This window comes from Orcinus orca, chromosome 20 (genome assembly GCF_937001465.1).
Source record: "Orcinus orca chromosome 20, mOrcOrc1.1, whole genome shotgun sequence".
Classification (NCBI taxonomy): Eukaryota; Metazoa; Chordata; class Mammalia; order Artiodactyla; family Delphinidae; genus Orcinus; species Orcinus orca.
The window spans coordinates 32,302,493-32,374,581 of NC_064578.1; positions in this window are offsets into that span (position 1 = coordinate 32,302,493).

Consider the following 72,089-nt stretch of genomic DNA (forward strand, 5'->3'; position numbering starts at 1 on the left):
TTTCAATTTTCTTGAATTTAGCAAGGCTTGATTCATGACCCAAGATATGATCTATCCTGCATAATTTTCCATGAGCACTTGAGAAGAAAGTGTATTCTGTTGTTTTTGGATGGAATGTCCTATAAATATCAGTTAAGTCCATCTTGTCTAATATGTTAAAGTGTGTTTCTTTATTTATTTTCATTTTGGTTGATCTGTCCATTGGTGAAAGTGGGGTGTTAAAGTCCCCTACTACGATTGTGTTACTGTCAATTTCCCTTTTTATGGCTGTTAGCATTTGCCTTACATATTGAGGTGCTCCTATGTTGGGTGCATAAATATTTACAATTGTTACATCTTCTGCTTAGATCGATCCCTTGATCATTATGTAGTGTCCTTCTTTGTCTCTTGTACTAGTCTTTATTTTAAAGTCTATTGTCTGATATGAGAATTGCTACTCCAGCTTTCTTTTGATTTCCATTTGCATGGAATATCTTATTCCGTCCCCTCATTTTCAATCTGTATGTGTCCCTAGGTCTGAAGTGGCTCTCTTGTAGACAGCATATGTACGGGTCTTGTTTTTGTATCCATTCAGCCAGTCTATGTCTTTTGGTTGGAGCATTTAATCAATTTACATTTAAGGTAATTTTGGATATGTATGGTCCTATTGCCATTTTCTTAATTGTTTTGGGTTTGTTTTTGTAGGTCTTTTCCTTCTCTTGTGTTTCCTGCCTAGAAAAGTTCCTTTAGCATTTGTTGTAAAACTGGTTTGGTGGCGCTGAGTTCTCTTAGCTTTTGCTTGTCTGTAAAGCTTTTAATTTCCTTGTTGAATCTGAATGAGATCCTTGCTGTGTAGAGTAATCTTGGTTGTAGTTTTTTCCCTTTCATCACTTTAAATATGTCCTGCCACTCGTTTTGGCTTGCAGAGTTTCTGCTGAAAGATCAGCTGTTAACCTTATGGAGATTCTCTTGTATGTTATTTGTTGCTTTTCCCTTGCTGCTTTTAATATATTTTCTCTGTATTTAATTTCTGATAGTTAGATTAATATGTGTCTTCATGTGTTTCTGCTTGGATTTATCCTGTATAGGACTCTCTGCACTTCCTGGACTTGATTGACTGTTACCTTTCCCATGTTCGGGAAGTTTTCAACTATAATCTCTTCAAATATTTTCTCAGACCCTTTCTTTTTCCCTTCTTCTTCTGAGACCCCTATAGTTCAAATGTTTGTGCGTTTAATGTTGTCCCAGAAGTCTCTGAGATTGTCCTCAATTCCTTTCATTTTTTTTCTTTATTCTTCTCTGTGGTAGTTATTTCCATTATTTTCTCTTCCACATCATGTATCCTTTCTTCTGCCTCAGTTATTCTGCTATGGATTCCTTCTAGAGAATTTTTAATTTCATTTATTGTGTTGTTCATCATTGTTTATTTGCTCTTTAGTTCTTGTAGGTCCTTGTTAAACCTTTCTTGTATTTTCTCCATTTTATTTCTGAGATTTTGGATCATCTTTACTATCATTACTCTGAATTCTTTTTCAGGTAGACTGCCTATTTCCTCTTCCTTTGTTTGGTCTGGTAGGTTTTAACCTTGCTCCTTTATCTGCTGCATATTTCTCTGTCTTCTTATTTTGTTTAACTTACTGTGTTTGGGGTCTCCTTTTTGCAGGCTATAGGTTCATAGTTCCCATTGTTTTTGGTGTCTGCCCCCAGTGGGTAAGGTTGGTTCAGTGGATTGTGTAGGCTTCCTGGTGGAGGGGACTGGTGCCTGTGTTCTGGTGAATGAGGCTGGATCTTGTCTTTCTGGTGGGCGGGACCGTGTCCGGTGGTGTGTTTTGGGGTGTCTGTGGACTTATTATGATTTTAGGCAGCCTCTCTGCTAATGGGTGGGTTTGTGTTCCTGTCTTGCTCGTTGTTTGGCCTGGGGAATCCAGCACTGTAGCTTGCTGGTCGTTGAGTGGAGCTGGATCTTAGCATTGTGATGGAGATCCCTGGGAGAGCTCTTGCCAATTGATATTACGTGGGCCTGGGACGTCTCTGGTGGTCCAGTGTCCTGAACTTGGCTCTCCCACCTCAGAGGCTCAGGCCTGACACCCAGCTGGAGCACCAAGACCCTGTCAGCCACACAGCTCAGAAGAAAAGAGAGAAAAAAAAGAGAGAAATAATAAAATAAAATAAAGTTATTAAAATAAAAAAATTAAAAATATATTATAAAAATAAAGTGTTGACAAAAAAGAGAAGAGAGCAAACAAACTAATAAATAAATCCTCCAATGATAACAAGCCCTAAAAACTAAACTAAGATAAACATAAAAATCAGTGACTAGTCAAGTCGCCTACAGCAAACCCCAGGTCCATAGTTGCTACCAAAGTCCACTGCCTCAAATTTGGGATGATTCGTTGACTTTTCAGGTATTCCACAGATGCAGGGTACATCAAGTTGACTGTGGAGATTTAATCCGCTGCTCCTGAGGCTGCTGGGAGAGATTTCCTTTTCTCTTCTTTGTTCGCACAGCTCCTGGGGTTCTGCTTTGGATTTGGCCCCCTTCTGCATGTAGGTCTCCCTCTGGCATCTGTTTTTCACCCAGACAAGAGCGGGTTAAAGGAGCGGCTGATTAGTGGGCTCTGGCTCACTCAGGCCAGTGGAGGGTGGGGCGGCGGGAGGGGTACAGAATACGGGGCGAGCCTGTGGGCAGCAGAGGCTGGCATGATATTGCAGCAGCCTGAGGCATGCTGTGTGTTCTCCCAGGGAAGTTGTCCCTGGATCACGGGACCCTGGCAGTGGCAGGCTGCACAGGCTTGTGGGAGGGGAGGTGTGGATAGTGATCTGTGCTCGCACACAGGCTTCTTGCTGGCTGCACCAGCAGCCTTAGCGTCTCATTCCCGTCTCTGGAGTCTGTGCTGATAGCCACGGCTCACGCCCATCTCTGGAGCTCGTTTAGGTTCGTGCTCTGAATCCCCTCTCCTCGTGCTCCAGGAAACAATGGTCTCTTGCCTCTTAGGCAGGTCCAGACTTTTTCCTGGACTCCCTCCCGGCTAGCTGTGACGCACTATCCCCCTTCAGGCTGTGTTCACGCAACCAACCCCAGTCCTATCCCTGGGGTCTGACCTCCAAAGCCCAAGCCTTAGCCCCCAGGCCCCACCCACCCCGGCAGGTGAGCAGACAAGCCTCTTGGGCTGGGGAGTGCTGGTCGGCACTGATCCTCTGTGTGGGAATCTCTCCGCTTTGCCCTCTGCACCCCTGTGGCTGTGCTCTCCTCCGTGGCTCCGAAGCTTCCCCCCCTGCCCTGCCCTGCCCACCCTCATCTCTGCCAGTGAAGGGGCTTCCTAGTGTGTGGAAACTTTTCCTCTTTCACAGCTCCCTCCCAGAGGTGCAGGTCCCATCCCTATTCTTTTGTGTCTGTTTTTTCTTTTTTCTTCTGCCCTACCCACGTACGTGGGGAGTTTCTTGCCTTTTGGGAAGTCTGAGGTCTTCTGCCAGCGTTCGGTAGGTGTTCTGTAGGAGCTGTTCCACACATAGTTGTATTTTTGATGTATTTGTGGGGAGGAAGGTGATCTCCACGTCTTACTCCTCCACCATTGAAGGTCCTCCGGTTTCTTATTTTGCAAAGCTAGAATGGAGACAATGGAGAAGGGAAGGAATAAAATATCTGCCTAGCAATGAACTTGTGTTAAAACCAGATAAATTCAATTCATCATTAAAAAAATAGTTGAACAGTAAGGAGTCTGGCTCACAGTGGGCATTTGATATATGGGAGTTGAATGAATTAATGGGTGAATGAATAAATTTTGAGACCCAAAACGGTTAATAGAATGAATGCCTTTTGCACAATATGGGCCTGGTGAGTTGGCTCTAGTTCTGTCCCTTTTTGCATAAATGTGGAAGATGAGATGTACAGCGTTATCCTGAAATCGGCGTCTCCCTTATGTCAAAGGACATGGAATGAGTTAATACCAACATGTACACATGGAATTGTCCTTTTGCTTATTACGAAAGACTGTTTAGCAGAAAAGAGAAATTTCAATCACTACACACCTGTTAGAATGGCCAAAATCTGGAAGACTAACAATGATGTGGAGCAGTAGGAATTCCCATTCATAGCTGTTGGGAATGTAAAATGTACAGACACTTTGGAAGACAGTTTGATGGTTTCTTACAAAACTTACCATACTCTTACCATATGATCCAGCAGTCACGTTCCTTAGTATTTACCCAAAGGAACTGAAAATTTATGTCCACACAAAAACCTGCACAAGAATATTTACAGCAGCTTGGTTCATAGTTGCCAAAACTTGGAAGCAACTAAGATGTCCTTTAGTAGATGAATGGATAAATAAACTGTGGTACATCCAGGCAATGGAATATTATTTAGTGCTAAAAAGAAACGCATTATCAAGCCATGAAAATACATGCAGGAAACTTAAATGCAAATCAGTAAGTGCAAAGAGCCAATTTGAAAAGGCTGCATGTTGTGTGCTTCCAGCTGTGATATTCTGGAAAAGGTAAAACTATGGAGACAGTAAAAAGATCAGTGGTTGCCAGGGATAGGGAGGTGGGAAGGGATGAATAGACAGAACACAGGGGACTTTGAGGGCAGTAAAAGTTTTCTGTTTGATACTATAATGATGGATACAAGTCATCTTATATTTGCCCAAACCCAGAGAATGTACAACACCATGAGTGAACCCTAATGCAAACTGTGGACTTCGGGAGCTAATGATGTGTCAGTGTAGGTCCGTCGATTGTAACAACGGTACCACTCTGGTGACAGGATGTTGATAGTGGGGGAGGTACGCATATGTAGAGGCAGGGGGTATATAGGGAATGTCGGTACCTTCCCCTCAATTTTACTGTGAACTTGAAATTACTCTTAAAAAAGTTTTAAAAACTGAAAGCAAAAACAAACAAAAAACCCCACTGAAGTCCTGATAGAAGGGAATTTCCTCAATTTCATAAATAATATCTCCAAAAGCCTACAGTTGCTAACATACTCAGTGATGAGAAACTCAGAACTTTGCCATTATGATCAGGAGCAAGGCAAGGATATTCCCTCTCACAGCTACTTGAAAGGACGGAAAAGAGGGAGGGGGGAGGGAGGGGGAGGGAGGGGGGAGGGAGGGAGGAAAAATTTTAAAGCTTTGAAAAAAAGATTAGAGAGGAAAGCTTGGGAATCTTAACTATTAAGACTTATTCTACCTACTGTTGTCCAGTTCATCTGAGGAGATTTGTTTTCCTCATGTCTTTTTCTAGGCTGTGATTCTGGGAGATGTAACCCAGTCCCTGCCTGGCTCTAGACAACTGAATACAATCCCAGCTCAAGCTTGTTTAGTGATAAACCATGAACTATTTCATACTTTCACCAAAAAAATTTAGCAAATGGGGTAATGGACATGAACATCTTGTTTCTCTTAGGATTACTGTGTAATTAATTCCTGTTAGTAAGAAAAACCACATTTAGGGGCTGCCATATGTGACTGTTTTATTCTTCATTTGTCTGTGAGAATAATGATCTTTGTATTATTTATCATCTGAAGGCCAATGAAAAAGTATTTGCCTTGTGTGGTTAAAGCTGCCTTGTTTTTCAGGGATTTCTAGTTCCACCTGGAAAGAAGGTGAGATCAAGAATCATTTGTTCCCAGCTGACAAGCTCCCCTGACTGATGACTTTAGACTGTGTCCACAGAGGTCATGGCACAGTGAGGTGGCTGGGCCTTGGTGGTATTCAGTTCCCAGCAATGATTAATGATTGCCACGTCGTCATGCAGCCTGGGGTTGTCAGATCTTCCAAATTTTTAGGGGAACCTAGGAATCTGGCTCTGTAGGTAACACATGCATATATTTAACTTTTGTCAGTTGTTGCTACATGAAAATTATTGTTTTAAATTGTGAGATCCAAACAAAACATGAACATAGGCTGGTTTCTGGCGTCTAGATGAAGGATGGCATTGGCCTGACCTTGGCTCGGGGAGTGGTCTCCTGTCTGCTGCTCCCCTTACTTGCAGTTGCCCTAAAGGTGACAGGGAGGCATGCAGGCCAAGCCCGCAGCTCATCTACAGAAATGTGCTGTTTTGTGGTCTTTGGAGGACTTTGAGGTGCTGCGTGAGAAAAAAAAAATCGAGGCAATGAATGCGAAGTAACAGGTCCTAATACCTGAAGGCAAGTAGTACAAACTGGAGGCCTGCACTCTCCCTGGCCAGGGTCTCTTTTGGTCTACAAGGTGTGCCTGTCCATTCCCTTGCCTTCCGCTTGCTCATCCCTTGTATCGTACAGCTGGCCAGCTGCACACTGTGGTGTTAGCTGCTGGATCCTTAGAGGCATTTGAGTTGCAAACCCTCCTGTCAGCTGCTAGCTACGAGCATCTCGGGAAAAGGAACACGTGCAGTTGGCTTTAAGACTTCTTTGGACTTGAACAAAGAGTAAGGTAGGCCCTGAGCCAGAATGGAGGACTAATTCTTTTACTTTCCAGCTCAGGATTCTGCAAAGGTTCTCCATCCCAGAGATCCCAACATCTTCTGCACATTCTGTCACCTCGTCAAGTCCTACTTACTCCTTAGGCCACAGATTCTGGGTCTCTGAGCAGGATTTATTTGTTCCACTGTCATGCTCCTGTTGTGGCCTTGGACTAGCTCAACGCCTTGATGACATTCTTCGAAAGTTTTCAGTTGAGATAGCTACAACCGAGAGCTGCTAGGGCTTGAGGTCGTTTGTATTCTCCTTGGTCTCCTCTGGACCTAGGATATTTTCTGGCACACAGTAGGGGGTTAAAAAGATTTGCCGATTAGGAAATGGCAAAGATTCAGATCGTCTTCAAAGTGGATGCATGGGTTCCATTGAAAGTCTGATTTTGCAATGTTGCCGTGGGCCTTCCCCACTGAACGCTGTAAGAAGGCTGTGGGTACCTTACTCCCGTTGTCTTCTTTTTTCTCATTGGAGAAGCGGGAGGATGGAGGCAAGAGATAGTGTGGCTCTGAGACTTTTCTCCTTTACATTATCCATGCTATTGACGGGGCATTAAAACCCAACCTCCTCTACAGCGGCATGTTCAGCAAGCCCCCGACTGCTGGAATCCAGTTCGTCAACTGAGTATCAGAGCAGCAGATCTGTATACTGTGTTCCCTTCAGCTGACCACCACTGGCTGCATGGGAGACAGGGCTGGGGGAGGCGGGGTGGTCAGGCTAAGAGAGAACTGGAGTGGGGGAGGGGAGGCGGCGGGTGTGTGTGTGTGTGTGTGTGTGTGTGTGTGAGAGCTCTCCATGTGAACTTCCCCCCCACCCCCCTTCCAAATCGTAAATTAACAACAGGGGACCTTGTTAAGTGCAGCTTCACAAATTAATATGAAATATAATGCTTTTTCATAAGCTTGAGAACCAGATTTAAAAGCATATTGGTGTTTGTACACAGCAGGCCGTAATGATCCATTATCCTGCAGACAGAGGAGCTTGCAGCAACACATAAAGAAGACGCAATTGGGCCATCTGCTTTGATTTCTGCAGCGTCCCCAGAGATCCAAGGGAGGAGCTGACAGTCCTCTCCATCTGCCCTTACATTATCAATTACAGTTGAATTATGCCGTGTGCTGCAGGGCTGGCAGATACGGATGGGAGATTGTGGCACCTGAAAAATATAGAAGAAAATCCGTATGTTGGGAGCCAGCTGTTTATTTACAAGTCCTTGACATATTTCCTCACTTTCTTGGCTGTTGCCTTTTTTAAGGTTCCTAGAGACATTGCAGTTTAGTGCGAACTTGAGAAGAAATTAGGTGTAACAACATAGCACCACATGAATAATATTTCAGGTTCCTTTTTTACAGCTGAAATGCACACGGAGCAAAAAACATCAGGTCGAACAGATTTTAAATTATGAAAAAAAATAAGTTGTGAACACATCTGGGGTGGCTGCTACAGCTTGTGATGTTTATAAAACATGTCGGAACAGGCGAGGACGTGCACACTATACATTTTTGGCAGCTTAGAAATCATGTGCAAAACTGTAAGTTTTATGAAATGGTAAGTGTTTATGAAAGCTCAGGGAGTTAGGGGGTAGAAAGTGCAGTGGCCCAAGGAACTTCTAGGAAGGCGGCTTTAAGAATGCACTGTTTTGTCTTGAATTGATCTGTAGTTTTTTGCTTTTTCAACAGGGGCTTAACTTGTTCCTGGTTCAGTTGGTTCTAGACTGGTGAGGTGGAGGGCCACCACATTCATTCGGTCGGGCTGGGGTTTTACGGTATGGGATGCCGTCCAGCCGTGTGGAACTTTACATTTTGTTCTCATTTCACGCCATGTCCTCTCCCCACATCCACTCAGCCAGAGTCTGTGTGCTCGTGTTTGCTCAGCTGAGGGTTCCAGCTCAGTGCATCTACAGCTTTGGGGAAGAGTTGCCGCGACTTAGTACTTGCAGATGGTCGGGAACAAGAGGACTCACACTGGCTATGAGGAGAGGCTATGTTTTGAGATGCCCCTGGAAGCAGAGATGCTGGCAGGGTGAATGAAGAGACTGAGAGTAGAAGTCGAGCCCCAATTTTCCACCATTCACTTGCCACTCAGGGCCAATTTAGAGGGCCTCGTGGTCTCTAGGCCAACTCCACGATGCCAGCACTTAACTCTTACTTGCTTTATATTTTGGGCATGTGTTATACTTCTGAGGGCGTTAACTGAGAGCTTCCTGAAAGAAGAGATGAACTTATTTATTTTTACTTCTTTCTTAGGACCCGCATGGCACTTGGCATTCCTGAGAGTTCATAAAATGTTGGATGCATCAGTGAATGGATGAATGAATGATGTCTTCAGGATTTTCTGTATGTTAAATAATAGGCTTAGCAGCAGCAAGTGCAAAATCTAGGAACTCCAGAATTCTGGCATTCCGTGATATGGCCATTGGGACACCAGCTTTCTGCTACTAACGACGTCTCCTCTAACCTGACCAGTGTAGGCAGCATGAGCATATCTTCCTCTTTGTGACCACGGGGCAGCTCCCTGGAGAAGAGGGACCACCGTGGGGTTGTGTTCACAGGCTATGCTGACTCTTCCTCTTCTTTGTTCCACAGCCTCTTAGCCACTGGAGTCTACTGACTTTCTTCCCATCCCGTCCTGGGTCCTTACTGTCTGTGCTTATTCATCGTCTTTGGAAATGGGCTCACGTGTGTGCAATGATCTCCATCACGTTTCATAGTAAAAGCTCAGCTCATAAGAGCTTTCATACTGCACCATTAGGACCTCATGTAATACTGTGTGAGGCCCAGTGCAAAATGATCCAAAATTAAGAATTTCAAGACGGTGACACGAGAGCATTAACCAAGCGCAGAGCCCTTCTAAGTGTGAGGCCTTGTGCACCTGCACAGGTCACATGCCCACGAAGCTGGCCCTGTTGGTGCCACAGCTGCCACATCCACTGGTGCTTGGTCCACCACGACTAATTTTATCGCTCCTTCTCGATCTCTTTTCCCCTTTTCCCCTTCATCTTCCTCCTCTTCTGTCTTCTTCCTCCTTCTCCTCAAGACATTATGCAAAAATCTCTTACCTGCTTCCGGTCTTCATCTTTCCCTTTGCCCTCATTTTTTCGCTCAGATACAGAATGGCATCTCCTTTAAAGGTGGTCTCATCATTTTTCTTTCCTACCTCTGACTTCTGTTCTGATTGACTTGAAATGTCTCAGTCAGGTTTTTGGTTCCTCTCTCAAGAGACCTAACCTAATTGTGCTTACTTTACAGGGTTGCCTTGTTGCTTCAATAATAACCCAAATGAATAGAAATATAGGCATCATTTTGCACGTTCCTTGGAACATGGTACGTGCTCAGAATATCCGCCGTCCTCCTCTTCTCCTTCAATCTTCTCCTCGTCATTGTTATAATTGACTCCATCATCTACCCAGCAGGAATCCTTGGGTCTAGGCAAAATTTTTATTTTGTTCTTTCATGTGTCATGATAATTTTTCTCCCCCATTCATTAGTTTTGTTTTTTCGTTTGGTCATTCTGTCATTTGTTTATTCAGCATCATTTATTGGTTCCCAGAATGCACAAAGATGGAAAAAAGGCCAGGATAGCCTCTGTTATTTTTTAAAAATATTTTTGATTCTTTTTCTGTTCTCTCTTTCATGTCTATAATCTCCTTTAATCCTCCTATCATACTTATGAGAAAGGGTATAGCAATAAGGTTGCTCAGGGTGGTGAACTGAATTGGCTAAGATTACATGGAAGGTTAGTGGCTGTTAAGGACTGAACCGTATCTTCCTGCCCCCACCAAATTCATACACTGGAGCCCTAACCCCATCGTGACTACACTTGGAAATATGGCCTTTAGGGAAGCAGTTAACGTTAAATGAAATCACAAGGATAGGGCCCTAATCCAATAGGATTGGTGTCTTTATAATAAGAGGAAGAGACACCAGACATATCTGTCTCTCACCATGCATGCCCAGAGGAAAGGCCCTGTGAGAACACAGCGAGAAAGCCCTGTCTGCAAGCCAGGAAGAGCGCTGTCATCAGAAACCAAATTTGCCACACCCTGATCCTGGACTTCTAGCCTCCAGAACTGTGAGAAAATAAACTTTTTGTTGTTTAAGCTACCTAGTTTGTGATGTTTTGTTATAGCGTCCTGAGCAGGCTGATACAGTGGCAAAGCCAGGTTTGGAACCCCGCATCTGTGTGCTCCTAAGGTAATGCTCCTTCACCACTGAGCAGTGGCTTCTGAGCTAGCCTATAAATTCCTTGCATATGGTGACCCAGACTTTTACTTCTTTTGCATCATCCATTGACTCCAGCTGAGCATATGCAGAAGAGTCAAAATGAAAAGGAATGGAGGGAATCCCCTGGTGGTCCAGTGGTTAGGACTCTGTGCTTTCACTGCCATGGACCTGGGTTCAATCCCTGGTCAGGGAACTAAGATCCCACAAGTTGTGGAGCACGGTCAGGAAAGATAGATAGATAGAAAGGAAGGAAGGAAGAAGGAAGGAAAGAAAGAAAGAAGGAAAGGGAGGAAGGGAGGAAGAAAGAGAAAAAGAAAGAAAAAGAAAGAAGGAAAGAAGAAAGAAAGAAAAAGAAAATGAATGGATGCCTGAGGGAGAGAAGAAAATCATTAATGTTCCATCAGCTGGTATCCTTGATATCTTCCTGTTTGGGTTGTCTGTTGCTACTTAACAAATCACCACATGATTCACTGGCTTAAAACAGCAACAACTATGCCCTTGCTCAAGATTCTGCAATTGAGGTAGCGCTCAAAAAGGAGAGCTCACCTCTGCTCCATGTGGCCTCAGTGGGGATGGCTCCCATGTGGCTGGAGGATCCATTTCTGATTTGGCAAGTGGGAATGCTGGCTGCCAGCTAGGAGCTCACCTGGGACTGTTGGCCGTGTCTTGTTTCTCCTCCATGGGCCCTCTTCCTGGCTTGGCCGGGCTTCTCATAACATGAAGGATGGGACCCCAGAGGGAGCACCCCAAGACCAAGTGCTTTCCGAGGACAAGTCCCAGCATCCAAGACTGCACTGCCCAGTACAGTAGCCACTAGCTGCATGTGGCTATAGAGCACTTGAAATATGTTTAGTCTGAATCGAGATATGCCTTAAGTACGAAATACACACCAGAATTTGAAAGCTGCATCTGAAAAACAAAAGGTAAAGCATCTCTAGTACCTTTTAAAAATATTGACCCCATTTTGGAATGACGATATGTTACACATGGGCAAAATAAGATATACTATATTGAAATTAACTTCATTACTTTTTAAAATGTGGCTGCTGGAAATTTGAAAATGTCTGTTGTGCTGCTCCCAGAGTTTATGTTGTGCTGCTCCCAGAGTTTATCAGGCCTCTGCTTGCATCACACGTGTCACTTACCAGGAGCCAAAGCTAATCACATGACCAAGCTGGAGTCATGCTGGGAAGAAGCTACACAAAGGTGTGACCACCCAAGTAACAATCTACCACAACTTCCAAGGTTTTCATTTTGTCAATTAAAAAAACATTATACTGCAATTTTGTAAAATGCAAAAAGCTCTATAAAAAGTGTTTCCAGAGAAAACACTTCCAGCTTCAGTACTTAATAAGATACAGTACTTTAGGTATTTCAGCAGTGGTTATACAAATATTAGCCGCCTGTTATATGCGAAGCTCCAGCTACTGAAGCAGAGGAGTTAAGGGCTCTCATGTGACTTAAGACTTGAGAAATTTAAAATTAATTTCTGAAATGGAAGAATGAACAATATAAAACTCGGCCATACTAAGACCTAGTTGCATGTTAGAGAATAAGTGCCACACGGGCTACTTGCTTACCCTTGGTATCTCCAGTTATGTCGTCTTTTTATTTTTGGGATGTGTCTTTTCCTCATCTGGGTTCCTGAGATTCTGATTCATGAGATCAGAGGTAGAACCAACATAGGAATGTTTGACACGTATGATTTAATTAGATAATTTTTATGTGCATCTCTGGTTGAGAACCATAGGAGGGTATGTTTCATGGGTGTTCATGGGATGTGAAGATAGAAGAGGAATGAAGTCCAGGGTGTTTCTGGAATAAGGGGTCCTTAGATGTGGGATGGGTTTCAGCCCCTGATAAGAGTTCAGAAGATGCTAAAACTTCCACAGTATTACATAAATCAGCAGACAACAGTTCTGAGATTGCTTCACCCTCGGGCATCTTGGGCATGGGGGGTGGCAGTGAGGTGAATTTCAAATTTTTGCTCTCAGTACCAGGGGCTTGGCTGGTATGATGTTCACACAGGGATGGAACATGGCTGCAGTAGTTTGCTAGGGCTGCCATAACAAAGTTCCACAGACTTGGTAGCTTAAATGACAGAAGTTTATATTCTCACAGTTCTGGAGGCTGGAAGTCCAAGATCAAGGTGTTGGGAGGGTTGCTGTCTTCTAAGGCCTCTCTCCTTGGCTTGTAGATGCTATCTTCTCCCTGTGTCTTCACATGGCCTTCCCTCCATTGTGTCTGTGTCCTAATCTCCTCCTCATGGAAGGACACCAGTCAGATTGGATCAGGGCTAACCCTAACACCCTCATTTTAAATTAATCACCTCTTTAAAGACCCTATCTCTAAGTTTAATCACATTTTGAGGTTGTGGGGCTTAGGATTTTGACATACGTTTTTGAGGAATAGCATTCAACCAACAACAGATGATTTCTAAGATGGGCACTCTCTCTGACAGAATGGTTTCTATGTTCAAAAGCATGAAAATTTGTTTGAAAAACAGAAATAGATATAATATTTCAGATGCATTACAAAGTTGTCTATTTCTTACTTTCTGAGGGCATCTTTCCATGGTGAAATGAGACCAAAAAACATAGTTGCAAAATCAAAAAGAGTAAAACTAAGAGTTTCGGGTATTTGCTGTTGATACATACACACACATCATTTGGAGGGCACTTTCTGAAGCTTCTCTTTCCCCTTGCTTGGGTCAGAAGTAGGGCCTTAATAAAACAAAAATATAACCCTGGGTCTTCGGACAGAATAACCTTCTCTGAGAACCCATGATGGCACTGGGCTGTAGACCCAAGTCCCAGATCACACAGCCAGTGAAGTCTGGGTTCAAGTCACAAGCACAGGAGAACTCTCTCTCTAGGTCTCTGTTTGGTGCCTGGTGTTTTTCATACAATAGATGATGAATATTTGTTGTGTAGTCACTGCTAAAACACCTGAAGTACTATACCCTATCATGTACTAAAGTTGGAAGTTTTTTCTATGACTTTTTATAGAGCTTTTGGTATCAGGTCATTTTACAAAGTTACACTCAGTTGTGCTTTTTTGTTTTTTTTTTTAAATAAATTTATTTATTTATATTTTTGGTTGTGTTGAGTCCTCATTGCTGCACGCAGGCTTTCTCTAGTTGCAGCGAGCGGGGGCTACTCTTTGTCGCGGTGCGCGGGCTTCTCATTGCGGTGGCTTCTCTCGTTGCGGAGCACGGGCTCTAGGTGTGCGGGCTTCAGTAGTTGTGGCACATGGGCTCAGTAGTTGTGGCTCGCGGGCCCTAGAGCGCAGGCTCAGTAGTTGTGGCATATGGGCTTAGCTGCTCTGCGGCATGTGAGATATTCCTGGACCAGAGCTCCAACCCATGTCCTCTGCATCGGCAGGCGGATTCTTAACCACTGCGCCACCAGGAGAGTCCCTCCATTGTTTTTTAAATTGAGCAAAATGAAAACACTGGAGGATGTAGTTATAATATTAAGGATGCATTCATTCAGTTAAGACAGGGCAAAGCATTCCAGAAAGAATGAATAGCATATGCAAAATCTGGGAGGGAACAGGATGAATTCAAAAGATCGAAAGGTGCCCAGTTTGATCTCAGTGGCCAGTGAGGGGATCATGCAATGAGAGGTGTGGTCTGGGACTTTAAGGGTGTGTCATTTGAGGATGAGTAGGGTCCTGGAAGCTTCCATCTCCGTATTGGAAGGCTTTCTAAGTGGAATGAAGTGTTTTCATACACTGCATTGTTTTTCATGCCTGCCACCCTGCATCAGACCTTTCCAAGAAGGATTCAGCTTAAGTGAGTAGTACTTTCATGTGTCAGAAGTCATCAAGAGTCAAGTCTTTTCTCCTTAACCTCCAGTCCCCACAGTACTGAAACTTTCTAGTAGATGGTTAGAAAAAGAATTTTCTCCTGGACTACCATGTCTTACCGTAACTTCCTATTATACATTTTCTGGGACTTCCCCCGGTGCTCCCATGAGGGGTGCCTCCCATGTCCTCTGAAAACACCCAGTCTGAAGCTACAGTTCCACTTGATAACTGCTATTTTTTTCCCCTCTGGCTCCACTTTCCAGAAATCTTACCTGTGAGGCTACCTGAAGGTGTCCTAGAGTGGTTCCTGCTGATAATACCCAGGGAGGTCCCACTTTTGTCTGTGCCAAGGGTCTGAACCTCAGGGAATGACATGCCATCCTTCAAATCCTCAGGCAAGAAAATATGGCATCAACTGTAACTCACTCATGAATTCTAACAATTCTTTGTCAGTTTTGTACTTGCCCTTTCTTCTGCCTGGGAAGCTCCTTTCCCAGATATCTTTATGGCTCCTCCCCTCACTTCCTTCAGGTCTCTACTCAAATATCATCAGAGAGGGCTTCCCTGGCCACCCTAGAATAAAAGGATCCCTCCCTGTTTATCTTCCTTACCCTAACTTCTTCATATTTTTCTTTAGCCTGCTCTAGCAGGTTCCCTAAAAGTTAATGTCCCCTGATGCTGCTGAAGTCATAACTCACTGATCCTCCATTCATTCATTGCACCAAGGCTTTTTGAGCACCTACTATATGGAGGGGACCATGCTAAGTTATAGAGATAAAGAGAAGAGCAAAAGACACAACTAGCAAAGAAGTGAATAAATGCATTTGGTCATCTTACGATGGAAACAGGGAGGCCTGTTAGGGGCTTACCTGAACTTGAGTGGCCAAGAAAGGCTTTGTGAGGAAAGCATCTGTAGGAGCAGGTTGCACCAGCCTCTGTTCCATCACTTTCTAGCTCTCACCCCTCTCATGACGTGGGCTCAGGAGCTGGGCAGGGAGCAGACGCTGTGTCATCCCCTCCATCAGTCTGTCTCCCTCCCTTTCCTACTTTCACCTTCTGCCAGTTGCAAGACGCTTCTGCGCGTGAATATGGATGGGTACAAATAGATGATCCAGGGATGGGGTTGGGAGGTGGCCGGGAAGAAGGCAATCTCATGCTCTTTGACAGTGTCGAAGCCCTGGTTGAGTCAAGTGCTATGACATTTCATAATGTCTCACCCCACCCTACCTAAGCCTGATTTTCTGGCCTTTTTGATCTCAAGAAACTCAAAATCTTCTCAGGATACATAACAGTGATCTTTTCAAAATGCAAATCTGGTCACACCACTCCCCTACCCTAGCTTAAAACCTTGCAGCGGGGTCCCACTGCTCTGCCCTTGGGATAAAAGCTACTTCTGGCTCGGGGACCTTGTATGGTGTCTCTAGCCTCTCCAGCCCAGTCTGCGGTCACCACCCCCCTCACTGTCCCCTGTGGTCACACCGGGGAACTTCGAATCCTTTGGATTCACCCTGCTTCCTCCCAGCTTTAGCACATGCCATTCCTTCTTTCTAGAATGCTTTTCGCTCTGTCTTAACCAGGTTAACTCATTCTTAATATTTAACTCAAATATTATTTCTTTGAGGAAGCCTCCCATGGCCACTTTATAGCATGCGGCAGGGTTATGATTTCATATAAATCTGTTTGATTGATTCATGTCATCTTCCCCCATTGGAGAGTAAGCTCTGTGGATTGTGACCATTCTGCTGACCACTGCATGCCCAGCCTTAACCTGGGACCTGCAATGTAGGAAGTACTTGCTAATATTTGTTGAATGAGTAAACAATCGAATCAATCAATAAAAATCTCTTCCTTTGTACTCCCCTTCAGGCATAAACAAGAAATAGTTGCTGGAGAAAAGGCAGTCCTGGCCAGGCACACAGTCCACAGTCCAATGCATGGAAAATATGGGGTCACTGTTCCTAAGAGGCAACTCCCTTCTTCTTTTTTTTTTTTTTTTTTGCGGTAGGCGGGCCTCTCACTGCTGTGGCCTCTCCCGTCGCGGAGCGCAGGCTCCGGACGCGCAGGCTCAGCGGCCATGGCCCACGGGCCCAGCCGCTCCGCGGCACGTGGGATCCTCCCTGACCGGGGCACGAACCCGCGTCCCCTGCATCGGCAGGCGGACTCCCAACCACTGCGCCACCAGGGAAGCCCAGCTCCCTTTTTGCACGTTGCTTGTTCATTGGTTTTACTAGAAAGAGTCCAGCCTTGTAGACAGCGATGTTTGTGGTGAGGGTGGGGTGGGAAGGGTGTCTGAGGAAGAACACTCGAAGTGGCCTGACCTCTACTTCTGTGTGTGACTGTTCCTGTGACTCGGTGTACAGAGAGAGATGACATCTACATTTATTTTCCCACCTTATTTTTTCTACTGTTCCTTCCTTCTCAGTCCAAGTTACAGCTTTTCCCAAAGGTTCTCAGTGTAAATGGAATAAAATTGCTTGGGATCATAAATAAGATTCAGGAGGAGTAACCAGCAGAGGTTTGGGGGACGATGGCTTCTCCTTCCTCCTCTATAATTTATTGTTTTTCCGCCGTAGGAAGCCAAATGATATTTCTCTAATTAACAGACACAGGCAACTATAGTATAAATCAACATCACAGCCTTTTTAGTGATGCAATCACTTTATGATCAGGGGATATAAATGAAACATCACAAATGCATCTCAAGCAGCAAAACATAATGGAATAAGCGAGAGGGGTTGTCTGTCTCTGGGGACTGTGGGCACTGAGGGGATCTTCGCTCTGGAAGCTGCTGATTTTGCCCTAGCATAACCTGAGGAGTGTATCCTGCCCATGGTTAGGGACACTGAACAGTCATGTACTTTCTGTCTCATGTTGCCTGTAGGTATGAGTTTGGTGTCTGTACCCTGGAGAGACCAGGATCTGGGTGGTAACCTCAGCCTTGGAACTTATTCCCTGCATGACCTTTGGGAAGTCACTTGCCTCCATGAGCTCTGTTTTTTCATTGCACATCGGTTATAATAATGGTACTTTACTTCATAGCATGATTGTGGGCATTAATGCATTAATGCATGCAAGGAACTTAGGGTAGTATCTGACATGTAAAGAGAAATTTAATTCAATTAAGCTCTTATGATTGTGATTTTCATTATTATTATCCCCAGCCTCATGTCTCTCCATTTTAGCATGCATAATCACTTAAAATGCTGATTTCTGGGTGACAAGCCCCACAGTCTGATTCCACAATCTGGGGGAGAGCCCAGGACTCTGCATTTTAACAACCTTATTGATGCTTCTGGTATTGGCAGTCTGTGAATTAATTTGGAAAGCACTGCTTTATGGCATGCATGGAAAGTTGAGGCATTTGCTGAATACCTACCTGCTAGGGAAACATCCAGGGAGCAGATTTAAACTATATTTATATTTCCTTCTAGGAAGTGGACTGTGGATGGGCTTTGCCAGGGGCACCATACCTTCCCTATTTTCCTAACACAGAGCTAGATGCCAAAGCACAGAGGATGGCTGGGAGATGAGGCTGCATCTGGAGATAAGGGTGGAGAAGATGAACCACAATAAATCCTTTCTGTTCACACAGCTTAGATCTTTTCTTCCTCCCTGGTCCCCTTTCTCTTTCCCAAATTTGGTAATTATTTATTAGTTCCTCCCAACCTGAAACCTGAGGGAGGGGATAATATGTTACAGTTTATAAAACATTTATCTGTTCATGATCTCATGTAAAATTCCCAATCCTGTGAGACCAGCAGGAAAGAGAAGTGATTATCTCTATTTAACAGTTGAGAAAACTGAGGTTCAGAAAGAAAAGAGAATTTTTCTGAGGTCACACAGTTCTTAAGGGATAAGTGAGTCTTGATTCCAGGATTTTTAATCCTGAATCTAATATTTTTCTCACTGTGACATAGAGCCTTTGGTCATTTCCCTTTCTTATAAACAAATAACTGGTGTATGACAACCATGTGTAGATAATGATTATATTTTGAGCGTGTCTGTGTCAGTGTGTCTGTGTTTGTGTGTGCTGGAGGTGTGGGTGTGGAGCCACCTAGTAGAGCTCCTGTCCCCTTGTTCCAACATCTTGTGATTCCCCCAGTACTATCCCACCCACCCCAACCTCAGGGTCCCAGTTAAGTTTTCCATTTTTTAACTAAAGAAACACTGTTGAAACTCTGTTCCTGACATTTTAAGCAAGTTCAGTAGCCATTGTCCCTAGAAGTCTTGGAGCGTTTTATAGAATGCTGTGACATTTTAAAAGTTGAAAGAATTATGTGTTTGAGGACACATGGGCATTTCCTTCTCCCCTTTGCCCCTTCTCCCATTCAGTCACCTAGGCATTCTGTGTTCACTGCTCAAGGGAAGGATGACCGAACCACAATGAAAGGAGGAGTCCTCGATGGGTAACTGCATTTCCAAAGCCCAGGCTGTAGGTTGAGGGGAAGACCCACGAGCATAACTTGAGCATAGATCTGGGGAAAGCCTAATAAGCAAAGAATAAGCAAAAGTCCTGGACTTTGGGAAGGGAGAGGATGGCAGAGGTAAAGAGGGAGAGCGGTTAGTGGGCTTATGAAGCTGGCTGTGAGTGGAGGGAGCAAGTGGGCAGAGCAGAGCCCGCATCCAGAGGCTCCTCAACCTCTGCCTCAGCATCCTCTCAGAAAGGCCTTGTCAGTGGTGTACACTTAGATGAAGGGGGACCTCTTCTGTATCTTCAGAGGGCCCAGCCATCCCTGCCCTCGGTTGAATATAGCATAGAGCCTGCCCTGGGGACCTACAGTGGCTGCCCTTCCCGTTGGTCGAGCCCCTTTCACCCACCCCATGTGGCCAACCCTCATTTCAATACCATGGGACACTTATATATACCTGAGGCCAAGGGCGTGTGTCCTGGGCGCCCAGAGGGTGTTGTGGTGTGTTTTTTATTAAGTTTTATTTTTTTATTTTAAGTTTTATTTTTTTAAGCTTTATGTATTTTTTAATCTTTATTTTTTAACTTAATTTTGTTAGAGCAGGTTTAGGTTCACAGCAACATTAAGGAAGTGCAGAGATTTCCCATGTGGCCCCCGCCCCCATGTAGGTGTGGCCTCCCCAGTATCAACACCCCCACCAGAGGGGGACATTTGTTACAATTGATGAACCTACTGATACACTGACACATCCTTATCAGCCAGAGTTTATAGCTTACACTGTGGTTTACTGTTGATGTTGTACATTCTGTGGGTTTAGGCAAATGTATAATGGCACGTATCCATCATTATAGTATCATACAGAGTACTTCTGCCATAAAAATCCTCTGTGCTCTGCCTGTTCATCCCTCCCCACCCCGCAAGCCTGGTAACTGACTTTTTACTGTCTCCATAGTTTTGCCTTTTCCAGAAGGCAAAGAAGTTGGGATAATACAGTATGTAGCCATTTCAGATTGGCTTTTTACACTTCACAGTATGCATTCAAGCTTCCTGCATGTCTTTCCCTGCATAGCTTGATAACTCATTTCTTTTTAGCACTGAGAGATATTCCATTATCTGGATTTACCACGGTCGATTTATCCATTCATCTACCAAAGGACATCTTAGTTGCTCCCAAGTTTTGGCAGTTATGAATCAAGCTGCTGTAAATGTTCCTGTGCAGGTTTTTGTGTGGACATAAGTTTTCAGCTCCTTTGGGTAAATGCCAAGGAGCATGACTTCTGGATCATACCATAAGAGTATGTTTAGTTTTATAAGAAACTGCTAAACTGTCTTCCAAAGTGGCTGTACCGTTTTCCATTCCCACCAGCAATGAGTGCTAGTGAATGAGTGTTTCTACTGTGCTGCATCTAAGCCAGCATTTGACGTTGTCAGGGTTCTGGACTTCCATCTTTCCTATAGGTGTGTAATGGTATCTTGTAGTGACGGTGGTATTTTAAAGAAAGCCCTCAGCATCAGTACTGGAGTAGGACCAGTGGGCCATCTCAAACATCTCTTCTATCCTCAGAGCCCAGACAGTGGTTAGTGTACCTGTACTGCACATATATATACACGGGAAATCAGGCCCCATGGAATTTTGTGCTACATCAGGTAGAATTTTATATTATATTTGAATATAAATGTGAATACAAGTGCTGCTAGTTTAAAAACAATGATGGAAGGAAACACTTGATATGAGAATACCTATCAATTCTTGTTCATGTATGCATTTATGGATTGGTTGGTCCATTGGCTGCAAAGCTGAAAAGGAAAATCACTACTTAATTGCAGTGACAAGATGCGTGAACCAGCTCGTGTAGCATGAGTTTCCAGGTGGTTGTGCTCTAAGAATCCCTGCACTTCCCCTCTGGAGTAACAGCCAGTTTGCTTCCAGACATTCCTGATGCCTGATACCGGGCCTTCCGAGGGTCTGTGGGCCACAACAGTGTAGTGTCTTTTCCACAATAGCTACCTTACTTTTTTTTTTTTTAACTTTTATTGCGGTATAGTTGATTTACAATGTTGTGTCAGTTTCAGGTGTACAGCAAAGTGAATCAGTTATACATATATCCACTCTTTTTCAGATTCTTTTTCCATATAGGCCATTACAGAGTATTGAGTAGAGTTCCCTGTGCTATACAGTGGGTCCTTATTAGTTATCTGTTTTATATATAGTGGTGTGTAATGTCAATCCCAGTCTCCCAATTTATCCCTCCCCACCTTTCTCCCCAGTATGTGACTCTATTTCAGAGGAAATATACCGTATCTTAATTACATTGTTTTTCTTAAATGGGAGCCACTCCATGAGGCTAAACTATCATTTTGCTGCTGCCATCTGATTCAGCCCAAGTCCAAAGCTATTAAAATCTTCGTGAGGAGTCTGGAGATAACATGGCTGCCAAACTTCTGCTTTAACAACCAAGTCTTTTGTCCCCGCTGCTATTGTGAATTCTGAATTCCACCCTGTGTCAGCAGTCTTCCTGTTAAGGCTCTATTGATCTAGAGACGGATGAACTCATTTTTCTTTTCAAGGTATGGAAGTGGATGTGGTCCTGGCACTTAACTAGATGGTGGGAGGAGGTTGGCTTCTAGCCCCCACCTTGGCCCACCATGTCTAATTAAAATGGAGTCTGCCTTCTTTGATGAGTTCATAAGTGTTTTACAGACAGGCGGGATGTAGCAACTTTGCAAGACACTGTTTAAAGATCTTCAACATCTGAGAAAGCCACAAAATCCAATAATCCTACTTTCAGAACTCCAGGGTGCCCACGAGATCAATCTCATATCTAAATATCACATAAAGAGAGTGCATTGCATTATAGACTGGTTTCTATTGAACACCAACTAAGAAACAGCATTAGACAGTTTTGAAAAAGAATGGAGACTATACCAAAGGGAATGGAAAAGGTTGTCAAATTCTAGAGAATTTTCCCCTTGATTAAAGCTGCACTTTCAAAATTGTTACATTATTAACAAAAGTCAGCTTAGCTCCAATTTATCTTTTGGACAGTTTCTTGATGGATTAGATGTTGGGAATAAACGGGAAGAGCTTTTATGTTCCTTTTTGGGCACAGACAAAGCTGCTATTAATTCTTCTCTTGGTACCTGCAGTAATGGCTGCATGAGTCCCTTCTGAGTAGGTTAATGAGTGTTGAGGTGGTGTTATTTTTAATGGGAGGAGCACCTAGACCCGTGCCCATCCTGGCATGTGCCCCTCAATGCAGGGTGTGTGTGTCTGGTATTTGTTAGCAGATGGGACCCAAGCACAGAAAAGAGAGCATTTGATTCAAATATGCGGAGAGCTTCCTTTTGCTGAGGCTGGAGGGGGTTCCTTTAGCTTCTTCTTTCTTGACAAATAATAGCATTGAGGGATGCTTTCCATTTTTCTTTAGAATAAGAAATAGATGTACCTAGCTTGACATATTTTATTTCAGCTTTTCAGTATTATTGTTAATATTTCTAAAGCTGTGCTTTATGGAACTCTAAATCCGTGCATATGGGAAGCAAATATCCCTGCACTTAATTAAACTTGAAAAATGCTGGTGGAACAGATTTGAAAAGTTTTCTTTACTGCAGGACTTTTCAGAGCCTTTAATATGCCAAGCTGCCCTGTGAATTTTCAAAGGGCTAGAAAGGGAAGCTAATATTGAATTTCCTAAACGTATTTGATCATGAAATTCTTTATCAGCAAACCTCTCTTGACAACTTCTTGGGAATATGCTTTGGAAAATGCTTGCTGCTCCGGTACACATTACATTTCATTAGCACCTTACAGTGTAGTCTAAGATGGAGAGATTCAAACGAAAGGGACAGTCAGGCTGGTTAGTTTCCCTTAATATTACACCCCCGCATCTCCTATGAGCTCTCCCAAGACTGGGTTTTCAAAACTGCAACAATTGCCTAAGTCTCTAATTCAAAAGCAGTGGTTGGTCCTTTGGTTGGATCTGAGCTGTCATAGATACAAACAATAGCTTGGAATTTAATTGTATTTCTTTGAGTAGCTTCAATTTCCTCATGTTTGTCTGTTCCTATACACCTGAGAAGCTCTGAGACAAGAAGTCTTGTCTATTTCATGCTCAACATCTAGATGAAAAGCAAAAATATCATCCCAGAGGCTCAGCTATTTTTTATACTAAATAGTTCAAATCCACTCCCCCTTTTTAGTGATCTTAAAACTTATTCTCATCTTTCTCTAAATATCTTCTGATAGCCCCTTTTAGCCAATGAAAGTCCAGTGTAGACCCCTAACTTTGCTTTCCAGTGTTTTAATGTTTTAGCCCATAGTATGTTTACTAGTATAACATTACTTGACCTAACTCCCCAAAGCCCCACCTTCCTCTCTCTCTCTCTTTCTCTCCCTCTCTCTCTGTCATAAGGGTTTTACTCTTGAATTTTTGGTTTGTTAGATAGGGACCAGTGTCCTTGGGACATACACAGATGCAGGATTTTGGACAAAGCCAGATTAGAAGCGAGCTAAAATAAGAAAACCCCAACACGAGAACCCTAATATGTCCTCACACTACTGTCTGTGACCTCTCTTTATTTTGTACTAGTTCCAACTTAAGTAAATTCCGTGGCATTTAGTTGGTGAGACACTAACTCTTTTATGGCAAAATGAATTAGTGTGTTATTTATATATTTTAAACTTAGTTAGACACTCCCTTAAGCCTCACAGCCAAGTCAATAAAGTTATGTTTGAAGATGGAGTTTGAAGTTCTATTTTCATTCATTTTAATGGTTTACAAGTAAATTGCATTTTCTACTTCATTCTGTGACATAAGTCAATAGGTATCCAATGTAAATGTAGTTCATTTATATCTGAATTGATGTTCTGTCCGCCATTACCTTATGTTTCTAATGCATTCTGATACATTAGTAAATAGGCTTGTCTGATTAATCATTAGCACATGAAAAGAATTAGCTGCTGCCTGCCAAATGGAATTATTGACACTGATAAGAGGACCGATGATGGTATCACCTGGAAGTGGGGTGTGCAAGTAATTCAAGAAAACATGCCTCAGTAAATATGGAGAGTTCTGAAAGTATTTCATCAATTCTTCATATGATAGACATCCTATACTTTTATTTAAAAAATAAAAACAATTTTCTAACACTCAAACTTGATGGAAAAAATGTCTTGATCTACTTTGTAAACTTCGTTCCCTAAAATCTAAATACGTTTTTAGTCTAGGAAGGTAACTTCCTGACCACTGCTGATGGAGCATAACAGAAGTTTTAGAACCTTCAAGAAGAAAACAGAGCACAGTGAAAGCCCTTAGAAGCTGTGATTCACAGCCTGAAGTTTAGTCCCGTTTAGCCTGAATACCTATGTTCCAGGTAGCCTGTCATCCCAGTTTTGGCCAGAGATGTTTATGGAGGCCAGAGAAATTTACATGCATGTGCACCCAAACACACACACACACGGGCACACACACGCACGCACGAACATGCACCCACACAGGTGCGGATTTATATGCTCCTTGGAGAAAACTCATGCTGCACATACTCTCCATTTACTGACTTCTGTGTGGTGGTTCCACAAAGGGGGACAGAGCTGAAGTGTGTGTGATGTACTACAATTCCAGCACGTCCCTGGGATAAGGCAGCATGAGGTACCTAAAAGGGTCACAGCCCCATCATTTTGAAAATGCTCATGTAACTCTGCTTTGTTATTGTCTGACCCATTAGATTTAAAAGCTCTTCTGTGTGATTGCCAAGTACATTAATGTGAACCAATGATAAAAGTCTCGCTGCCTGAGCTGCCAGAACTTGTGCAACATCTTCAGGCAGCGCTGCAGTGTGGCGGCATGTTGCAGAGTCTCTATTGCTGGGATTTGTTTTATTCTGGGGTTTAGAGCAGCACATAGGATGGGGGCAAGAGAAGTGCTATTGTGGGTGCCTTTGCTCCGATCTGACCTGAAGCCGAGGTGCTAGGCGCTTCAGAAATATGGCTAATGAAGGGCTGTATTCCCTTGGGAGATTCCTTATTGAGCAAGGATTCTGATGAAACATGAATGAGGAGCCTAACGTCTAGCATGTGTTTAGTGATTCACATTCTCTTCTCTTTCCTCAGTTTCCCCACGTATCCAGTGGTGAAAATAATTGCTGCCCTTCCTACCTCCCAGAGTGTTTGAGTTTCAAACAAAATGATGCTCATGAAGACATTAAGGAAGGGCTTACCAAATGCAAGATGGCAGAGGTCCTGTTTTATTGTAGTATGTCTTCTGTCTTTAAAATTGAAAGCTACTTGAAGACCTGTGCAGTGGGTTCCCAGGCAGCATGAAGTGAACAAATATTTATTTGATTTAACTCAAATGAAAAGCTGTATATTTCATTTTCTCATTTCAATTTTGGGGCAGAACCTTCTCTCACTTTTAACGTGACCTTCAGACCCGTTCTTTTCCTTCATAGACTACATACTGGATAGCGCATGGATTGCTTTTGAGCTTTGTGTTATCTCAGAAGTAGGAGGACCAGAGGCCTTGTGTGGGCCCTCAGTCGCATGTACGTTCTTTGATCTTGGCTATAGGGGGAGGCTTTCTCTATTGTCCTGATAGGAAGAGTTTCCCAGGGCTTCGCAAACAGCATGGACCACCATGCAGGGAGAGGAAAATGCATGACTCACTGTGGATTGATCTGTCCTGCATATCGTAGAGAATGAATGGCTATGAAGTGGGCTCAGGAACTCAATTGCCTGTGTTCTCATCTTGGGCTTCTCACTTATAAGTTGTGTGACTTGGGGCAAAGTTATTGTTAACATATCTCTGCCTTAGTTTCCTCATTTATGAAATGGGGATAATAATACCACCTAACTCATTGGATTGCTGTGAAGAGTAAAGGTGTGAAGCGCATACAGCATTGAGTTTAATGTCTGGCCTGTAGTCAAAAAACCTTACTGTCGTGTTTATTGCTAAAGATGATGATGGTCGTGATGGTGATGGAGATGGTGCAGGATTAGTGGGAGGTGGATTCGGCCGCCCGCCAGATAGGATGTGAAAAGCCTTGAACACCATTCTTAGATTTCTCTGAGTGTTAACAAAGTGATTGGGTCCTCAGAGTGACTCATACCTGGGATGCTTAAATATCTTTTTCCCCGAACTATGTTTGTCTCTTTCATTTTTTTTTTTTTTTATAGGACTTGTCTGTCTGGTTCACAGCCATATCACCCATGCCAAGAATAGTGCCTGGAGTCTGGTCGGCACTCAATAAATATTTGTTAAATGGATGAATGACTCTTCTACTCCTGAAAGGGAATCCTTTGCGTTTTGTATTTAGTTTGAGACACATTTGCCAGATTCATTGCAACTGAGTTCCTTTTCCTTACACCTAAAATAAGAGTAATAGAGGACTATTTTTCTCTTAATAAAATAGACAGAGTTTGTTTGAGCATGTCAACACCTGGAGCTATAAATACCAGTCTCCGTCTCTACCGTACTACACATTTGGGGATCCACTGGAGTCACCCTTTGACGAAGCTGTCACTGAGAAAGCACTCAATTGAACACAAGGACCTTCTTATGCTTTCCTTCCTAAGCTGGATCCTCCTGTAACATCGCTTCATTTCCTACAACAGCACCCGGAAAGGTGGCAGCAAGCCCTTCTCTGGGCAGGGGCAAGGAAGTCAGGAAGTGTGATATTTTATTAATTATTACAAAAATAAACTGTGGGGCTGAGACTTGCTACCACAAAGTGCAAGTGTGAAAATCCCACTTCCCTGGTGAAGAAAAAACTCCTCGTTAACTACACAGTTCTTCCCTCAGCATCACATAAAGCAGGAGGAAAGAGTGCAGACATTATCAGCATTTTAAACACATGACAAGTTTACCTCTGAAAGGTGATGCCGTAAATCATATTTCCTTCCATGGTAGCAGTATATTCTTCAGTCTTGTACATTTTCCTTTCAAATATTTTTTTCCCCCAAAAGAATCTAGGAGACAGGTTGTCCATTGATTCATGTCTTGCAATATGTTAGCTATTAATAATATTCTCATTTCATAATTTTTCCCTCTTTTGAATGCGTTCCAGATGTTCACCTTGCACATGTGAATTTTAAATGCTCACTGTTTCAATCATCTTGTGTCCCAGGAACTTTAAACTGGTTTGTAGCCTTCTTTCCAGAACCTGAAAGAGACCGTGAAAAGATGAGGATGGGGGAGAGAGAGCACATGCCTGTGATAGAACACGGGTATGGACATACAAAGGGATGCATAATTGTGACTTCTTAGAAGTTTGTGACTGTTATGTCTATATATATATATATATATATATATATATATATATATTTCTTTTTTTTTTTTTTTTCCGGTACACAGGCCTCTCACTGTTGTGGCCTCTCCCGTTGCGGAGCACAGGCTCTGGACGCGCAGGCTCAGTGGCCATGGCTTACGGGCCCAGCCGCTCCGCAGCATGTGGGATCTTCCCGGACCGGGGCACGAACCCGTGTCCCCTGCATCGGCAGGCGGACTCTCAACCACTGTGCCACCAGGGAAGCCCTATGACTTCATATAATTTTAAGAAATTGACTTTATGCTTTTATTTTTAATAAATAATATTTTAAAAATGGATTGACAAAATAAATTTATTACAGAGTAACATTAGGATAAATAAAACTTGGGTTCAGTTTGTGGTTCAGACTTCTATTTTTTTTTTTTTTTTTTTTTTTTTTTTTTTTTTTGTGGTACGCGGGCCTCTCACTGTTGTGGCCTCTCCCGTTGCGGAGCACAGGCTCCGGACGCACAGGCTCAGCAGCCATGGGTCACGGACCCAGCTGCTCCACGGCATGTGGGATCTTCCCGGACCGGGGCACGAACCCGTGTCCCCTGCATCGGCAGGCGGATTCTCAACCACTGCGCCACCAGGGAAGCCCCAGACTTCTATTTTGAGAAAGAATGAAGACTGATGAAATTCTTAAGTCAGCCTGCCCACAAGATGGCTTCAAGTTGCCTAATGGCCTTTACTACAAGGTGGCGTGAAAACAGTGGTTAAAAGTGGAGATTATCAGAACAAAATATACTTCTTAAACAAATAGGACATACTGCCTATTGCATGCTTGTTAGGTCAAACCTGGAATAGAATTCTTGATCAAGAAGTGATCGTAGGTTCCTGTGATTTGATTCATGAGAGTTACTTTCTCTTTGAGCAAAGTCTATGTTTTATAGTATTGTTTATGAATTTCTGGTCCATTTGTGGGAAGTAGCTTGGATGCTTAAGGTGTGTAATAGAGGACTATTTTTGAGTGCCCTACATCAATTTTCTGTATTAATTAGGGTCAGCTTTTGCTACTGTAATAGAGAGACCCAACACCCAAGATGCATAAAGAACAAAGGAGTTTATTTCTCCCTCATGTACCAGGCCCCATGTGAGTGGTCTGGTTTGGTAGGACAGCCCTGCTCCGCATGGACCCTGGTTCCTGCCAAATCATTGTTCCTTTACACCCCGGGGCATTGTCATCATCTCATGGTTGAAGCTGGGTTGCTATCATATTCAGGTTCCAACCAGTAGGAAGAAGAAAGTGTAGAGGAAGCATATCTAATATCACCAGAACCAGACACATGACTTCCTGTCACATTCCACAGGTGAGACTCTAAGGGGTCTGGCTGAGCAGAGGGGAGCCTTGTTGCATTTCTAATCCTATGAAGGGAGAAGAGGGCAGATTGGATGGACTTCCAGCATTCTCCACCACAGCCAGCACCCTGCCCCTGCCACACACAAAACTTCTGGCCTGTGTACCCATGGGCCATCCCCCACCCCAGTGCACAGGGTTGTAGAAAATTTCCAAGCCCTGGGCCTCAATTTGGTAGCCCTTAATTTCCCCCTCACTTGGACTCTGCCCCCAGTCTCCACGGGAATATAATCTCGAGGTTTTTACATCAACTTTCCTTATCTTTCCCCAGCCTGCAGGGCAAAAAACCAACCAACATTCACCATACCAGCCCGACAGTATCCATTTACCTTTTTCCTTCCAGTTTAATCCAAAGTTTCTCTTTTCCAGCCCTTTCTAGTACACAAAACCAGGAGATTGTCTGGAAATAAATAAACTTAAGCAAAATAATTGCTAAGTAGAAGTACTATGTCTTTTTTTTTTTCTGTTACCTTTCTAGGTGACATTTAGTCTTCGGTCCTTGTGGTTTAATTTGCAGTACCAGTATGGACTGTGTGAAAACATCTAGTGCTCTTCTTTACCACGTCAGCTTCTAAAATCAATGTGAGTGTGCTCTCCTGTGGGAGCCAGTGTCGTGTAAAGAGTATGGACTTTGGGGTTAGACTGGACTGGGTGTGAGACTCATTTGCTGGGTGGCTGTGTCTACATTCCTCCTTCAATTCAGTTCAGACTTAGTTTACTCACGCTTACTTTGAGGATAATAAAAGTTCTCTCATGTGGTCGCTGTGGGCATTGAAGGAGTTAACATCATAGGGCATATCGTAGGGGGCCAGTAGGAGTAGCTCAGAATATTATAAAAGCAGTGGGATCAGTAACCTGAGTTCCTGAGTCTCCTTTGCTGTTGACTTGTAATTCTCATTTAGATGAGCCATCTAATCCCTCTGGGCTCCAGCCTCCTCACCTATAAATCAGGAATTATACTTGCCTTGCTTATGAAATGGTGCTGATGAAAATAATGATTAAGACAATGGATGTAAAGGCACTTAAGGGGAAAAAATGCAACAGACCATAAAATGTGCTGTACAAATATGAATCATTATTTCTTATCAATGTCCCAAATTTGAGATGCTGACTACTTTGGTTTCAAACTGAGGGATGGTATCTTTCCGAATATACAGCTGGATCCAGTGCGCCCTATAGTATTCACTGAATATGAAAGATACCACAGACAATTATTATTCCATCAGTTTAATCCCAAGCCTTGTCACCTGAAGAAATAAGTAAAAATAATTTGTGCTCTAGTTGGGGTCAGACTCGTCTAATATTTTCAGCTCTTTGTCTTCCCCCTTGGAAACACCCTCCGTGAAACAGACTTGCTGGAGAGAGTTGAGGGAAATTAACAGAATGTTGAGGTAGCTCAACACAGTTAAAAACTATTGCAAACTTGTCCTCTGGTATCCTGTTGTGACACGATCTTATAGTCAATTGGGAGTATTATGGGCAAGAATGTGGCTATTCCTCACTATGATGTGGTTTCTGTGCTATTGCTGTAGTTGATTTTATAGCCTAAGGTTGGCCTTGGCAACTGGATGTGGACAAGTCGGTTTAGATATATATTTTAAATGGGTGATATTTGTTTGGTTTTGGTCTGGGATTATAAAAGTGTTAATTACAGAAATTTTGGGAAATATAGACAGTCACAAATGAGAGTTTTTAGAATGCCAGTAACTCTTAATAAATTAGTTTATTTTTTTCAAAACCTGTGGATTTCATAATTAAGGATGTGAGATGAAATGGCAGAAGCAGGGAGGAAGGGCATTAAGGGTTTGAGGTCAGAGAAGTATTTTTGGATTCTCAGTTTGCGGGGACAGGGATTGGGGTGGCTATTTGTATGGTTGCTGTGGCCAAAGTGAAGGAAGTAGAGGGACAGAAGCAAATTGTAAAACATGTGTGTATGTGTGTGTGTTGGTTCTCTTGTCTTTCATTTTCTAGCCAACCGTAAGCCTTTGGCCAGCCCTGCCCTTGCACTACTCCACAGCCTCTACACTGAGGCAGAATTCTAGAACTAACCCACTGTATTCAGTTATGAGTATGAATGAATTCCCAGATTCATCCTGCATGTCTCCTTTCAGTAGGTTTTCCATCCTCCTACTATTATGCCTGTTCTCACATTCTTATTCTACTTCTTCCCTCAGCGTGTCCTTCTGATTTGAGCAGTCATGTCGGCAGGACTAATGGGGTGCATCACCTAGCATGGTCTAGGGCCCCAAATCTCAGTGGTTTAACACAATAAAGGCTCATTTTTTTTATCAGTACGAGCCCACCACAGGTTAGCAGTAGGACTCTGCTTGTCGTAGTGACTCAGGGGCTTAGGCAGACAGAGGTTTCATATGCTTCTATGACAGTCAGAGTAAGAATCATGCTCTGATTCTTTAAGCCTCCACCGGACATGACAAGAATATCTTCAGCTTACATTTTATCACCCAAAGGAAGTTACATGGTCACATCTAGTTTCATGTGCCCAAGAGAAGAGAACCGGGACGTTTGTAAAAATCCTAATGGCATCTTCACTGGGCAGTGTGAGTACTGCATGCCCTCCAGGGAGTTTCTACCACACAGCCAAGCTTCCTTCAGTTATGGGCAAGAGGTGTACCTCATTTGAGTACTGCTTCCATGAGTCCTAAACCCTTGTCAGTATGATTGTCACACTAGAAAGTACTAGAAAACAGGGCCTGTCTGCTCATTTTTCTTTATTAAGCCTTCAACTCAGATCTGCCGAAGGCAATAAGCAGTGTCTTGACCAGAATCTATTACTTTTTAATAGAATTACCTTGGCATAATATTGACCATGGTTGTTTGTTTTTCTTCTGTATACAAGTTGTTTTGTGTTGGTTTTTTTTGGGTTAAGGCAACCTGCTTTCATTTCACAGCTTCACATTTGGGGATCATACATTCTTTCCAACACATACATATTAAGCACTTACTATGCGGCCAGCACTGTGCTCTGCCCTGGTGATGCAGTGATGAGAAGGAAGAGAAAAGATGAAGTCCTTGTCCTTACAGAGCTCGTGTGTTAGGAGAGACACACACTAAGGAAATAATGACAACATGAATGTAAAATTCCAACTGTGGTAAAATGCTGCAGAGGGGACGTTGACCTTGCGTTGACCAACGTTGACGTTGATCTTGGTGGGGAGTAGATGTTAATTAGGTCCCATGGTGTGAGTAGGAAGGGCATGGTAGGCAGAAGGCACAGCACGGACAAAGGCTTAGTAGCAGAAGAAAAGGAGGCATTCTGGAGTCTGGAAGAAGACCTGGTTGGGTGAACAGAGAGCAGTGTAGCTGGCATACAGGATCTGGTAGGCCTGGTTAAGGATGACTGTCTACATCTGCAGAGCAGGAAAACTAGATTTGCATTTCAAAACCAGTGCTCTGGAAGCAGTGTAGAAAATGGAAAGCTGCAAGGATGCATGCTGAGGGCAATAAAAGGACAATCACTTTGTAAAACATGAGCTTAGACAAGGATGTGATGACAGCAGAAAAGCAGTCAGGGGCAGTAGGGGTTGGGAGAGATACTCAACAGACTTCTCAAAAACCTTACTCTACACGTGAAAAGAAAGCTAAGAACATAATATAGAGAATGTCTCCGTACCAGCCACTGTGTCACAGGAAGAAGGCTGCCATGATGAATGGACAAATGGACAGTTTTCACATTGATTCCCATTTCAGGGGTAGAACCGTGGGGTAGTAGTGGGTACAAAAGTATCAAGTATCCACCTATTAGGGAAGATTGCTTCTTCCTCTTGTCCAAATATTCTTGGAGGTGTCAATAAGAGAACAGAGTCAATACCACACTTTTGTCTTCTAAATATTTTTTCCAATAATGGAGAATTGATTTCACTGTTTAGGCAGCTCCTGAAAGGTGCTTTCTGAGTAGAGACACACGAGCGTCCCGACCATTGTCCCGCACCCCATGGCCTCACCACTGTTGTTATTTGACTGTTCTCCCTGGCTTAGTGGAGAAGTTATGATTGCTCTTTTTGATATAGAACCAAACCCCCAGATGGAACTCTGGCAATAGACATCTGGCCCATACTCTTAAGCAGACCATATGCTTAAAATAAAAATAAAAATTTCTGCATGCTTTATGAGATAAGGTCACAAGACGTAGTCAGTGGGTGACCGGATGTTAACTCTTCACTGATGCCCTCCTGAATAGCAAAAATTTGCTTCCAAGTGACTCTAGCCCTGTCTATATTTTCTTTACTTCCATAGTTCATTATGCACACTGCAGTAATTTGTTGACAGTACAAGGCAAATCCACGATAAAACCAGATAGCTTCTCCAAAGTAAATATTTGGTGCTACAAAATAAGGGCTTTTGCACATTAATCCAATAATAAAATACAGCCTGCGGGAGGAACAAGGAGCGTTTGCTAATTTCCTAAATTGCTGCAGGTCACAGAAGCTTCTAATTGATTTGAAAAATATTTTCTTTATGGAGAAGTAATATTTCCAGTCAGGAGGTCCAACTCCTTAATGCTGTGGGCAGCTGAGGAGGCCCCCAGATGCCACGCACCAGTGGGGTGAGGGGACGAAATAGGGAATTGGCCTGCTCCAGTCCACGTCTTGTTTCTGAAAGCTATATAGGAGGCACTGCTAAGAGAACACATGTGAATGGGCTATGAGAAGATAAAACTCTGTCCACTGTGTGAGTCTGGAGCAGCAAGAGACCCTTCCACTTCATTGAGAGCTTACTGTTCCCATCCATGTCTACATTATAGCATTTCTAGAACCTGACTTTGCCCTGGAAACAGCTCAGGGGGCAGGATATTCAAAAGCAAGAGATGGATGGGTGGATGAGCTCAGTGTCAAGGAGGGAAGATGTGCATATACACTAATAATTGCAAGAGGGTGAAAAGCTCCCCTTGGAGAGTGTTGGGATGGCAAAGCACATATGCATAATATGCCTGCTCTGTCGTGGAGACCCAGAGGAACTGAGGAACTCAGGAAGGTAGGGGAATGCAAGGAGAGCTTCTCAGAAAGGGCAGCACTTTGAGTTTGCAAGCAGGAGTAGGAATTTGCTAAAAGAAAATCGTTTTATAAAACAGTGAACTTGATAAATAAGCTATGGAAGCAAGCATACAGCTACAACTCTATCATAGCTAATGCACAGAAGGAGATAGGATTAAAAATGGTAGATATTATTTTGTCAACACTGTGTGCCAGGCACTATGCCAAATGCTTCCTACACATCGTTTCAGTTAGACAGTCCCTGGTGTTGATGAAAAAACTGAGGTTTAGGGAGGCTAAACAATTCCCCTAATCAACACAGCTTGGTAGAAAATTTGAACTCAGGCTCCCTATATGTAGAGTTTTATGTTTTAACCCAAATACTTCACTGCTTCTCAAGCCAATCACTAAAGCATCATGAGGCTGGGGATAAAGGAAGTTTCATGGGTTTCCAAACTGAAAAAGTTTTTAAAAACGAGGTATCATAAAAAACAAAATAAACACTGGAGAACAGGAAGTCTGTGACTCTTGGCGATGGCCTCCATAAAGCTGCCGTGTTGACGTAGAAGCTCTGTGATTCTATGGCAGGTTCTATAACCTCTGGATTCACAAAGGCAGTTTGAAAACTACTGATCGAGGAAGGATAGTTCCAAGGGGCTCATTTGGAATGAGTTGAAGGTATATTTGGGTCAGATCTCACTCATGTTAACGGCATATATTTTCTTACATCTTGTGACTTCCTGCTTAGTTCTATATAGTACCACCTCCGTGGACACCTCAGTGGGGGGAAAATCCATTAACCCGCTTGACTAGCATCATGCTGACACAGGCAAAATAGCCCTGGGCTTTCTCAATAGCTTTAGGAGACTCACAGAGCCCAGATTTGAAATGTAGACAAAGAAAACTCAGGCCGTTTAGCTCTGATGGGAACTCTGGGTCACCCTTCCTTCTAATTCCTAGGCTTTCTTTTTCAGAGAGTTTTAGTGAAGTCTCTTACCGGCATTGCTAGAGCCCCTTTGTATCAGGAGAAAATGATCTGCAAGAAAAATTGAGGTTTGACAATAGAAGGCCAGATGCCACACTTTGTAAATAAATTTTTTAAAAAGCATGCAACACAGCCAGCTGCACCATATAAACTCAGGTTTTTATACCACACTGGTGTGTTCTGTGTATCCTCATTTGGTTCCAACATCTGTTCATCCCTGTCCATTCCTCCCATATATTAGTTATAATTACATACACAGGGGCTTGTTTATGAGACTGAGGAACTGACCCAACAGCAGTACTTTGGTGGTTGTCTCGCATACTTTGATAAAGACGCTGATGATTCTTTATAGGAATTAAGCTTAGGCTGATTCGCTCTGGAGTTCAAGGCCAGACTCAGATTGGTTTGTCATCCTCCTGAAATGAAGAAGTGCATCTTTAATTTCTTCCTCATTTCCCAAAGCAACCTGCTCTCTCTCGGACTCCCTACCTTTACCTAGTTCATTCCTTTTTGATGTTCTATCACAATGTTACTCACTTCCACTCTCTTCCTAGCTCGCCAGCCAGAAGAGATCTTTTTATTCTCCAAATTTCCATTGAACTTCATACCTGTGATCGTCTACTGAGTGCTTAGTTATTTTTCTCTTGAATTATATTATTTTAAGTCATGACTTATTGGTGAATTCCAAAAAGTAACAAACTGTTAATTATATATTTCCTGTTAAACCCAGCTCAGATTTTTATGACTAATAACTGCTTAAAAATAGTCTTTGAATAAGTTCAAATGTGGATGTAGTCTAGTAAATAACAGATTTTCAAAAAAATAAAAATTGAAGGAGCTTGTCAACTATTTATGGTTCGATGTAATCTGGAGATAAATTGCTAGGTCCAGGTTGAAAAACTTTTTTAAAGTTGACAGTATTTAAAATACAGAAGATTATACATAAATGTCTACATTTCCAGCTTCAACTCTTAAGTCCAATGATGGATAATACACAGCACTTCCCTAGTCAGTCAGGGTATGTATGTGGTTTGCACTTTGACATCCTTACCTGGCACACTTTCCCCATTTATTTTACCTGCCCCATCTCTGTAGAAATTTGAGTGTTCAATACTTGCAATAAGATTAGAGGTTTTTATGATATATGATTATTATTATTACCAACTTCCCTTCAGACTAGCTTGTATCACATCCAGCCATCCATGGAGAACAGTTTTAGAATTCCATTTGAAGGCATTGGAAAGCTAATGAGGCAACCAGGGTAAATAAGAGTGGTCCTGGAGGAAAGGGGAATGCATTAAGTTAAACTTCGAAGTCTTCAGCACTTTTCTGCTTGAGGCACTTGCTGATTCATGAGCAGCAAGAGGTAAGAGAATATAAACTAAGAAAACATCAGCTACAAGAAGAATCTGAGCAAAATTTTTTGCTTAGGGAGATAAAAATTGGAATTTAGAATTTTCAAGGAAGCTCATAAGAGGGCAGAATCCTAGAGAGGAAAGTGTAGAAAAATCAGTTGAGAATTCCACATGACCTTTTCAATTGAGGCATCTGACAATTTGTAATCAGCAGCCCAGAGGCTAAGATACTGGGCAGAGCTTTTGACAGCCTCCTGGTGTCAGGGAGACAAAATTAGAGTTTGGAATCCTCCAGGGAGAGAAGGACTTTTGGCAAACATCTCTGGATTTCAATGGGTACCACTGAATGGCCACATCCTGGGGATAAGGGCAATTGAGAAATGTCTCAGTTTAAATGTGCTTCATTCTACACTGGACTAAGGTGATATACCTCTATTCTAACTACCTGATAAAGCAAAGTAAAACCTCTTTGGATGTAGATAACATCATCCAGAGCCTCTACAGATTTCATACACAGTAAGTGGCACTTAATAAAATATTAATAGGCTGCAAGGACACCGAACTACGTATGAAAATTCAAAAGAAAAAAAAAGCTGCAATAACACAGATCCATAGACAATCCAGATATTGGTGTATTAAGACACAGACTTTAAAATTATGGTGATTAATATGTTTGATAAAGTACACAAGATGAAGAATATCATCACAGAATTGGAATCTATAAAAAAGAAGAATCAAGTGGAACTTCTGTTACTGAAAAATTATTGAAATTAAGAACTAATAGATTGATTGAATGGCAGATAAAACATACTGGAAAGAGAATTAGTGAAACAGAAAACAAGTCAATAGAAAATATTCAGACTGAAGCATGGAGAGCAATAAAAATGGGTAACACATACAAAGTCTAATAAACGTGTAATCAGAGCTTTAGTGAATAGGAGAGAAGGAATGGAACAAAAGCAATATTTAAAAAGATAACGACCAAGAATTTTCCCAAACTGAAGAAAACATCATGCTACAGATTATTTAAACCCAGACAGGAAAAGTATAAAATTAAAAATAAATAAAAACAGAACAAGCCTAGGCTCATAGTAGCAAAACTGCTGAAAGCCAAAAACAAAGAGAAATATAAAAGCAGCTGGGAGAGGGGCAGAATTCTGCAAAGAAGCAACCACAAGACTGACGGCACATTTTCAGCAAAAATAATGGAAGTTTGGGCTTCCCTGGTGGCGCAGTGGTTGAGAGTCCGCCTGCCGATGCAGGGGACGAAGGGTTTGTGCCCCAGTCCGGGAGGATCCCACATGCCGCGGAGCGGCTGGGCCCGTGAGCCATGGCCACTGGGCCTGCGCGTCTGGAGCCTGTGCTCCGCAACGGGAGAGGCCACAACGGTGAGAGGCCTGCATACCACAAAGAAAAATAATAATAATAATAGTAATGGAAGTCAGAACACAAAAGAAGACATTTCCAAAGTGCTAAAAGAAAAAATTGTCAAGTTAGAATTCTATATTAAGTGAAAATATCCTCCAAAAATGAGAATGGAATAAAGATATTTCCAGACAAACAAAATCTAAAATAATTAGCCAGCAGCAGACTTCTAATAAAAGAAATAGTAAGGTGGTAATGGTTGACAGAAGGAGTTACATTTTCAGTCAGATAGAAACATAAAAATGAAGGAAAGCATGAAAAACAAAAAAACCCACAAATATGTGGGTAGTCTAAATTAATAATATCAATATCTTGTGGGGTTAAAAATGTAGGTAGAATTAAAAGTGCATAGTGATTATATAAAAGTCATGAGATAGAAGATGCAGTTAAAATTTGCTAAGATCTGTGTGTTAATCAGAAGTTGGTATCAATACTAGTTATTCTCTATCAAATCAAGAATCCATTTTATAATATCTAGTTTAACTAATGAAAGAACTATGAAATTATATATAACCAACAATTAATGGAGTGAAAATGGAATAGTCCAAACTACTTTATTTATCCAAATGAAACAAGAAAGAAGATAAAAAGGAACATAAAATCTGTGGAACATATAGAAAACAAAAACTAAGATGATAGTTATAAACACATATGTCAGTAATTACATTAAATTTATTCAGACTAAATGTCCCAGTTAAAAAACAAACATTGTAAGGTTGAATAAAAATTTAAAACCTCATTATATGCAGCTTCAAGACAAAACTTAAATGTAAGTTTATAGAGTGAAACAGTATACCATTAAAGACATACCATTCAAACACTACCAAAAAAAAAAAAAAAGCTGGTGTGGTGTAGATAGACTAATATCAGAAAAGTAGATTTTAAGCAAAGATGAATAATAAAGAGGGATAGTTCATAATATTAGATGAGAAATACATGAGGAAGATAGAATAATTCCAAATTTGTATGTACCTAAGACATAGCCTCTGAATATATAAAGTAAATATCAACATAACTAAAAGTAGAAATTAAAGAAAAAACCCAGAAGCATAGTTGGAGATATTAATATACCTCTCTCAATCACTGAGAAAATGAGCCTTAAAAATTACGTCATGGGAGACCTGAGCTACACGATTAACTTATTTCTTCTAATTGACATTATAGAACATTGCACCCACAGCTGTAGAACTGTAAAAATACATATTCTTTTTAAGGTGGACATAGAATATTTACCCATGTTACACCATAAAGTGAATATCAATAAATTTCAAAGGATTGATAGTATCTATAGTATGTTCTTTTACCACAGTGAAATTAACCTAGATATTAATTTTTTAATTATTAGAAAATTCTCAAATGTTTGGCTGTTAAGCAGCACACTTATAAATAATACATGTATCAAAGATAATGTGTAGATAAATACTGTGTGTGTGTTCTGACTGCTCAACCAACTGTCTGTTCCCCTGGTCTCTCTCCCTCTCCTCAAGCTTCCCTACTCCCTGAGACACAATAATATCGAAATTATGCCAACTAATAACCCTACAATGACCTCTAAGTATTCAAGTGAAAGAATTGCACATCTCTGACTTTAAATCAAAAGCTAAAACTGATTAAGCTTAGTGAGGAAAGCATGTTGAAAGCAGAGATAGGCCTGAAGCTAGTCCGCTTCTACCTAACAGTTAGCCACATCATGAATTCAAAGGAAAAGTTCGTGAAGGAAATTGAAAGTGTTACTCCAGTGAACACATAAGTGATAAGAAAGCAAAACAGCCTTATTGCTGCTATGAAGAAAGTTGTAGTGATTTGGATAGAAGATCAAACCAGCCACAACGTTCTCTTAAGCCAAAGCCTAATCCAGTGCAAGACCCTAACTCTCTTCAATTCTATGAAGGCTAAGAGAGGTGAGGAAGCTGCAGAAGAAAGTTCGAAGGTAGCAGAGGTTGGTTCATGAGGTTTAAGGAAAGAAGTTAACTCCATAACATAAAAGGACAAAGTGGAGCAGCAAGTACTGATGCAGAAGTTACAGCAAGTTATCCAGAAGATTTAGCTGAGATCATTAGTGAAGGGGGCTACACTAAACAACAGATTTCCGACGTAGATGAAACAGCCTTATATTGGAAGAAGATGCCGTCTAGGACTTTCCTAGCTAGAGAGGAGAAGTCATTGTCTGGCTTCAAAGCTTTAAAGGACAGGCTGACTCTCTTGTGAGGGGCTAATGCAGTGGGTGACTTTAAGTTGAAGCCAGTGCTCACTTACGATTCCTAAAATCCTAGGGCCCTTAAGAATTATACTGAATCTCCTCTGCCTGTGATCTGTAAATGGAAAAGTGTAGTCTTGAGAAGCCACAACACACACACACACACACACACACACATCACAGATCACTGATATCAGGAATAAAAGGATAACAGGAAGTTATTCTGACAATGTAAAATACACCGAGTTTAATATAACATGAAAAAAAGGTGAATAGACACCTTATGAAAGAGGAAATTCAAATGGCCAATAAGCATATTAAAAACTATCAGCCTCCTTAGTCATTAGAGAAATGCAACTTAAAACCACAATGAGATATATCTACATACACCAGAATGGCTAAAATTAGGAGGCCTAAAAATGCTAAATGTTGATGAAAATGTGGAGTAATGGACATTTTCCTACATTGGGGTGGGTGTGTATATTGATGCAGTCACTTTTGAAAACTAGTGATCTCTACTAAAGTTGAATACACATTTAACTTAGGATTTAGAAATTCCTCTGTTGGGTATATACCTAACAGAGACACATACACATGTGCACAAGGCATGGACAGGAATGTCCATAACAGCATCCTTAGTAGCTAGAAATTGGAAACAAACTTACACCAACAGTAAAATGGAAAAATAAATTGTAGTATATTCATACAGTGAGATATTTTACATCAGGGAAAAGTGAACTAATTCTTGTTACATTTAAAAACATGGATGAAAACTATGGATGAAACACAATTTTGAATGAAAAAAAGCCAGACACACACACACACAAATACCTATTATGTGATTCCCTTTATATATGTTAAAAACAGATTAAATAAATCTGTGTTGTAAGAAGTCAAGAAAATGGTTGCTTTTGGTGAGTTTTGACTTGGAGGAGTATACAGGGGACTTCTGGGGTTCTGACCATGATTCATTTATTGATCTGAATAGTGGTCACACAGGTGTGCTCCCTTTGAGAAAAGTTATTGAGCTGTACATGTATGATTTATGTATTATTTTCTCTGTTATACTTCAATAGAAAGTTTATTAAAAAGAAAAAAATGTTGAGTATGGATAAAGGTTAGCAATTTAAGTTCCCATGGTTCAGGTTTCCTTAGGGCTTGATAGAAAAATGGCATTTCTTCCTTATGGGGAACGCTGAGAACCAATTGCTGTTGGAAGAGCAGACAGAAGGAGCACAAAGCTTAGAGACCACCTTCCATCATCAGGGCCATCTAAGTCTTACCTCCAAAAATATCTCTTTCATGTTAATGTTTTGACCAGGATGATACAGGTTGCAGTTTAAAAAGCAAAAACAAAACAACTTTACCCGTATTTTTCCCTTGTAATGAGAGTAAGCTAAGCCAAGGAGGTAACCATTCGTATTTTCTTTCCAGTCATTGAGAAACCCAGTGGTGAACACTAGAAGATGGTGCTGAAGGCAATAGATTATACATTGGCACTTGGAGTAGTTATGGGCGATGAATCAACCATAATTGAATGAACTAACCACTAACAAAAGAAAAATTTCCATTTGAGGGAATTCCTGGAAGAGACAATTCATTAGCTTTTGCTAGTCAGAACCCTGCTGGGATCATTGTATACTATTTACCCCAGTACTTCAGCTTTTCTGTGGTTTGTGGGAACTACCACATGGTCTACCAATTATTTCCCTTTTTGCTTTATATCAGCTGGAGTTACTTTCTGATGCTTGCAACCAAAGAACCCTAGTTGATATACCATGTCACCAACTTGAACAGCATGGAGATCCCTGGATTTTGCATAGTGAGTGTTTAGCTGGGAAGCACACTCTTGGACAGAAGGGCAGTGAGAGCTGAGCCTCATGTGGTTTCCTCAAACCCTGTGATTCCCTTTAGTCTACAAGGAGTGCTTGCACTTGTTGAGTTAATGTCACTCTTCCTTTTCCTTTGGATACACCCCATGCTGTGCTATTTCTTCTGCACAGAGCACATACACACACACAATGGGATGCTTTTGGGGAAGGAAACTTTCACTGCAGTGAGTTAGTGAGGGAATCATCAAGTCTTCTGGGAGCTTGGAGAGACTCTGGCAAAAATGACTGACATTTAGGTTTGGAGCCTCTTTTGAAAAGATGCAGCCTGGGAATTGGGAATTTGAGCTTTCAGCAGAAGGCAGTGCCAGGTGGGAGAAATATATCCTCATCACAGCAGTTATGAGGACTTAACTAACTATAACTAGCAATAATAACATCAACAAAGGCTGACGTTTCTTGAGCATTTACTGTGTGCCAGGCACAGTGCTAAGCATTTTATAGGCATTATTTCATTGAATCCTCTCAATATCATGCCAAGATGGACTAGAATATCAACTTCCTGAGAGCAAGGAATTTTGTCTCTTTTGTTCCTTGTGTCTCAAGGTACATAAAAGAGTGCCTGGCTTGTTAGTAGACAGTTAATGCTCAGTAAGTTGGTCAAATGAATGTGTTAACTGTCTCTTATCACTATCTCCATTGTATAGATAATATGCGGATTAAGTGACTTGCCTGCATCTAAGAAATGATAAAGCAAGGATATTGTTCAGGTCATAAGACTCCAAAGACCACAGTTCTAACCACAACCCTGTTTTGAAGTTTTAGGGAAAGTAAAAATGGTCAGAGAATGGAAAGGATCTTGGTCGAGCCTTGCTGATCCAAATCTTTTATGGCTTTAGAGCTGTTCACCTGCCTTATAGCCAAGTGGTGATGCCCTCAGGATGTCATGGAGACAAGGAAGGAAACAAGTGTATTGCTCAAAACTTGCTCAGACAGGATGAAACGAATGACTGAAGGAAACCTTGTTGATCTTATTGATGACTCCCTCAAGTAGTCAATGGAACATGTTTACTGTTCACTTTTCCGAATCACAGGAAAATTTTCATATTCAGATTAATTATAAAGTGGAGACTATCGTGAGTTTAACTGATCCCTAAATTATACTGAGGGAGGAAGAAATGTAGACAACAGTGGACACTGGTTCCTAAGTAGCCATTTCCTTTGAAGATCTAGTCCATTGTCACCAAACCATCTGGATCAGTGGCAATTTTATTCTTCCAGGAAACCCTACCCCACATTAGAATAAAGAAGTTATGTGACCTCCTTTGCAAGAACAACCAAAAGAGACATTAACAAATCTTGCTAAAATATTGTTTATAATGTCGTGTCTAAAGTGATTTGGTAGCCAAGAATTCAGGAAAAATAAAATCTATAAGGTACATTTATCCAAAGAACGAACCTCTGGGAATGTTTTAGGGAATTAGTGAATTCAAGTGAATGTCAAACCCTGCTGTTAGAAGCCATTGATGTTGGTTGATATTATTAATGTTTGTTTCTGGGTTTTTTCTCCTGTATTGTTCCCATTTCACTCAGAGGCAAGTGACAGAAAATTGATTTCAACTAGTGTAAACAAAAATGGTAATTCAGTTGTTCACATAACTGAGAAGTCCAGGGTTAGGTGGCTTCAGGTATGGATATGTTCTGGGGTTCAAATAATGTTATGAGGATTTATTCTCTTGCCCCATCTCTTAGTTTGGCTTTTTTATGTGCTGCATTCTCAGGCAGACCCTCTCAAAGAAGTGGTCTCCTTCAGCTCCAAGCTTACAGTTCCCAGTTTCAACAAAGTCCAGGAGTTTAGTATCATTGGCCTGCTTTGAGTAACATGACCATCCCTAAACAAAGACCATGACTAGACAGGAAATTAAAAGTACCTGCTCTAAGAACTTAACGTTCTAAAAAGTGTATCTGACATCATAGACTGTGTAGAAGGTTTCAAAAATGATTTGGATGATTGCATTTCACCTCTGGGAGCTAATCTTTTGGATGGATATTACAAAGTGGGGCCCTTCTTGGTCACAACCTACCCTCATTTTGCTGGTCTAGGCAAGATTGGTTCCTTTCACAGTTGCAGGTTTGACTTCTACAAACTGCTGGTTCTCCTTCTCCTCCAGAAAATACTGGGGATGATTGTAGAGTCCTGGTGACCACAGTGAACAATAAGAGTGGGGAGATTAGACACATGGCTGGAGGGTGAGGGCTCAGTATCTGCAGTCCCCAGTTAGTTAGCTCCTCATCTGTAAAATGAGGTTATTTATACAAACCTCACAAGGATATAGTGAAGTTTAAATTAAATAAAGCATCTAGAGCACAATGGATACCAAATAATTTTATTTATTGATTACTTGTGTGTGTACTATTATCTATTATGTCACAGTCCTTGTTTTGAGCACTTTGTAAGTTTTAATTCATTTAATCCATTTTTCAGAATTAACCCTACCATACCCTACCATCATTTTACAGGCAAGGCAAGGAAGTGTCAAGAGGTTCAACAAGTTGTTCGAGCTTACACTTCTGCTTTATGGTGGGAGTGAAATTTGAACGCAGGTAGTCTGTCCCAGGTTCTATTACCTTAATCACTTTTTCCTCTCTTACCTACCTCTTACCAAAAAAGATGAAAATGAGATCAGAATTGAATGAGAGGATAGGATACCATCCCACTTCTTCTTACTGGAGCTTGAGTCCATCTTACTGCTCATCAGTGCATTTGTCCAAGAAGGTATTTAGTTATAGGCAATTGCAACATTTTCCCTAAGAGTTGCCATTGCCTTTGGTACCTTGCTCCAAGTAGTAAAGACACTGATTCTTCTTGTGGAAGGCTCACAGGTGCTACATCGTATTGCTCATCACACACCACTGAAGCCTCACAACAGCCCAGTGAGGCAACACTGAACCCCCAGGGTCACCCAGCCAAATGTGGTAGATTCATGATTTGCACCCAGGACCCTCTGTCCTAAAGAGCTTGCTTTCCATGGACATGTCATGCCATCCTTGATGTAACAAAGAACACTTAGAATATAGCGTAAATGTCCTCCACATGTCTGTGATGCCCCTTGTTTTTAGAACCCATGTCAAGTCTTTAGCAAAATGAATACTTTTACTCACTTTTTTCAACCTTCATTTATTGAGCTGTTACCATATCCCAGCAGTAACTATGTGAACCTTGAATAAGAGAGCACATTTGACGTCTTGTACCCAACTTTGAGACATTACCTAGGTCACATCAGCTTGCTTTAATTCCTACCAGCTTTGCCCTGGTGGGATGACCTAGTTTGACTTTAGGATATGTCATCAATCATTCCAGTTACAAAATTTAAAATAGATCCATGTTTCAAGTTCCTGCAAAACAAAGACTAAAAGAGTAGAAAGGTGTAAAAGGAGTAATATAATTTTGGATTTGCTTTCCTAGTGGTGTTCAGTAAGTTGTAGTCAAAAGCCTTTTGCAATATGGATGAAGAAGGTGATGTTTACACCTACAAATATTGGACTTCAAATGGTTCTCATTGTCATACACTTCAGATAACGTACTAGGCTTGAGGAAATCAGAGTCTTAAAGGATTTGAGAATGAGTGTAACTAACACTAATTAAGGAGTTATAACTTAGATCCAGAGTTAGAAGGTAAATATTGTACCAAATTTGACCAACATAAATGAGCTATGCCTGGCAATTCAACAATCGGAAAATGCCCCTTTCCCTACTGATTATCTCCTGAGCTCTATTTGTTTCTTAGCCCACTTGGACAACAGCATGTAAATTTGGGAAAGATGATCAATAAAAGGTTGCCGGAACAAATGGTTACAGTTTACTAATTTCCCCCATGACCCTGTGTAGGATTATTCCAGAGTTTCTCCCTGTTGAAATCTGGGCTGTGCTGTCTCAGGAGTGACCCCTCTGACTGAGAAGACCATCAAGTATGTGCAGCATCTCAACCGTCTCCTGCCCACAGACTGGACTGATTAATCCCGACTGAGTCGTTGCAAAGCACACAAATATAAACTATTCATTTATTTCAAATCGGCGGGCGCCGTGGGGAAGTTATCACGTATAATCTAGTGTTAGTCTATCCACTGCATCATAAAAATTAATTTGTCTAATTAATGACATTAGTACTTTTATACATGCATAATTCATATTAATTGATAGGTCTGCCTAAAAAGAATACCTTTAGGAAGAAAAATGATCCCATTAGTGCAAGTTTAATCCAAATCAGGGCTGACAAAGCATGGAGCCTTCAAGGCGTATCTTCAGCTTTGTTAATTGTCATAAGCATTCTAAATTGATTATTCTTACATTAGCATGAGACATTTCATTCATCAATGCTTTGCTGTAAAGGAAATTTGTCTAATGGATTTGGGTAGCTCAACTAAATAAGTAGTATTTTTTTTCCCCAGGGTAGCTAGAGGGGCATTTGAAGCATATTAATTCACTAATACTGGAGGGAAGAAAAATTAGCAGTGGAAATGTATAGAAATATCATACAAAATTAGATTTCTGACACTGAATAATTTTTGTGATATCTATTTCAATGGTAATTGAGTGAGTGTGCCTGCACTTTTATTGCTTTTCTGTTTTGCAAGCTCCATGATAAACAGCTAATGTTAATATTTCTTATGAGTTATGTTCCTGCACCTGGTAGGGCCACAGGGGTATGAAGTGGAGGATGAATGAGACAAATATGCATTTTCGGGGGCACTGCTAGAAGGCACAGGGATTACACAGGATTGGCCATAGCACCATTTACCTTGGGCTTCTGGGAAAACCATTTCCAGAGACACGTGCGGCCAGCTAAGCCACGGGGAGACAATAAACCTAGATTCAATTGTGTCCCAGTCCACACAGACTAGAGAACTGGAAATCCATTCAATTTGAGGGCTGCCTCTTTATTTTGGGGGAGTCGCTGAAGAATTCTTTTTAATGGCCAGAACCAAAATTCTTGGTTGATGGCCAAAGATTTACAGAAGGCTTGGTTGGGATCCCCTGTTTGGGAAGCAATAAGCTAAGAATGAGCTAGCCAAATATATTTAACAGCTGCTTCTATTCTCTTTTTTGACTCTGTAGACCCATTCCATACTGTGGGTTTTGGGCATAGCTGAGAAGTTCGTCTAGATGCAGCAGTACTTGTGCTGTTAAGATCTTCGTTAAGTTGTCCACCATGGTCTTCTACTTGGAGTATCTCCTTCTTCTACTCCTCTTTCTGCTCCTTCATCCTCACTGGGATGGATCTGAGGAATTCCCAGTACTTCAGACCATCACAGGCATTGGAGACAACACACCACCTGTTAGAGTCTCAGCAAGCTACTCAGTAACTGTATGACCTTGGCCAAGTTGCTTAATGTCTTTGAGCTTCCATTTCCAATAGTAGCAGTTTTGATGTGTTGTTGCGATGGTCACGTACATGAGATAATGCATGCCCTAAAGGCTTAGCATTGTGACTGCTACATAACAACTGCCCCCAAAATTGAAATAAATATTATTGGCTATTATCTGGCTGAACTAAATGGGGACAAAGAGAGGCTTTCTTGTGTTCTTATTCTTCTTCTTCTTTCCCTTTTCTTCTTTCCTGGGGGATTTTTGACTCTAGGTGACACTTTTTCATCATCCCAATTTCCCTTGACTTTCAGAGTGGACTCTTTTGGTCACATGGCACTAACAGAAATTCTGGGCAAGGAAAAAGTGCTAATAACCCCCCACCCACCTTCCAGAATGTTGTCACAACAATTGTTCCAAGTGTATCATTTACTTCAAAGCCTCTGTACTCTTGTCAAAAGAGCCAGCCTTGTGGAGTAGATTAAGCTCAGGTTTCAGAGTTAGATAAACCTGAGCTAGAAACCTCTCTCATTCATTCATTCACTCATTTATTCAATAAATATTGAGTGAGTAGCCAATATTTAGGTCTTGGGGATACTGACACGCGCTTAAGGAGTTGGCATTCTAGTCAAGCTGACTGACAGTTCACCAGAAAGCACGGACATACAGAATAGAATTCAGAGAGAGGAGTGCTGAGAAGGGAAGGAGACCAGGAGTGTGGTGCAGAGTGGATGGGCTGTGGGGCAGAGCACATAGGGAGATACTTCAGCAAGGATGGACAGGGAGGGACTCTGATGCAGAACCAGACCCATGAAAAGGAGCTGTCCTTCCAGGGAGGGGGAATATTAGGAGAAAAGACCCTGCAGAAGAATTCCTGCCCTTTACTAAATGTATTTTCTTGAAAAGATTTCATAGACCTCCCCAAGCCTCGGTTTTCTCATCTGCAAGATGGGAATTAGCACAGTTGCTTTCTCACAAGTTTCTCATCATAAATAAACAAGACATCTCAAGATTATCAATAAATCTGGACTCATAAAATGTTGCTCCCTCATCGTCCTTCTGCTCCTTGAGTGCCATTTGGTGACAAATACTGAAATATTGAAATATTCCTGTTCTGTTGAATGGCCCTTGCCCAGTTTATTTTGGAGGTTTTACACAATCCAGTAGCGAGGTACATACTTCCTTCTACCAAGGAAAGCCTTCCTTTGCTTGGTGACTGTCCCTCTCAAAAAGATTGTGAGAGTCTGGAGTAAGCAACGAGGACCAGAAGGAAGCCTGCTTCCCACTTCCAGCGCAGAGCTGGTGCAGCCTACCTCCCGGTCCTGTCTGTAGGTCGGTTCACCTTCCAGCATCCTGTACTCACTGCTGGCTGTTCCTCTGGGATGTTTTCAGTAGACTTCCTCCACGCCCCATGTATCCCAAGATGTGCCCCCTGACCCTTCAGAACCACATCACTTCTTCCTTAGGCTCTAATCTCCTCGCTCCAATAATTTTTTATTTTTCCACCTATATTTTTAATCCATTCACCAAGCAGTCTGTTTAGGCCTCAAGTTTCAACAGAAAGGAAACACTTCCTAAAGTTGTTCATTTTGATTTTCAGTAGACAGAATTTGGGAAGGATAGAAATATTGCATATCCCACAACTAAAATATACCAGATGTGTAGCTTTATTCTGGTTTTTAACATATAATATTCTGGTTTTCCTAAATGTAACTTAATATTGCTTTCAACATGGAATGTGATACTCTAATTAGACAAAACATAAGCCATACCATTCCCTGAATATATATTTATACATAGACTAATGGAAGGGGCTAGGACAAATGATCTGTGTTAGATATTCCAAATGTGAAAAAATGAGGTTTGTAGAGATAGATTTAATAGCTATTGGGGGAGTGCTTACAATAATTGGTTATTGTTGAAAAGAATTGTCAGATATCATTATTGGCATTTACAATTTTAATTAGCTTGATCTTAGAGTCCAATATGTTATATTTTCCTCTTTTCAATTTTTTTCTGGAAGAAATAAAACCAATAGAACTTCACCGTTATTTAAGGAAATGTTATTAAGACTCAGAATGCTGGGATGTACTAATAGTTTAATGGATAAAGAATATGGGTCATTTTTCATGTTAAAACACAGCCCTGAAATGAAATGCTTCTCTTATTTCCTACAGAACTACAGCAGCAGAGTGCACTATTTCCTTGAAGTCCTTAGTTTGTTCAAGGTTCCCTGTAGTTTTTGATCCTTGTGCCTCCCACCTTTGTTTAGAGGAAGAGAGTGAATGGGGAGGGCTCCAGGAGATTTTGAGTGGAGGAACGGAACTCCGGGTGAGGCATGGCTCTACAGCTTACCAGGCAGGGCATCTTTCTTTCCAGACACCTCAGGGGTTAGATATTTCTTGTTTATCTGCGGGTGGCTCTAGACATTTTTGGTGATATCCTACACAAGCCATTTCATTCTGCAAGGTATTTAATCAAACCGAAATATATATAGTATTAGAGCCAGTTCTAATTACCTCCACAGAGAGAATTTTGGTGGTGATGTGTAGTGTCTGCTTCTCCTGATTGCTAAGACTCCTAGCTCTCATACTTCAAGTGATCACACGGTAATCTCTTTTCTGAAGCAAACATAATTTGGAACATAGTTGGGCTTTCAAAGACCATTTAATCATTTATCTATTGTGATATAATGATATAATAAGAAGTATATGTTTTGGGGTTCATCCCAATTCTAGCCAGAGCTCCTAAAGCCTTCGAAATTTCCTCAGTGTGATAAAGGTGTTAGGAGCATCTTTTGTTCCGATATGTGGTCTTTGACTTTGGTTCCTGACACTGAGCTCCTAAGTCCCTTGGAATTTCTAGAGCGATAGGAGAATCTTTGGTTCTAGTGAGGTGACTCTTAATGAGCTCCTGGATGGCTGCAGGATGGCGGCTGCTCACCAGAAAGACAGAGCAATTATCTGAAGCTTGGAACTTTTAGCACCACCCACTAGCCTATGGGGAGGAGAGAGGGCTGGAGATTGGGTTAATACTCATGCCTATGAGATGAAGACTCCATAAAAATCCCTGAACTGTGGAGTTTGGAGAACTTCTGGGCTGGTGAATTCATTCACGTGCCAGGAGGGTAACTCATCCCAACTCCACAGGGAAAGAAATGCCTGTGTTTGGGACCCTTCTAGACTTCACTCTATGTACCTCTCCATCTGGCTGTTCATCTGTTACCTTTATCATATCCTTTATAATAATCTGTATTCCTGAGTTCTGTGAAACATTCTAGCAAATTATTGAACCCAAAGAGGGGGTCGTGGGTATCCCTGACTCATCGTCCATTGGTCGGAAATACAAGTGACAACCCGGGACTCGAAATTGGCATCTGAAGTGGGGGAAGTATTGTGGGACTGAGACCTTAACTTGGAGGGATGGAGGGAGGAGTCTGTGCTAACTCCTGGTAAACAGTGTTAGGACTGAATTGAATTGCAGTACACCCTGCTGCTGTCAGAGAATTGGTTGGTGTGGGGAAAAGAACCCACATATTTGGTGACCAGAAGTGTTGTGAGTGTTCAGAGAGTGGAGAGCAGAGGAAAATGGAGAGTTTTTCCTTTTATACATACACACACAATTTATATGCTGTATATAATATCACATATACTATATACTTAAATACTCTATTTAAACACAATGGTACATGGAATTTTAAATACAAAATTCTGAATCCAGACAGAAACGCTTTTGAACCACTCTTGCTTGGGGATTGTCAGTGCTTTGGGATTAGCTGTGCCACCCTACGCAGGCGAGTGAAGATGATGTAAGTTCATAGTTACAGCCATATAGGCTCAACTGTCACATTTGTGGGGCTCAGGAAAAGAGACACAGGAGGCACGTACGCCATATGTTTAAACATTTATAATTAGTAATCAAGCTAACAAACTGTTCAATATGATCTGTCCTTGACAAATACACATCACGAGTCCTCAGAGCTGCGCAGTGGAACGTGGCCTTTCCCCGAGAATGAATCTCTAGCGCTGCCTGTGGCGCCCAGTCTATGCACCTTCTTCTCCATCTCCAGCTTCCCCCTGCATGGCAGGGAGCCTCCAGCTTTTGAGTGTGCACGATCTGGCCTCATCTCTAATTTCTGTCTCTCCCTCTTCAAAGCTCCCCATAGCTCCCTCTCAGGCCTGGGGGTATGCACACTGAGGATACCATTCACCCTCGGAAAAGCAGAGCCTGGGAAGCAGACCCAGGGCTTATTGATCGTGGGGTATCAGGGTCCTGGCTTGTGGAATGTGGTCCAGGGGAGAAACAGGGCTCTGCAGAGGTCCGTCCCCTTAGCCCCAGTGGTATTTTGGCTGGAGGAGGCCAGGGACACTGTGAAGTACGTACGAGGCCCAGGGATGGGAGTAAGTGGTATTGCGTGTCTCTTTGCGTGGTTAAACTCGTTATCTAGATATTTTAGCCTTTAGAGGTCCCCACAAAATAGGTGATACTAAAAATTGCAGATGAGTTTAACTTTTATCAAATTATCCAGTGGACAAGTTGTTTCTTTACTGTCATTTCTTCAAATAGACCCAACCAGTATAGTCCTGGTTCATTCCTTTTTGGATGGGAGGATATAAGAAGGAAGATATTTTTGTATAGATTATGGAAAGAATAAAACAAGCCCCAAAGATGTATGTACTGTACTATTGGCTAGAGGAAAATACTACAAAGGCTTTGGGAAAGCTAGCTTGAATTTTAACCTTTATCAAAAAGATGCCTTGGGCTTCCCTGGTGGCGCAGTGGGTGGGAATCTGCCTGCCAGTGCAGGGGACACGGGTTCGATCCCTGGCCTGGGAAGATTCCCACATGCCGCGGAGCAACTAAGCCCGTGTGCCACAACTACTGAGCCTGTGCTCTAGAGCCCGTGCTCTGCAACAAGAGAAGCCACGACAGTGAGAAGCCCGCGCACCACTTGCTGCAAGTAGAGAAAGCCCGTGCACAGAACAAAGACCCAACACAGCCAAAAAAAATTTTAAAAACAAATAAATAAATGGGTTTATTAAAAAAAAAAAAAGCCTTAATCCAGGGGCCATCATCATGTAAGTTGGTTGCATGTTCTTCATTCCTTGAGTGAGGCTCAAGGAAGTCACACAAGTGAAGATCGTTTGTGTCAGTGTCTGGTTTCTGCAAGTTCAGTAATGGTAGAGTTCCATTTATTTTCCCCACATATAATGAATACTGTATAAGCCTGTGCTCTCAGTCTTTGGCATCAGGGTTTTTGATGACCTGAAGGAAGATTTAGCCGTCTTATTCAGCATTTATTTTCTCAGCATGGTCTATCTCTGCATGGGAGTGGTGAAGAAAATGTTTGATAAATTTTTTAAAGTCACATACATCCTCCTGAACCATTAGACTCTGTAGGCCTGGAATCCCTGGGTTGAACTGGGTGGCCATTGGCAACATGGCATGAGTTTGGGAGGACCTGCTGGGGCCACTGGGTCATCATGAGCGCTTAGGATGGAGCAGGGAACACAGCGGGACAGAATTGAGGCAGGACCTGGGAGCAGTCTGAGGCCTCCCAGTCTGTAGAGGCTCTGGGTGGTTGAGTATTAATTGTCTTGAAGCAGGAAAACTTCAGAAACACTCTTGAAAGAATATCTGGGCTGGATTCTCTCTGAAGGAGGCCTGAGCATAGGAGGAGATTACTCACCCTCCGTCCCCCCTGCTCTTCTGGTTTTGTGTGTCTGAATGAAACAGAAGGCTCAGGAAAATCTGTGCCGAAAACTTTAATCTTTACAGAAAAGGAGTCTATGTGTATAGCAGGTCTATAGGACCCTACATGATGTAGGGCCGCCTTCCTCACCAATCTTGTCTTATAACCCTTCCCCCCTTGTTTCCTCTTTCTAGGCATGTGAGTCCCACAAGCTGTGTCAACTCCCACCCCAGCACCTTTGCACATGCTGTTTTTGTCTGGAATGATGTCTCTAGACACCACTGGCCTCCTTCCCTCATTTCGCCTTTGCCATCTAACTCTCTTCCATCCCTCAGCTTTAGGGGTGGGTCAGCTTCCTCAGGGACCAGTGCTTGTCCCTCATGTTATATGAGGTCCCCTGTAATGTGCAGCTGGCACAGGGTTCTTGAACATCAACTTTGCGGTGCTGTGTACGCTCACAATCATTTGATAAATTCCTCCATTTCTTTAAGGTCTGTGTTGTGTCACCTAGCAGTCTATAAGAACAATGTAGGACCACTGCCCACTGCCTGGCACAGTCTAGGTGCTCCATATACGTGTGTTGACTCAGGGCCGACAGCCAAATGGAGGGACATCTCTCTGTCTTTGGGAAGAGGCAGCCAAGAATGATGGACAAGACTACTTTGGTTTGGAAGTCAAGAATCCTAGGCCCTAGTCTCTGTCCTGAAGTTAATTTCTTGGGTGACTTTGAAAAGGGTATAAGAAGTAAAAGTGCCTCAAAGTCCCTAGTATCATGGCAAAGGAATATAAGAATAAAAATTACTAATATTTGACCTTTTAAAAAAAAAACTTACTGAAGTGGCAGTGTTATATGGTTTAAACTAATTGAATAGAAGGCCATAGAAGCCCCTTTCAGCTCTGTCATAGGGTCATGGGGTTTTGTGTACAAGCCTGGGGTCCCATCCTAAGTGAATTTCCTCCCAAGATGGTTGCATCAGACGATCAACAAGGACACACAGAGCTGGCTCTAACTAGTCCTTTTGGCAAAGAAGGTGGGCTGTGGTGGCCACCGCGCCATAATCACATTTCTTCACTCTTAGTCATAAATCCCTAACTCTTCACTTTTAACTTGCTGTGAAAAGATTACCTTTTTCCATGTTCTCACGCCTGCCCCTCGGCCTTTGTGAAGCAATTTCCACAGAAACGATGGTCTGCCACCAAATAAGAGTTTACTAAGAACAAAAATTGAATTTCGTCTGCCTGTTGACAAGCTGATTGATCTGGAGGCTCTCGTGACTGAATCCTCTCCTAAGCACATTCTCATTTATCATGTGCAAGATTGTTTCAGAATCAATAGCAGCCCTGAGCAGACACGTCTCTGCTGGGGACCTGTCAAGGGCCCACAGCCTTCCCTGTAATATTGCTAATTTTTTTGACAGAATTATTTCAACAGTTAAATCGTTCTAGGTCTGTTGTTCCCAGACTTTCACTAGAATCATTTGTTGAGGTCATGATTTTTAATATACTTCTTATAAATGCTGAACCTTGAGGAGTTTGCCCTTTTTTCTCATGAGGTTAATTTCTCACCCCTGCTATTCTTCCTCAAATATCTGTGGTTGAGAGCGAGGTTAGATTTTAGGATGTCATTCAGGTGAAACTCCTTATATACAACCTTCATCAAAGGACAGGGGCAGGAGTAAGACGACTTGACTTCAGTCCTAGGGCTGCATGGACTAGCTGTGTGGCTTTGGCAATTGTCTTTCCCTCTCTGAGCCTCATTTTAAGAAGCTGGGTCAAATGAAGTCTTAAGTACAGTCTGTCTTGAACAGTCTGTTTGTCCAAATCAGGAGCTGTGAACTGGGGGTTCGTGGGTAGGATTTGGTCTGAAGAGGGGTTTCATTTGGGTTCTAAAGTATCTGTTTTTTGTTTGTTTAATTTGATTCACTTTTTTCCCTACTTTATTTTAAAAATTAATTTGTTAATATTTTAAATTTACATACAGCACTATTCACTCTTTCTATTATACACTTTTTGGTATGAGTTTTGACACATGCATAAATTCTTGTACCCACTGCACATGGGATACAGAACAAGCCTAACATCCCAAAGAATTCCTTCTTGTTTCTCCCTCATAATCAAGCCCTGCCCCCACTTCTAACCCCTTACTGCCATTGATCTGTCCTATGTTCCTATAGTTTTGTCTATTCCAGGATGTCATATAAATGAAATTATATAGTTATATAACCTTTTGAGACCACATTCTTTTACTTAGCACAATGCATTTGAGATTCATCCATGTTGTATGTGTCGGTGATTTGCTCTTTTTTATTTCTGAATCGTATTCCATTGTATGTATGTATCACCATTTGTTTATCCGTTCATCTACTGAAGGATATTTCGGCTTTTTCAAATTTTTGATGATTATGAATAATGGTCCCGTGAACATCGGTGTGTAGTTTTTTGTATGAACATAAGTTTCCATTTCTCTAGTATAAATATCTACAAGTAAAATCACTGGGTCTTATGGTAAGTGTGTTTTTAACTTTTTAAAGAACCGCCAGAGTGTTTTCCATAGTATTTATGCCATTTTGTATTCCTTCCAGCAATGTATAAGAATTCCTGTCTCTCTGCATCCTCGTTGACACTTGATATTATCAGTAATTTTAAAAATTTTAAGCCTTCTAATAGGTGTGTGGTAGTATCTCATTTTAATTTGTGTTTTCCTAATGACTAATGACTTTGAGCATCTTGTGTTTATTTGGCATGATAGATCTTCTTTGGTGAAGTATCTGTTCAAACATTTTGTCTGTTTTTTTTTAAAATTTGTTGTTTATTTACTATTGGGTTTTAAGAATATCTTTAAATATATGATTTACAAATAATTTCTCCCAGTCTATGGCTTCTCTTTTTATTCTCTTAATTGAGTCCTTCAAGGAAAAAAGTGTTTAATTTTGATAAAGACCCATCATTTTTTCCATTTACCATTTTTTCTTTTCTGTATTTTGCTTTTTGATGTCATATCTAAGAAGTCTTTGCCTTACCCTAGGTCATGAAGATTTAGTTTTGTATTTCCTCCTAAGAGTTTTATAGTATTATGTTTTATATTTGAAGGTCTATGATACATTTCAAGTTAATTTTATCTTTCTTTTGCATATGGAGATCCAGTTCGTTTACAGTGCTGGTTTTTGAGACAACTACCTTTCTCCTTTTGAATTGCTGTCAAAAATTTAGAAGTCAGTTGATGATACTTATGTGCACTAGAAAATTTCTGGGTTTTTTCTTCTATTCCATTGGTCTAAGAGTCTATCATTTCACCAATGCCACACTGTCTTGAATACCGTAGCTTATTGATACACCTTAAAATTTGGTTGTGTGCGTCCTCCAACTTTGTTCTTTTTCAAAATTGTTTTGGCTATTGTGGTTCCTTTATCTTTTCATATAAATTTTAGAATTAGCTAGCGTGTATCTACAGGGAGTCCTGCTGGGATTTTGATTGGAATTGCATTAAATTTATTAATCAATTTGGGGAGAATTGACATGTTGACTATATTGACTCTTTCACTCCATGGGCATAGTATGTCTCTCTGCTTATTTAGGTCCTCTCTGAGCTCAGGCATCAGCATTATGTAGTTTCAGTATACAGATCCTGCACATTTTTTTTGGTTAGATTTATAGCTACAATTTCATTTCTGGGAGCTCTTTTAATGGTATTGTTTTAAAATATTTTATTTACAATAGTTTGTTCATTCCTAGTATATAGGAATACAGTTGATTTCTATATATTGATCTTTTTTTCTGCCATCTTGCCCAACTCACTTATTAGTTCTAGGAACTTTTTTTTTGCAGATTCCTATGAGTTTTCCATGTAAAATATCATAGGGATTTTTTACATAGGGATTTTTTTTCACATATGAATGCATTTTATATCTTTTTTAGACTTACTGAGTTTGCTAGGACTTCTAGAACGATATTGAATAGGAGTGGACATTCTTGACTAATTCCTGATTTCTTATGGAGAAAGCATTCAATATAATGTTGTCTGTACATTTCTTCGTAGATAGTCTTTATTAAGTTTCCTTCTAAGTTCTCTGAGAGTTTTTATTATGAATGGGTGCTGAACTTTGTCAGGTGCTTTTTCTGCACTCTTGATATAATCATAATGTGATAAATTGCAGTGATTGATTTTTGAGAATTGAATCAGCTTTGCAATCCCCTGATAAACTCCACTTGGTCATCAATGTATTTTTTTAATGTAGCAGATTTTAAATGAAGACTTTGACTTTTCAGTTTCTCTTAAAAATTCAGAAAATCTGACAACATTGAGTCAGAAATCCTGCCTGGTGACAAACTAGAGTTGAAGAGATGCCATCCGCTGGCAGACGGGTCAGTGCCCTCAGTAAACCACAGTAGAGGTCAGAGTGAAAACGTATTCATCATGGATTTGTACTCTTAGTTTTTTGTTCTTTGTGGTTTTTTTTTTTTTTTTTTTTTTTTTTTTTTTTGCGGTTCGCGGGCCTCTCACTGTTGTGACCTCTCCCGCTGCGGAGCACAGGCTCCAGACACGCAGGCTCAGCGGCCATGGCTCACGGGCCCAGCCGCTCCATGGCACGTGGGGTTCTCCCGGACCGGGGCACGAACCCGCGTCTCCTGCATCGGCAGGCAGACTCTCAACCACTGCGCCACCAGGGAAGCCCTGTTTTTGTTTTTTAAAGCAGAGAAATCTCCATGTCTCCAAAAAAGTAGAAAGCAAAAGATAGACAAAATGTGTGCATTTCATGGAAAATGGAAGAAAACATGTAATTTTAGGGAAGTGGTAAGTATTCCCAGATATTTTCTTATCCTTGCCTACTTCCATCTTAGTTATCACCACCTTAACCCCTGTAGGTATTTAGATTTGAAACTCCAAATAAATAGTCCAGGTATCACTACCTGTATCTGTCTAAGACACAACCATGCTAGACCTGTGAATGGGTCCAGATTTACTGCAAGGGAACAACCAGAAAATAGTTCTTTACAAGATTTGCAACTTGGTCAAATGCCTTACAATGAAGGCCCATTTCATTTCTTTTATAACCGATCATCACCGTGATTCCCAGGTCTTAGTGTGATAAACTTTTGTTTCCCCTACTTTTTAAATTTTTGATCCAACGACCTGTTTGTTTACCATATGATTGATTCCAGAGAAGGGATGATGCATTTGTCCCATTGAGTGATTCCCCTGGAGCATTCCCTTAAGTCTACAATAAAAGCCACTCCTCCAAACAAGTATTTCTCTTTTGTGCCATTTCATCTCACTCATGTAACTTCTTCTGGCTGGAGTGTCTTTTCTACTTCTTTTTTTTTTTTTGCGATACGCGGGCCTCTCACCGTTGTGCCCTCTCCCTTTGCGGAGCACAGGCTCCGGACGCGCAGACTCAGCAGCCATGGCTCACGGGCCCAGCCGCTCCGCGGCACGTGGGATCTTCCCAGACCGGGGCATGAACCCGCGTCCCCTGCGACGTCAGGCGGACTCTCAACCACTGCGCCACCAGGGAAGCCCTACTTCTTTTATATCTGCTGATATCTACTAACTGCCCCCCGCACTCTGAGCAACCCTCCTGACTCTCAAAGGAAGAGTTAATCAAGCTCTCCTCTGGGTCTTGCTACCCTGTTTTTCCTTCTTTTGAAGCTCATGGTACTGTCATTATCTGATAGCTTTAATCATGATTCTGAAACTAATTTTATTTAAAAAAATTTAATTAAAGTACAGTTGATTTGTAATATTGTATTTGTTTCAGGTATACAACATAGTGATTCGGTATTTTTGCAGATTGTATTTAATTTTAGGTTCTTCCAAGATAATGGGTATAATTCCTTGTGCTGTATAGTAAATCCTTGTTGCTTATCTATTTTATATATAGTAATTTGTATCTGTTACTCCCATACTCCTAATTTGTGCCTCCCCACCCTTCCCTCTCCCCTTCGGTAACCACAAGTTTATTTTCCATGTCTGTGAGTCTGTTTCTGTTTTGTATATAGATTCATTTGGATTATTTTTTAGGTCCCACATGTAAGTGATACCATATAGCATTTCACTAAGCATAATATTCTCTAGGTCCATCCACATTGCTGCAAATGGCAGTATTTCATTCTTTTATTAAAAAGCAAAATGCATACATAGTAAACAAAAAATCAGAGTTTCTGAAAGGATATGCAGTAAAACCTAAGTCTTCCTCCTACTCTTAACCCCACATCCCCTGGTACTTCTCCCCGGAGGAGACCACTTTTCCCAGTCTCTTGCTTATCTTTTTAGAGGTCCTCTGTGAAGCATAAACATCAACAACACTAGTACACAAATTAGGATACTATACACAATTCCTCACTTTACTTTGCTTGTTACTTGAAATTTTGAAAGATAATATCTTGAAAATATATCTTGAAGATTATTCCACTTCAGCACATCCACTCATCCCAAAATTATTGAATGACTACAGTATGCCAGCACTGTTCTAGCTTCTAGGGATGAAGTATTGAACAAACAGATATATTTGTTACCCTCAGTGATTTATTCTACTTATTGTTTTGAATCAAAACAATACAAAACAAAACCATTAAATATGTATTAATGCATATATTTTTATATGTACACTTTATATATATTTAATATATTATCTTAGATAACATAATATACATTATGATAGATGGTACTAAGTGTTTGGTAGAAAATAAAGAGGGGTCAGGAGATAGGAAATGTTGGGAGATGGAGTTGCAGTGTTAAATTAAGTGGTCAGGGTAGGCCTCACTGAAAAGATGACCTTTTTCATTGGAAGGGAGTCCTGCACCTGGTATATACAGATGACCTCCTTTTTTTATTTTTTTTTTCCCAGTACGCGGGCCTCTCACTGCTGTGGCCTCTCCCATTGCGGAGCACAGGCTCCGGATGCACAGGCTCAGCGGCCATGGCTGACGGGCCCAGCCGCTCCACGGCATGTGGGATCTTCCCGGACCGGGGCACGAACCCGCATACCCCGCATGGGCAGGCGGACTCTCAACCACTGCGCCACCAGGGAAGCCCAACCTCCTTCTCTTTAAGGCCAGCATAATATTCTAAGTGTATGGTATGTGGTACATTTGCCAGTCCATGATAAGGGACTTGTAGGTTGTTTCCACTTTGCGGCCAAGAAACAATGGTACAAGGGTTATCTTTGCAACCACTCTGCATATATGTGCAAATTAGTGGGAAAAAAAATCTTAAAAGTAGAAATGTTGTACCAGAAGAAAATATTATCTGTGCACATTTCCATGTCACCCACTAGACTGAGTTTCTTGAGGATAGGGACCATATCTGAGATGTCTTTGAATTTCCTGAGCTAAGAGGATACTTCTGGTTTGAATACCTAAACAGTTCAGAACTGACAAGGAGCAGAATGGTTTGAGCAAGGCTTTTCATTCTTCCAGGAAGCACGCGAGCTTCCCCAGCCCCCCAGACTGTATCCTCCAGTTTCAATACACAACCATCCCCTTGGACATGCTGACATGGCTGAGCTTATACTGGGAACTTACCTGGGATAGAACATAAAACAATCTCTTCCATTAAGCAATGAACAGAATGTTTTCTCATCTGTGTAGAACAGACACTATACCCTCAGGGTGGTGAGCCTTGAAGGCTCAGCCCAAAGAACAAAAAGAATAATTCACTCCACATACTTAAGCACTTTCAAACATATAAGTGTCCCCTTCCCCAATCCCTTTGTTTGTGGTATCCAAAGGCGTCTACACATCCTCAAGGTCAAGGTAACTAAGAAAATTGGCACACTCCAAGGGCTGTTGAAGTTTAAATTTAAAATCAGTCTAGTTTAGGAAAAAAACAAAGTACATGTAACAAAAACTCTCCCCGAGAAGACATGATGGATATGTAGCAACTTAGAGCCCAGATAATATTTTCAGAGGATGTCAGAACATTTACAATTATTCAGTGCTTAGAACTCACTTGCTCCCTGGCATTATCTTTGTTGGTTATAAAGGGAAATATCCTTGAAACACGTAGGGAAATGTCATCTCATAAATACGATAAGCAGGCTCTTTGCTCTTAGTTTCATTGAGGAGGTAAGAGGAAAATATACAAATAAGAAAGTCAACTATAGACAGCTGGAAGTTATGCCTGAATTTGTAGGGAAGGCGATTCTTGCTGGCTCTGGAAACTGGTCTTCCCGGTAGAGCAACAAGAAGTGATTTCTATTAAGCCCTCATATCTTATTATTTTTATAACATAAATTGCCGTTAGGCCTTCCCTTGGAATAGACGATGATGATAATTTACACATGCTGGACAGATAAATGATTCAATTCTTAGTTACAAGAGACTGTTGACAGTGATTACTGATGCTCATTTCTTTCACGCACATTATGTGGGGCAGGAAACTCCAGGTTTAGAGGCCTTTCATGTTTTTTCAAAGGAAATCAGTCACTCACATAATAATTATTTATTATTCCACATTGGCAGACAGTTGGATGCATTTATGACAGTTAAAATCTTTAGACAAAATGCTGCAAAGTGGTGCAACCGATAAAATATTTTACAGCACGGGAGATAGCAACAATAATTAGAAGGCCTTGGTACACAATGAAAGAAAAAAACTGGGAGGTTTCCCCAGTGACTCCCGGCTAGTTTTCATCGATACTTTGACTTGCTCCAGACTGAAATACTGGTGTTCATCTAAGATTTGGATTCAGACCACTAAGGATCTTTGCAAAGAGCCACCTTCCCTAAATATCATCCATGCGCTCATCTGTCCATATATTCCAGTTTTTATTCATTCATTTAACTTTCATTAAGCATTTTCTATGTGCCAAGTATCTTACTAAGTCCTACATATAATCTTATCTCACTGAAAGGACCCTTGACTGTGTGAATTCTAGTTTTAATCATAAATGGTATATGTCTTCCAATTCCCTGCCTAGCGGTATTCCAGAGTCAAGTTTCCTTGAAAATAGAAAGTTTCAAACCTGGATTCTTTTGTTGCAGTATTTGGTTAATATTACTTTATTTCTCAAATCTATTTCTTTTGGAAAACACATTGCAAAAGAAAATCCAGTGCAAAGTAAGTTTCCCTCACATCGCTCGCTGGCTTCCAATTGCCTCTCCGAGGTACAAGTTTCTTACATGCCTCTCAGAGGTATTATATGGACAGTAAGTCCTGCTGTGATTCAACGTATGTGTTCCTAAAAGCCACTACACTATGCAAAATCACACAATAAAAGCCATAGGCTTTATGGCGGAAATGGGGGTAAGGGTACAATGCTCTAAAACATCGAGAACATGTTTTTTAAAAAGTAAAAAACGTAGGACTCTAATAAAAATAGTAGCACAGTGTTACACATGTGAAATGGCTAAGAAATACATAAATGCTACAATAAGTACGGCACTGGGGAGTTCCCTGGTGGCCTAGCGGTCAGGATTTAGAACTTTCACTGTAGAGGCCCGGGTTTGATCCCCGGTCGGGGAACCATCCCACATGCCACGCAGCATGGCCAAATAAGTACGGCACTTTGGCTTGAGAAAGACCTGGAGTTTGCTTGTAGAAATGGATGTTGGAAGGGTTGCAGCTTGTGAGTTTCTGTGAATTAGTAGAAGGAAGGTCACCTGAAATCTGACGGAGCGTTCAAACACCTGATGTGGATGTTCGTGTCTCATAACACAAAATGAACGGAAGTAGCTGGTAGATGTCCGAGGTATGTGCGAGTGTGTGTTTTGTGTATTCCTACATGGCTCCCATCAGCAGGGTGCAGTTTTCTGTGTTCACCTAGTGTTTCTTGCAGAAGAAATTGTGCAAAAGCATAATTCACATGATGTTCAAATTGTTGCCTAATAGATCAATCATATTAGAAAAAACTTATGTTTTCAAAACTAATATAGCAGGACTGACTGCACACATGAGAATGTGTCTTTTACTTTCCACATAAACTTTAATGTAGAGTAATCTCCTTTTTTTAAATGTTGAAAATATATAAACATAGAAAGGATATGTTATCTTTAATCCCAAAATAACCACAGTAATTTTTTGTATCTTTCTCTGTTTTTAAGATATTTTATTTACATATATAATTAACCTTGCCTGAGAGAGTCTACAAAAGGGATATACTGAATTCAAGTAGAGTTGTTTCCATGATAAATGGTAACACTTCCTCAAGAATTCATTTCATGATTTCAAGTTTCACATTTAACTCTTTAATTCATTTTGAGTTTATTTCTTATATGGCTTGAGAAAGTTGTCCAGATTGGTCCTTTTCTATGAAGCTGTCTAGTTTTCCCATCACCATTTATTGAAGAGGCTGACTTTCCCCCATTGTATATTCTTGTCTCCTTTGTCATAGATTAATTGACCATATAAGCATGAGTTTATTTCTGGTCTCTCTATTCTGTTCCATTGATCTATGTGTCTGTTTTTGTGGCAGTACCGTAGTGTTTTGGTTACTCTAGCTTTGTATTAATAGTATAGTTTGAAATCAGGGAGCCTGATACCTCCAGCTTTGTCCTTTCTCAAGATTTCTTTGGCTATCCAGGGTCTTTTGTGTTTCTGTACAAATTTTAGAATTCTTTGTTCTAGTTCTGTGAAGATAGGGATTACATTGAATCTTTAGATTGCCTTGGGTAATATGGTCATTTTAACAATATTAATTCTTCCAATCCATGAGCACAGTATATCTTTCCATTTGTTTGTGTTGTCTTCAGTTTCTTTCATCAATGTCTTAGAGTTTTCAGAGTATAAATCTTTTACCTCTTAGTTTAGATTTAGTCCTAGGTATTTTACTCTTTTTGATGCAACTGTGAATGGGATTGCTTTCTTAATTTCCCTTTCTGATTCTTTGTTACTAGTGTATGGAAACACAACAGATTTCTACATATTTTAAGTATAAGTCCTGAAACCATAAAACTCCTAGAAGAAAATGTAGACAGTATGGTCTATGGCATCCATCTTAGCAATATTTTTTTTAGATCTGTCTCGTCAGGCAAGGGAAACGAAAGAAAAAATAAACAAATAGGACTACATCAAACTAAAAAGATTTTGCACAGTGAAGAAAACTATCAACAAAACAAAAAGGCAACCTACTGAATGGGAGAATATATTTGTAAAAGATATATCTGATAACGTGTTAGTATCCAAAATATATAAGGAACTCATACAATTCAACATCAAAAATACAAACAATCTAAATGAAAAATGGGCAGAGGACCCGAATAGACATTTTTCCAAAGACACACAAATGGCCAACAGACACATGAAAAGATGCTCAACATCACCATTCATCAGGGAAAATGCAAATTACAACCACAAAGATACCACCTGTCAGAATGGCTATCATCCAAAGATGACAAACAACAAGTGTTGGCAAGAATGTAGAGAAAAGGGAACCCTTGTACACTGTTGTGGGGAATGTAAATCGTGCAGCCACTATGGAAAACAGTATGGAGGTTACTCAAAAAATTAAAAATAGGACTGCCATATGACCCAGCAATTTCACTCTTGGGTATTTGCCTGAAGAAAACAAAAACACTAATTCAAAAAGGTAGCTGTACCCCCATGGAAGCAACCTAAATGTCCATCAATAGATGAATGGATAAAGAAGATGGGGTATCTATCTATCTGTCTACACACACACACACACACACACACACACACACACACACAGAATGGAATATGACTCAGCCATAAAAAAAGAGACCTTGCTGTTTGTGACGACATGGATGGATCTAGAGGGTATCATGCTAAGTAAGTCAGACAGAGAAAGACAAATATGATCTCACATATATGTGGAATATAAAAAACAAAACAAAATTAAACAAACCCATAGATACAGAAAACAAATGGGTGGTTGCCAGAGGAGAGAAGGGGAGAGGGAGAGGTAAAATAGGTAGAGAAGATTAAGCAGTACAAACCTCCAGTTATAAAATAAACAAGTTACAAGGACGTAATATACAGCATAAGGAATATTGTCAGTAATATTGCAATAACTTTGTATGGGGATAGATGGTTACTTTCTTATAGTGGTGATCATTTCATAATGTGTGCAAATATCCAACCACTATGAAGTGTACCTGAAACTAACATAATATTGTATGTCAACTACACTTCAATTAAAAGAAAGAATTTGTTTTATTCTAGGTGAAAACAACCCAAATACGCGCCAACTGATGGTGAGAGTGAATAAACAAATGTGGTGTCTCCATACAATGGAATATTATTCAGCCACAAAAGAGAATGAGGTACTGATACACGCTACAGCATGATTGAACCTTAAAACCATTACGCTACATGAAAGAAGCCAGACACAAACGGCCACATATTACACGACTCCATTCATGCGGAAGTCCAGAGTAGGGAAAGAAAGTAGATTCGTGGTTGTCTAGGGCTGGGGGTAGAGATGGGAGACACGAGATTGATAGCTAATGGGTTAAGAGTTTCTTTTTAAGGAGATGAAAATATCCTAAAATTGACTGTAGGGATGGTTGCACGTAACTATGACTATACTAAAAACAATGAATTGCACACTTTAGGTAGATTGTATGGTATGTGAATTATACCTCAATAAAGCTGTTAAAAAGAGAATTAATTTTATTTTAGGTTTTATCCCTATAACATTGTGAGAGGAGGCACCAAGACCTCCATGTGCTTGGAAGCTCATTATTGTGATAAGTTCAACTGAGTCTGGTGTGTGGAGGTGATGATCTGCAGAAATCTAGATGTTTGCATGCTATTCATGTTGCTCTTCCACAGGGAAGTCTGCTGGTCCCTTTCTGCTATCATCTCTCTACGGGCATCTTGTCCATCTTCATTTTGATATGTTCCATGGCTGCCAGTCATATATGACCAAACGGTCTTTTCAAGAAAAGCACACGAGAGGCTTGTTTTTTGAACTCTTCCATATCTGAGAATAGCTTTTTGTCATCCTCCCCTAAGCAAGACAACTTCTGTGGGTAGAAAAATATTAGGTTATTATCACCTTTTCCTCTCTGAAGTCTGCAGATTTGGTAATGTTGTTTTTGAACTTTAAAAGTTTCAGAGGAGTTTAAGAGTAGCCTGATTTTGTTCCTCTGAAGAAATCGTAAGCTTCTGCTTGGACACTTTTAGTATTTTTCTTTGTACTTAGAATTTGGAAATGTCTCTAGGGTGAGATTTATTATTGGCCTTTTTCATTGATTTTTGCTGGGCTGTGGTGAGCCATTCTAATATGCCTGTGTTTTATCAGCTCAGAGATTTGGATGTCTGTAGGTTTTGTTTTGATTTCTTCCTTTAGAAGACTCGGATTTTTAACACTTTAAAATTTGTATCTCTATTCTTTATTTTCCACGTCTATTATCTTGAACATCGTTTTCATCCCTGTGTTGTTTTCTTTTGCATTTTTAGGAGAACTTCTCAGTTTCATCCTCTCCCCCCTGACATATTTCATGCTGCCCCAGATCTGCCTTCACTACCCCTTGTGAGAACTTGTGGTGCTCTATTTTTAATTTTTCCTTTCATCCTACCTGTTCTGGTCTTTACGACTTCATACTTCACCTTCAAAGTATGGCTTATAGCATTCTTCTAAATAGAAAATAATTTTAAAAGGTTATAAGGTTTTTGTAGTAAATGCTTTTCAAAATCCTGTTTTTCCTTTAGGTCTTCAGAATCACAAAGCTTTATTTTCTCTTCATTATTTCACAGGTTTTAATTTTCTCATGGAGTCAGCCACAAATTAGGTAATAGAGCAGAGTTCTTAAAAATACAGACTCAGATATTTGACAGTCTGCATGCAAATCCTAGCTCTCCCAATTACTCTCTATGTATCTTTGAGCTAGTTAATTATACCCTTCTAGTTTAAGTTTCATCATTTGTACAACAGGAATAGTTATACACATAATGGAGTTGTTTTCAGTATTAAATGAGATAATACATAGAAAGCACTTAGCACAGTGCCTGACACAGAGTGAATGCAAAAAAAAATGTTTTTTCATATACAAAGAAATCTAACAAAGTGTATGGACTTTCTCCTTGGTCCAGCCTTCTTCTCATATGAGTGTTTGTTGAGTTTTTTTATGGGTCTGGAGCTGGACAGTAGGTTGATGTGTGCCCTGCAGCCTACCAAGCAGAGTTTCATCAGTTGTGACTCTGCCTCCCAGGGTTCTTTTCCTTCCTTCAGTGCCTTGCACTGTGATCTGAGCAGATGGGTCCATGGATGTTACCATCACAGATCGCCCTGTCTTCTCTTTACTTAAGGCTACTGCCTGGGTTCGTGTATTATTTCCAGTCTTCCATCCCTTTTTATATTCAGGAATTCTCCAGAAGTTATAATCTATGAATGGAAATCAAAGGAGAGTCATTCACAAGAGCTGATGAAAAGTCCACAACCCTAGTTGTTTCAACTAGAAATACTTATGGAAGTAAAGAGACAGCAGTTTTCTGGTTAGTATAGTCCTTGTAATTCTGAACCAGTGAAAGGCAGCAAAAGTGGGATGAGAAATCTTTCTGTCCTTGGGTTCTTCAATCCTGTTGTGTTGCCTTTGTGCTATGGAAGTTTCTTCTAGATTCTGTCTACAGGTTGTTGGTGGTGGTATTCTTGCCTTCTCTCATGTTTTGTTCAAACTCAGCCCCAGCAAAAGGCCTGCGGAACCTGAACATGTGTGCTATTGGCTCCTTTGATATTTGTTGAGGCCTGGGAGTTGTTTTGAGTGGCCGATTGTCTAACTCTTGCAGCAGTCTCACAGGGACCACATTCAAAGGGAATCAGTTGTCCCCAGATCAGAGAATCTCAGAGTTATACAGAACAGTAGAAATTGTAGAGCCTAAGCTATTGCCTGGTAGTCAAATTCTCTTCATAACACCCATTTCCTATGGCTTGTCCAATCTCTTCTTGAGCTACCTTCTGTGATAGCAAGCTCACTAGCCAACAGTATGTCTATTTCATTGTTGGGCAACTCCCTTAACCAAACTGAAATCTGTCCCCTATGCATGGTCTTAGAAGTGAAGGAGAAAATTATTGTACCCGTGAAAGATCTGTGCAGGAAACAGAAAGGACTCTAGCCATTATAATCAGAGAGATATTTAATGAAGGGACTTAGGCACTTCAAAATAATTTTTTAAATTGAGTGGTTCAGAACTCAGAGGGTGGTTATTGATTTTTTAAAAAAAAACTTTAACTTTGATTGAACTATAATGTACATACTGAAAATACCATTGATTTTTTTTTTTTACTTCAGTGATATTTTGAAAGGAAGCAAAGGAAACTACTTTCTGCCACCACTTCCCCTACAGTTGTCTCACACCCACAGATATGGTTCCCACACAATGGAACATAAAACTGGACAACTACAAACACACATGCCCATTGTATGTTGTCAGCCAATGTTGCCAAAGAAAGTTTTCTTTGTCTACTTTCTATCTTTCAGATCTCCGAGAATCCATCTCATTGACAGAACTCAAATTACAGTGAGTGCTCTGACTGTAAGGTGGACTTGGAAAAGTAGCTTTTTAATCTTACCAACCTCTTGAGAATGCATACCAAGGGACTGCAGACAATATTAAGGAAGTTATCTAAGTACTGGAAGGACGGAAGCCTTACCAATATTCTTCCAATATTTTTACTCATATAATATACAGCAGTGGGGCTCAAGAGAAAAAGACCCTTGATAAGTCATTGGTGTCTTCTGGGTAGGAGAAATTAGCCATTGTAGGACATTAACATCTGAGTTTAAATACGTTTACAGGTTTGCGTTAACCAGTTATCAGGATCTGATGAGTAGGGTGTTATTATCAGGGTCCTGAGATTCAATAAGAAAAGTGGGGGAAGGGCTGGGAAAGGAGAATTAAATGGTAATGAATATAAATGAGGTTTTGTTCCTCAAGAAAGGATAGCTCCAGTGTTTTACTTTAGGAATCTTCAGGAAAACAAAGGCAAAGGACTCCAAAGATGGGGCCATCACGTAGACTCTCAAGAGCATTCCTCAGTAGCGGGTATATCCTTTAGTTTTGTATCAAAGGCAATGAGAGGCCACCATGAGCAACCCACCATGACCACACTTGACCACTGGAAAATAGAGTGAAATTTATGGGATGCCAAGGACCTTTGCCTGTTCCCTTTCCATCTCTCTGGAGAGTAGCAGTATGATCAGGAAGTTTATTCACTTGTAAACACACCTTATTTTTAACATCTTAGTCATATTCAGCTGAGTTATCATTGTTTATGTTATTCAAATGACTCATTTCCTCTTGCAGCTTGCAAATATTAGACATTATATCATATCCCATATCTGTCTTAATTTTTGTATCCCTGAGGACCGTCATTTAGTTTATCCAAAAGAAGAGTTTTAGAGGAAAAATTTTACCAAAGGCCACCAAGATGCAAGAAAGGAAAAAGCAAATTGCACTTGCAGCTTTTTATTTGAAGCCTCAGCACGCTAGAAAGGTTCTGTTAGTGTTTGTTGTGGAATGTAGATGGATGGCAGCAATAAAATCAGATACAGGGAAAAAGCAATCAAATCACTGAGTAGGTCACATTCAAAATATATTATATCAGGATTGGGGGGGGCGGGCTCTACCTTAGGGCATATGTTGCTTCCCACAAAATGCTTCAGAACAGTATTCATGTATCCTTCCCTTCCCTACATATGCCTGATTTGATACATTTCAAATCTTTTCCTGTACTCAGACTGTTTTCTTATTGTTCCATGAAAATCTTATGTTCGCTTGTACATGTTTGTCTTTGCTATTCATAATAGATGCTGGGGGGTCCCACCGAGATCCCTTTGTCTGGCTAGTGCATCCATCCTCTGCTGAGCTGCTTTGCCCATGAGGTTACCCCCTTACTTCAAGGGACAGCCCATAATCAATGATTGACAGATGTGGGGTTCGAAAGGCCTGCTCCCTTACCTTGAAGGGGGGAAATACCAGAATGCAATTTATGCATCAGAATCTGTATTTCATCCTCTCCTTTTGGGGAACCTGACCTAAGACACTGCTAAGCTTTTTTCTTTTTCTGCTTGAAAATGTGAGCCCAGGTCCTTTCTGCTTCTCCAAGGCAGTCAAGATCCACCTTAGTTTCCGCTTTCTTCCAAACACCATCCCTGCTCTTTCCAGTTCTAGCTTTTTCTTCCCTCCTCTGAGCTGCTGAGTCATTCTCAGGCAGTGATACTCTGTGAAATGCTCTCATCAAGTATAGACGCTGTCTTATGGGGTTAGCTGCTAGCTTGTCATATATATAAATTGCAAGTCCCTCAGGGTGGACGCTGTTGAGGTGTGCTCTGTGTGGGCAATAAATGGTGTCCTATTGCTTTGTCTACACTAGTTCCCCAGGGGCGCTCGAGCCTTTAAATGAACATCCATAAACTGAGACATTAGGCCAAAGAACCTGGGTCTGGGATTAAAAGCAGACTATGCTTGGGGGACCCTTCTCCAAGTATGTCGATTAGTCCTTTTAAAAGCAAATTAAGGCAATCACCTGTCAAAACGGAAGTGATTTTTTTCCCCCGAGTTTCTCAAGCTGTTTTTTGAAACATAATTTTCTCTAGGTAAACTGAGAACGAAAGATTCAATCTTCAAATGAATTTGGAAATACACATACCATAACCAATGGAAATTCCCAACATACATCAAAGGCTCTGAAAAGTCCTATAGTTAAAAAAAAATCTGTCTAACTTTGTTTAATGTAGCATTTTCAGTATTATGTGATCATGTAACCACAGAATTCATGTCATTATGGCAAGAATTATCCTATGGAACTATTCTTCCATGGAAGTCCTTAGGGAAATGCTAGGAGTGGTAGTGGTGTGCTTGGTGGGGGAAGAGGGGTGGGAGCTAGTGAGGGTCCTCGTCACCTGAGAGTATGTGAAATTTATATAACCCATTCCAGATTGGTGGGGGATTGAGTATGAGGCCAGTCATCTTCTTTTCTGTTTGATATTTGTCAGGAGGAAAATAATTTGGCTACAGGCAGCGTGGGATGTTTCAGCATTTCTTTCGTCCTGTAGATGAGACACCTAGCAAGAGTAGGTGTGTGGGGATTCAGAGCTTAGAAACCCTCACTCCACTCTTCCTCCCCAGTGCCAGAGATGCTGTGCCAGCTTGGGCTGGAGATCCTTCTTAGATGGGTAGAGTTGTTGCTTCCTGACTTATTGAAGGATGGTGTGGAACTGACCGTGGGAGACCACAGCCGAGTGGTAGTAGAAATCCACTCTACTTCATTTCAAGGACCAGTGGTCCCTAAACCCATTTCTCAGAATGCCATTCCAGGAATCACATAATGTCTTCCTCACAAGAATCCCAGAGGATCTATAGAACAATTGTTAGCATTGTCCCCACTTCATAAGTGGGGAAAAGGAGCCCCAGAGAAAAGTCAGGTGTCTTGACTAGACGATACTTCATTCAGTTTTCCATCCATCCATCCATTCACTAACGAAATATTTATCAAGTACCCCCTCTCTACAGTGACACTGACCTTCAGATGGGTGGCTTCTGCCAAAGCCTGTGCCCCTTGCAGCCAGAGAGGAGAGGACAAGTGACCGAAAAGTCCTTACTGGTAAATGGAGAGGACCACGTGAGTCAGCCTGGCAGTGAGGAGCCTGGGATGCATGCTTCCTGCTTTCATCTAGAATTGGGACTTGTTGTACGTGACGAGCCAAAAAGTTGTAATGGGGCTCCAGCAGGCCTGCCCCAGCCCATGACGGGTGTGGAGGTAGTGGGTGTCATAGACGAGCAAAGTGCCCCTTTTCCAGACTCCAAATCAAAGATGGTCCAGTTGACTCTCTTGTGGGCAGCAGATTAAGTGTTTCTCCTTTCTTGCTCATTGTATCTGTGTACATCCTGCCTTGAGTTAAAAAAAAAAAACACAAAAAAACAAACAACATTGGCTGGGTAGGACTCGGGGCTAGTAAGGAGCCATGAGGCCTAAGCCACTGTTTATGACACACGTCATATTTCATGGACCACGTCTGGACCCCACCTGCCTCCTTAATCTTCTTGGAACGCTCCCTCTGTGAACTGTGTGTTCTGCTGATGACTTCAGTGGGTACTGCAGTTTCCAATTTCCTAACCTTTCTATTAAAATTAATATTTAGATTTTATAACTTTAAAACTGGAAGAATGATGGAAGCAGTATTTGATGTTTATGTCTCTCAGTCACGAAAACGCTCCCAATTTCACTAATGCCGGGCCACACACATGTAGTCACAATAAATAGCATTTAACGTGTTTACAGTATGGAGAGGATGAGGAAGACTTCTGTTTTTATATTGATGGGCTCAGCTGGGCTGGGGATACTATTGTTTACAATGAGCTACATTTTTTGTTGTTCTGATTTACCCTCAAATTAAATCTTTATTTCAGAGACCAACCCCAGGGAGTCCCTGTAAGGAGGGAATGTAATAAACAGCGTTAGGAGAGGGCCTGTAGCCGCCGCTCCTTGGTAATTAGTCCAAATGTCTCAACCTGAGTGGTTTTCAAAGTTTTATGGCTGCAGTTTGGTCACAGGTTTATTTGTAAAGAGCTGGTTTGGCATTTTGCTCAGAGCGGCCTTTGCCCTTTGGGATGAGGTGTTGGGGGTTAGGGAGATGTGGACCACAGGGAAGTCAGACTTTCAGGTCTGCTCTGAGGTGATGCCCGTGTTTCTTCTTACCATCTGTTTTCAGATTAAAAAATTGTCCAAATTTAAAGAAACTGGAAAAGGGAAATAAATATCTGGCCTTGGTTTGGCGGATACGTAAGGGAAGGGAAGGGGCCGAGGCTGGGGCCGT